At 52.7% G+C, this 72,089-nt stretch overlaps 3 protein-coding genes and 1 pseudogene across 3 annotated transcripts; 1 reads left to right on the plus strand and 3 right to left on the minus strand.

The window, feature by feature from the left end:
• Positions 1 to 10,904: 10,904 nt before the first annotated feature.
• LOC122676838 lies at positions 10,905 to 11,925 on the plus strand (annotated as a pseudogene).
• A 3,062-nt stretch (positions 11,926 to 14,987) lies between these two features.
• On the minus strand, positions 14,988 to 50,619 carry NDUFA10 (NADH:ubiquinone oxidoreductase subunit A10). Its single transcript, XM_043876957.1, has 10 exons — positions 50,464 to 50,619; positions 45,422 to 45,590; positions 44,518 to 44,733; positions 43,932 to 44,018; positions 42,363 to 42,484; positions 40,464 to 40,543; positions 38,438 to 38,492; positions 36,174 to 36,259; positions 30,986 to 31,094; positions 14,988 to 15,365 (listed from the first exon to the last, which is right to left on the minus strand). Exons 1-10 carry the CDS (start codon positions 50,536 to 50,538, stop codon positions 15,297 to 15,299), a joined length of 1,068 nt encoding a protein of 355 aa, XP_043732892.1. The 5' UTR covers positions 50,539 to 50,619; the 3' UTR covers positions 14,988 to 15,296.
• Positions 50,620 to 55,071: 4,452 nt separating this feature from the next.
• On the minus strand, positions 55,072 to 56,034 carry LOC122676839 (olfactory receptor 6B2-like). Its single transcript, XM_043876391.1, has one exon. The coding sequence runs from the start codon at positions 56,032 to 56,034 to the stop codon at positions 55,072 to 55,074; it is 963 nt and encodes a 320-aa protein (XP_043732326.1).
• A 9,198-nt stretch (positions 56,035 to 65,232) lies between these two features.
• Positions 65,233 to 66,171, minus strand: LOC122677930 (olfactory receptor 6B2-like). The gene has a single exon (XM_043878253.1). The coding sequence runs from the start codon at positions 66,169 to 66,171 to the stop codon at positions 65,233 to 65,235; it is 939 nt and encodes a 312-aa protein (XP_043734188.1).
• Between the last annotated feature and the right edge of the window lie 5,918 nt (positions 66,172 to 72,089).

Below are 72,089 nucleotides of genomic sequence, written 5' to 3' on the forward strand. Positions count from 1 at the left end.
CAGATGTGCACACAGCACACACATGGCACAGATGTGCACACAGCACACACACGGCACAGATGTGCACACAACACACACACGGCGCAGATGTGCACACAGCACACACACGGCACAGATGTGCACACGCACACACACGGCACAGATGTGCACACAGCACACACACGGCACAGATGTGCACACACACACACACGGCACAGATGTGCACACAACACACACACGGCGCAGATGTGCACACACACACACGGCGCAGATGTGCACACAGCACACACACGGCACAGATGTGCACACAGCACACACACGGCACAGATGTGCACACACACACACACGGCACAGATGTGCACACAACACACACATGGCGCAGATGTGCACACACACACACGGCGCAGATGTGCACACAGCACACACACGGCACAGATGTGCACACAGCACACACACGGCACAGATGTGCACACAGCACACACACGGCACAGATGTGCACACAACACACACACGGCACAGATGTGCACACACACACACGGCGCAGATGTGCACACAACACACACATGGCGCAGATGTGCACACACACACATGGCACAGATGTGCACACACACACAGCACAGATGTGCACATGCACACACACGGCACAGATGTGCACATGCACACACACGGCACAGATGTGCACACAGCACACACACGGCACAGATGTGCACACAACACACACATGGCGCAGATGTGCACACACACACACGGCGCAGATGTGCACACAGCACACACACGGCACAGATGTGCACACGCACACACACGGCACAGATGTGCACACAGCACACACACGGCACAGATGTGCACACACACACACACGGCACAGATGTGCACACAGCACACACACGGCACAGATGTGCACACAACACACACACGGCGCAGATGTGCACACACACACACGGCGCAGATGTGCACACACACACGGCGCAGATGTGCACACAGCACACACACGGCACAGATGTGCACATGCACACACACATGGCGCAGATGTGCACACACACACACGGCGCAGATGTGCACACACACACGGCGCAGATGTGCACACAGCACACACACGGCACAGATGTGCACACGCACACACACATGGCGCAGATGTGCACACACACACACACACGGTGCAGATGTGCACACACACACACGGCGCAGATGTGCACACAACACACACACGGCGCAGATGTGCACACAACACACACACGGCACAGATGTGCACACACACACACACACGGCACAGATGTGCACACAGCACACACACGGCACAGATGTGCACACAACACACACATGGCGCAGATGTGCACACACACACGGCGCAGATGTGCACACGCACACACACGGCACGGATGTGCACACGCACACACACGGCACAGATGTGCACACAACACACACACGGCACAGATGTGCACACACACACACACACGGTGCAGATGTTCACACAACACACACGGCACAGATGTGCACACAGCGCACACACGGCACAGATGTGCACACGCACACACACGGCACAGATGTGCACACACACACACGGCGCAGATGTGCACACAGCACACACACGGCACAGATGTGCACACGCACACACACGGCACAGATGTGCACACAGCACACACACGGCACAGATGTGCACACACACACACACGGCACAGATGTGCACACAGCACACACACGGCACAGATGTGCACACAACACACACATGGCGCAGATGTGCACACACACACACGGCACAGATGTGCACACAGCACACACACGGCACAGATGTGCACACAACACACACACGGCGCAGATGTGCACACACACACACGGCGCAGATGTGCACACACACACGGCGCAGATGTGCACACAGCACACACACGGCACAGATGTGCACACGCACACACACAAGGCGCAGATGTGCACACACACACACGGCGCAGATGTGCACACACACACGGCGCAGATGTGCACACAGCACACACACGGCACAGATGTGCACACGCACACACACATGGCGCAGATGTGCACACACACACACACACGGTGCAGATGTGCACACACACACACGGCGCAGATGTGCACACAACACACACACGGCGCAGATGTGCACACAACACACACACGGCACAGATGTGCACACACACACACACGGCACAGATGTGCACACAACACACACATGGCGCAGATGTGCACACACACACGGCGCAGATGTGCACACGCACACACACGGCACGGATGTGCACACGCACACACACGGCACAGATGTGCACACAACACACACACGGCACAGATGTGCACACACACACACACACGGTGCAGATGTTCACACAACACACACGGCACAGATGTGCACACAGCGCACACACGGCACAGATGTGCACACGCACACACACGGCACAGATGTGCACACACACACAGCACAGATATGCACATGCACACACACGGCACAGATGTGCACACAGCACACACACGGCACAGATGTGCACACAACACACACATGGCGCAGATGTGCACACACACACACGGCGCAGATGTGCACACAAGACACACACGGCACAGATGTGCACACACACACAGCACAGATGTGCACACGCACACACACGGCACGGATGTGCACACAACACACACACGGCGCAGATGTGCACACACACACGGCGCAGATGTGCACACACACACACGGAGCAGATGTGCACACAGCACACACACGGCGCAGATGTTCACACAACACACATGGCACAGATGTTCACACAACACACATGGCGCAGATGTGCACACACACACACGGCGCAGATGTGCACACAACACACACACGGCGCAGATGTGCACACAACACACACATGGCACAGATGTGCACACAACACACACATGGCGCAGATGTGCACACACACACACGGCGCAGATGTGCACACAACACACACACGGCGCAGATGTGCACACAACACACACATGGCACAGATGTGCACACAACACACACATGGCGCAGATGTGCACACACACACACATGGCACAGATGTGCACACAGCACACACACGGCACAGATGTGCACACAACACACACACGGCGCAGATGTGCACACAGCACACACACGGCACAGATGTGCACACGCACACACACGGCACAGATGTGCACACAGCACACACACGGCACAGATGTGCACACACACACACACGGCACAGATGTGCACACAACACACACATGGCGCAGATGTGCACACACACACACGGCGCAGATGTGCACACAGCACACACACGGCACAGATGTGCACACAGCACACACACGGCACAGATGTGCACACACACACACACGGCACAGATGTGCACACAACACACACATGGCGCAGATGTGCACACACACACACGGCGCAGATGTGCACACAGCACACACACGGCACAGATGTGCACACAGCACACACACGGCACAGATGTGCACACAGCACACACACGGCACAGATGTGCACACAACACACACACGGCGCAGATGTGCACACACACACACGGCGCAGATGTGCACACAACACACACATGGCGCAGATGTGCACACACACACATGGCACAGATGTGCACACACACACAGCACAGATGTGCACATGCACACACACGGCACAGATGTGCACATGCACACACACGGCACAGATGTGCACACAGCACACACACGGCACAGATGTGCACACAACACACACATGGCGCAGATGTGCACACACACACACGGCGCAGATGTGCACACAGCACACACACGGCACAGATGTGCACACGCACACACACGGCACAGATGTGCACACAGCACACACACGGCACAGATGTGCACACACACACACACGGCACAGATGTGCACACAGCACACACACGGCACAGATGTGCACACAACACACACACGGCGCAGATGTGCACACACACACACGGCGCAGATGTGCACACACACACGGCGCAGATGTGCACACAGCACACACACGGCACAGATGTGCACATGCACACACACATGGCGCAGATGTGCACACACACACACGGCGCAGATGTGCACACACACACGGCGCAGATGTGCACACAGCACACACACGGCACAGATGTGCACACGCACACACACATGGCGCAGATGTGCACACACACACACACACGGTGCAGATGTGCACACACACACACGGCGCAGATGTGCACACAACACACACACGGCGCAGATGTGCACACAACACACACACGGCACAGATGTGCACACACACACACACACGGCACAGATGTGCACACAGCACACACACGGCACAGATGTGCACACAACACACACATGGCGCAGATGTGCACACACACACGGCGCAGATGTGCACACGCACACACACGGCACGGATGTGCACACGCACACACACGGCACAGATGTGCACACAACACACACACGGCACAGATGTGCACACACACACACACACGGTGCAGATGTTCACACAACACACACGGCACAGATGTGCACACAGCGCACACACGGCACAGATGTGCACACGCACACACACGGCACAGATGTGCACACACACACACGGCGCAGATGTGCACACAGCACACACACGGCACAGATGTGCACACGCACACACACGGCACAGATGTGCACACAGCACACACACGGCACAGATGTGCACACACACACACACGGCACAGATGTGCACACAGCACACACACGGCACAGATGTGCACACAACACACACATGGCGCAGATGTGCACACACACACACGGCACAGATGTGCACACAGCACACACACGGCACAGATGTGCACACAACACACACACGGCGCAGATGTGCACACACACACACGGCGCAGATGTGCACACACACACGGCGCAGATGTGCACACAGCACACACACGGCACAGATGTGCACACGCACACACACATGGCGCAGATGTGCACACACACACACGGCGCAGATGTGCACACACACACGGCGCAGATGTGCACACAGCACACACACGGCACAGATGTGCACACGCACACACACATGGCGCAGATGTGCACACACACACACACACGGTGCAGATGTGCACACACACACACGGCGCAGATGTGCACACAACACACACACGGCGCAGATGTGCACACAACACACACACGGCACAGATGTGCACACAACACACACATGGCGCAGATGTGCACACACACACGGCGCAGATGTGCACACGCACACACACGGCACGGATGTGCACACGCACACACACGGCACAGATGTGCACACAACACACACACGGCACAGATGTGCACACACACACACACACGGTGCAGATGTTCACACAACACACACGGCACAGATGTGCACACAGCGCACACACGGCACAGATGTGCACACGCACACACACGGCACAGATGTGCACACACACACAGCACAGATGTGCACATGCACACACACGGCACAGATGTGCACACAGCACACACACGGCACAGATGTGCACACAACACACACATGGCGCAGATGTGCACACACACACACGGCGCAGATGTGCACACAAGACACACACGGCACAGATGTGCACACACACACAGCACAGATGTGCACACGCACACACACGGCACGGATGTGCACACAACACACACACGGCGCAGATGTGCACACACACACGGCGCAGATGTGCACACACACACACGGAGCAGATGTGCACACAGCACACACACGGCGCAGATGTTCACACAACACACATGGCACAGATGTGCACACAACACACACACGGCGCAGATGTTCACACAACACACAGCACAGATGTGTACACAACACACACACGGCGCAGATGTGCATGCAACACACACGGCACAGATGTGCACACAACACACACGGCACAGATGTGAGCACAACACACACACAGCGCAGATGTGCACACAACACACACGTGGCGCAGATTTACTCAGCACAGGAGCATGGCCCCTTTTGTTGGGGTGACACGGGACATGAAAACATCAGCAAACGATTTAGGAGGGTTGTGGTACAACCATGACTGTGGGCCCGGAACGAGAGCCTGTCACCTCGATCCCTGCTGTCAGACATCCCTCCACGCCATCCACACCACAGAACCACATGAGGAAGAAGGGAAACCGGCCAAGTTCTTCTCTTCAACAAGACCGCCATTAACATAAGCAAGCCCGGTACGCTGAAGTGTGTACCAACAGGAGGGCAGCTGCACTCTCATGAAATGGAATCTTACTATGGATGCTCTCAACACTTTAAAGTATATTTAATTTCACTTAACGTCAGTTTTAACATAACAAGTAAAACTAGTGCATTTTCTAAACTTGAAATATCTTTGTATCACAAGTCTGCCCCTTTTTATTCATTCATGTGCGTGTTTATGGCTGCGCTGGGTCTCTGTTGCTGTGTGCGGGCTTCCTCTAGCTGCAGTGAGCAGGGGCTGCTCTAGTTGTGGTGAGCAGGCTCTAGGGTGTGCAGGCTCGGTAGTTGTGGCACGCGGTCTTAGTTGCCCTTTGCATGTGGGATCTACCAGACCAGGCATCGGACATGTGTCCCCCGCATTGGCAGGCTGTCTCCCAACCACTGGACTACCAGGGAAGTCTGACAGTCTGTACTTCTGATTTTTAAAAAATCCCTTGAAATGGAAAAAAAAAAAAAACTAAACTGACTTTGTATTTTGAAAGATCACATCATGTATGTACACACACACATGTATACACACTCACACATGTACACCTAATGTGTACACACACCCACTACACATGTGCATGCAGGTGTACATACATGCATACAGATGCATCCATGCACACTCACATGTGTACACCCCACATGTGTGCACACAGCCACTAAACATGTACACACATGCATGCACACAACCCACAGGTACACATTTTCTGTTCCATTTGCTAGGTGCACCACTTCAAGAGCACCAGTTATTCTTATGCTGGGTTGTCTTGTCTATTCTTAGTGTGATTTAGGTTTACGAAACTCTTAATAATCACCTCTTGGTTTACTTCATTTACTGGGTCATCTGAAACCTTTGTGAGGCCACGGGCTCCCACAGAGTGGCCTCGGCGTCGCCTGGAAGGCCTGTCGGTCCACAGGCTGCTGGCCCCAACCTTCTGAGAATCTGTATTTGACAGGATGCTGACACCGCGGGTCCAGAGACCACACTCTGAGAATACAACTCTGCCGATCGCTCGATTTCCGCCTTGTCTGTTTTGCTCTTTGCTGTCTATAAGTCATTTGCTGGTTCTTTATTGATACTGTTTGGTTTTCAATTTGTTTTCTGACGTCTGGGGTCTGATTTTCATTTCGTAGCCTTTTGTATATTTTTGATGTTTATCTCCCGTGTCCCTGTTATCACATCTCTCGGGCAGAGCGTGGGAGGAGACTTGGTCCTGTTCACTGGCTGTTTCTCCCAAGTCAGCTGTGTAGTCGTCTTGCTCTGACCCTGTCCTGTGCCCTGAGTCACTTATTCTGCTGTGGCTATTTGCACACCCCTGGCCTCCCCACCCCTTTCCATCTTGTTCAAGCCTGAGCGACTGTCCACATGTCTGTGTGTTTGTAACCCTCGTCCCTCAAAGCCTGGCAATGGTTTGCTTTCCCATCAGAGGCACGGATACTTGTGTTCTGGATGCCGTGGGAAGCTCGGGGAGGGGGGCGCTGGTAGCAGAAGGGAGGTCTAGGAGGAGGGGTGTTGTTAGAAGCAGCCTAGCCTTGCTTCCTCCTGCAATCCGTGGGATATCCTGGACTCACAGGGGGAGGGTGGTGGGTCCAGTCCCAGATCCCAGGCCCATGGCTGGTGTGCCTGGAGCCTCCATGCCCTCCTGGGAGGGTCAGCCCACAGCCGCCCCATTTCTGCTGTTCCACAACTTCCCAGGGTCGGTATGTACAGACGAACCGGGGCTCCCAGCCCCCGGCCGGCGTGGCTCTGGGGCGGGGGGCAGCCCGGGGACCATGTGGTCTGCACCTCTGCTCCACGGGGGAGCTGTCCCCTCCTAGCTTAGCACCCAGTGTCTGAAGTTCGTGTTCTTGCTTGTTTTTTTGCTGGGATTTTTCTCTGATTTTTCCTAGTTATTACCTTTCTATTCGTCCTGGGGGCAGGAGATCCCGCCTCACCACTGTCTCTGACCTTCTCTTTTAGTGCCCACAGCAGGGACAACTTTTGGTCCCATAAGAACATACCTGACTTGGGGGATGCTGGGAACGTCCATGAGAAGGAGCACCTTGGTGCTTTCCGGTGCCAGAGCGCCCGAAATCCAGGTCAGAAAAGCAGACACGAACATCAAGACCAAGAAGGGAGACGTCCCCCTGGCAGGTTCCGGGTCTGCCAGTGCCCTCCCAGGTGGACACAAGCTCTGTGGCGAGCAAGGTGCTTCTCGGGTGCCCTGCGGCCGTCGAAGCCCGCGGCCGTCGAAGCCCCAGGTGGGTGGGCTAAACGATGATGCTGGCGGAACCTGGAACACCCTGAGTGCATGGCTGCCCTGGCACGGCCCTCACCTGCCCCTGTCCTCCTCCACGCCCATCCCTTCGGATCTCACACCGCTCTGCAGCCGCACTGACCTTCCAAACACACCACGGGTCCCTGCCCCTCCTGGGAATGGGCTCCCCGGCACCCAGCACTCCCGCCCTCCCTGCCGTGGACCCCTTCCTGGACGCTGGCCTATCTGGGGACCCCCCACGCCCCACCTCGTTGCTTCGGCTTCTCAGGAGTGCAGATCGGGCTCTGTGCACCCTCCAGTCGGGGCCCTGGGCCTCGGGCCTAGGTGGGACAGGGAGCCGCCAGCCTGCGGCAGCCCTTCCTTTCCATCACCTCTCTGTCCCACCTTCCTGCCTCCTCGGCTCCTCGCTTCAGGGCTGGGGTCCCTACACCCCTTCTCAGGGATGGACCTTGGCACACGGGTGCTCGGGGCTGGGAGCTGAGGGCACCCTGGTGACCACGGCCAGGAGACCTCGGGCTCCAGGTCCCGGCTCCTTGCTTCCTGCGCGTCACAGGCCCCCCAGCAGCCTGGGGGTGGCCTCGGCTGGTCCTCCAAGGATGCAGGCGTGGATCCAGGCCCAGGCTGCTGGCAGGCTGAACAACCCCCGTCCGGGCACCGCGGGCCTCTGCCCAGGCGTCCCGAGGCCAGGCCTGAAGGGACCCACGGAGGCCGAGGCCTTTCCCATCAAGGATGTAGTGGGAAAGCAGAGCGGCTAGTCCTCTGCAACCCCTCGGGGGTGCCCTGAGCCCCGAGGCCCAGGCTGGAGACTCGCTGTCTGGGAGCCCACAGGCGTGGGGTTTCTCTCCTACAGTAGTTCAGCCCGGGTCTGGACCAGCCAGGGAAGCGGGGGGCTCCCATCACACCAGGCTGGGAGTGTTTCTCTTCACTGGGACAGGCAGCCTGGGCCCAGGAAACTGATTTGCAATTGGACAGAGGCCGGGGCTTCCCAGGGAACAGGATCTAACTTGGGGAACACGGCTCCACCGGCCCCTGGCGGCCCTGGGGCCACTGCACATTCGCAGTGGGGTCCCAGGTCTGGGCCTGACCAGGCCGCCCGCCGGCCAGCCTGCCCCCAGGCCCGAAGGCCGCGCTGGCCGTAGAGGGAAACACGCCTCCCCCGTCCATGGCGCTGTGCTATCAGGGGGCGGAGGAGGAGGGCGGCAAAGAAAGTGTGTACACTGACGCTCCAGCCCGGCCCTGACCTCCAGGGCTCTGCCTGGTCGTCGCCCCGGGGAAGCAGGAGGGTGTGGGGAGGGCGTGCCCCTGCAGCCCGCAGGCAGTGCTGGGCGGGGGCCCTGACCAGCTGGGCGGTGCAGTGCTGACAGCACTCCGGGGCCCGGCGCGCCCCACCCAGCCTCCGGCCTGGCCCGTGGTCCGCACGAGGTCTGCACACGAGGCACCCCGCCGGGCCCGGCCCACGCCGTCGCGCCACGCGGCCCGAGGCTGCATCTCAGAGGAGCTGGTCTGCAGGTGGACAGGGGTGTGGGCACCGGGACAGACAGGCGGCAGGATGCTGGGGGAGCAGAGAGTGGGGGCCCTCAAGGGGACAGGGGCTCTGGCCTCGGAGACACTGGATCCTCTTTCTGGCTTTTCTTCAACTTCCATGATGAGACGAGGCCTTCACTGCCTCCTGGAGGAGCCCTGCCCGATGGGCGGCCTCTGCACCAGGGGAGCCCCTGGGACCCTTCTTCAAGTCACTGGGTGACAGCTCAGACACGCCCCGAGGGGTGAGCTGCACAGGGCCAGCGGGCCTGGGTCAGGGCTGGGGCCCGGGGAGGGGAGGGGGCCTGGGGAGGACAGGGGCCCCAGGGAGGGGAGGGCAGGGGGCCCCGGGGAGGGGAGGGGGCCCCGGGGAGGGGAGGGCAGGGGGCCCGGGGGGGGGAGGGGGTCTGGGGAGAACAGGGGCCCCAAGGAAGGGAAGGCAGGGGGCCCCTGGGGAAGGCAAAGGCCCCCAGGGAGGGGAGGGACCTGGGAGGACAGGGGCCCCGGGGAGGGGAGGGCAGGGGGCCCCAGGGAGAGGAGGGCAGGGGGCTCCTGGGGAGGGGAGGGGAGGGGGCCCCAGGGAGGGGAGGGCAGGGGGCTCCTGGGGAGGACAGGGGCCCCGGGGAGGGGAGGGCAGGGGTCCCCTGGGGAGGGCAGAGGCCCCCAGGGAGGGGAGGGGACCTGGGAGGACAGAGGCCCTGGGATGGGAGGGCAGGGGCCCTGGGGAGGGGAGGGGGCCCCAGGGGGAGAAGGGGCCTGGGGAGAGCAGGGCAGGGGTCCTGGGAGGGGACACTGGGGAGGGCAGGGGGTCCCGGGGAGGGCAGGGCCGGGTCCCAGGGAGTGAGTGTGGGCCTGTTCAGGGCGGCCAGGCACTGTGGAAGCTGCTGGGCACGGGGGAACAACCCCCAGAGCCAGGTCTCAAGGCTAAGCACTTTCTCCCGGGAAGGAACCCCCAGCCAGGCGCTCGTGGGGGAGTGTCGGGCTCCAGACATCCACATCCTGCCCCCGGAACCCGCAGCCATGACCACATGTGGCGGGTGGGGCGGGGGCCCTGCAGGTGTGGCCGTGGGCCTGGAGGCGGCCATTCTGCATTTTCTGGGGCCGCGTCCTCACGGGGCCCTTGGACAGGGGCAGGAGGGCCAGGGTCAGGGGAGGAGGCCCGGGACCTGGACAGCGTCCTGAAGCTGGAAACGCCGGGAAACGGATCGCCTGTGGACAGCTGGCCCCGAGGCCTCCTGCGAGAGGACACGGACGTGGTTCGAGCCGCTGCGTCCGAGTCAGCTGTGACGGCACCACAGGCCACTCCAGGCTCAGCGGCGGCCCCGCCGAGATCAGGCGGGATCACCCCTGGGGGGCTGGGTCCCGGCAGAGACACGCTGCTGAGCGCCCCACCCCGAGGCCCTCACTCTGCGGGGCTGCAGCCCCAGACACTGCCCTCCACGGGGCGTCTGCCCACCACCCCTTCTGCAGGCTGGAGGCCGCTGCAGCCCGCACAGACAGCCTCCGGGCAGGGGCTGGGGCACGCCCAGACCCCGGGGAAGGCTCTATCTGTGTGGCCGCAGTACTGAACTCACACCCTGCCTCCCGACACCTCCTGGAGGAGCTCACGGGGGACACGCTGCCTCCCCAGGGATCCCGGGCCTGGGCCCTCGGCGTCCCCATGGTGCCTGCAGCGGCGTCCTCTGGGGGCCACCTCGGCCCCAACGGAGGGGCTCCTGCCAACCAGCTTGAAGAGCACAGGGCACTGAGAGACAAAAGCTGCTTTCAAGGAGGACGAGATGACTGAGCACACGGCCGACCCTGCACCTTCCAGGGAAGCGGCAGAGACAGGCCCGGACCCCCCAGACAAGCAAATGTGATGATACCTGCTGGAGAGACCGGGGCTGTTTCATTTTAGAGCCAAGAAAAAAAAGCCTAAAGTCTTTCCAGTCACTTCTGACCAGGTAAAAAATTTATGATTAGATTTCTTTTGTACTCTCAAATTTGTATTTCTTTGTACTCTCAAATGTAAATTGGTTAACTGTCGGAAAAAGCCAGAGCCAGATCAGAGATGATGCTTTTGAACTGTGGTGTTGGAGAAGACTCTTCAGCATCCCTTGGACTGCAAGGAGATCCAACCAGTCCATCCTAAAGGAAATCAGTCCTGAATATCCGTTGGAAGGACTGATGCTGAAGCTGAAATTCCAATACTTTGGCCACCTGATGCCAAGAACTGACTCAGTGGGAAAGACCCCGATGCCGGGCAGCATTGAAGGCGGGAGGAGAAGGGGACGACAGGATGAGATGGTTGGATGGCATCACCGACTCAATGGACGTGAGTGTGAGTAAGCTCCAGGAGATGGTGATGGACAGGGAGGCCTGGCGTGCTGCAGCCCATGGGGTCGCAAAGAGAAGGACATGACTGAGCGACTGAACAAGTCCAGAGATGCCCAAGCGCACAGCACGGCTGGCAGGCAGTGACTCGCTGACAGGAAATCAGGGTCCTAAGTCCCGGGCGTCACCCCGCCATCGCCACCACCTCTCCCCACCACAGACGGCCACGCGGCCGCAGGTAAGTGGCTCGCGTGCCTGCTTGCCGGCTTTGTGCAGTGGGGACGTCTAGCCACTGGAATTCCTTCTTCATCTACGTTACATTCTCTCAGCAGGAGTTTCCCTCTTTACAGAAGGGATCCATTTTCATTTCGGCTTCGGCTGGTGCGCTGCAAAGGCTCTTGCTTTTTGTTTCAACAGAAGTGAGTTTATTAAATTCATCTCTCAGGAAAGCAGGCTTCACGTTAAGTACACAAATACTGTAGACGTACGTACGCGGAAAGCTGCCCTGGGAGCAGGGCGCTTGGCAACCGCAGCGTTTGCGGGGCTGGGGGAGCAAGACCCTCCGAAAGCGTGGCGGGGCCAGAGCAGGGTGGAGGGCATCGGCTGCGCCAAGTCCGAGCCAGTGGAGACGGGCAGGCATCCGATGGCAAGAGGGCTCACGACAGCGGGGCTGCGACGCGGAGCCCAGTGCTGGGCGCCAGCCCTCCTGGAGCAGGGCCAGCCCGCAAGGTAGGCTCGGGGACTGCGCTGAGACCGCCTGGCCAGCTCCAGGCCCACTGCCCTCCTCCGGAGGAGCACAGCGCTGCATCTGCGCTGGGATGCCCCGGGGCCCGCCTGGACCTCCACTCGCCCCTCTCCTCCCCACATGGGACCCCGCATCTGGAGCTGCAGCTGTGGTCCGTGTCCTCTCTGCCCCCCGTCCATGGCTACAGACGGCAGCTGGGACCCAGGAGGCTGCAGACACAGACACACACACACACGTACTGAAGGACCCACCGCCGACCAAAACGTGCTCCCTGCTTGCTCCTTGGTGTTGACACGAACGCCGCCAAGAACGACCAGCCCGGAGACGGGTCACTGGTGAGGAGACAGGACACAGGGACCCCAGGCCAACCTGGTGGCTGGCGGGCTTCTGACAAAACGGGCTTCGGCGGGCAGGGCAAGGGCGCGTCTCCTTCCTGTCGCATCACAGATCCCATCCCGAGACGAGATGAGGACAGGTGAGCAGCACCCTTGGGTCACCTATCCCACAATGGGCCACACGCCTGGTGAGCGCTGGGCCGAGGGCCGCGGGCAGCCGCAGGGACAGTGAGGCCCAGTGACCCGCCAGCTGGCGTGGACCTAAGGACCTGTCTGCCACCCTCTAAGCAGCTGGTGTCCTCACCCGCCTGGTGACAAAACCTGACAGAAAAGGTGCTTTAGGGGAAAATGAGCATCTTCTCAGTCTCCCTCCTGGAGACACACACGTATGCTTCCTTCCCGAACCTGGAGCAGGAGAGGCTGGAAGCACCCTGTGGCCTCCCCCCTCGGCTCCTCAGGCCTTCCGTGGGTGCAGAGGCTCGGACATGCGCCCTTCTGCCCAACCTCCCAGGAAAAGAAAAAAACGCGATCTGAGCACAACGCAATCCCCTCCTCAGCCCACAGATCACACCCGCGGCCGGGCGGGAGCAGTGTCACGGGTCAGCACTGACCATCCTGCCCGCGGCCCGTCACCGGCCTGCCCACTGACCTCAGGCCCGTGACAGTGAGCGCTGGCTCCTTAGGCTAAGACGCTGGCAGAGCCGAGACAATCAGACCCGTGTTCCTTCCTCCCTCTCCTCTAACGGGTCTGTGAGGGGCCCAGACCAGGCCTCCGGGACTGGCCCCCTGCCTGACGCACTCACTATTAATGACAAAAGCAGCTTTTTTGTGAAATGCAAAACACTGGTCACTAAACTCTGGATGCCAACCCAGAAACTGCTGGGGAACTTTTTAATCCTTAGAATCTTACCAGAGCGAGGCCAGCAAGGGCGGGAGGGAGGGGAGAGAGGAAGAAGGGGGCCAGCGGGCGGCGGGGCTTCTGTAGCGACCCCTAAGCACCTCCCGCCCTGAGGACGTCCAGGACTGGAGCCACGGGCCACGCAGAGGGAGCACCCGGACTGAGCCCTACCCTGACGGGACCTCACCTCACGTTTCAGCAGTCCCCTGTGGCTTGGAGCTGCGAGCTGAACACGCGGAGCCCTGGGGCAGAAAACCTGATTTAGTGGTTCCGCAGCTTAAGAGCTCAAGTCCTGAGGAGCGCACTGCGACAGTCAGCCCGCAGGAAACCTCGCTTCTGTTTTCCAAGTTTCAATGGAGGTGAATAAAGAAGTGTGACTTCCTCTCGCGTGACTCGTTTCTGACAACTGGACTTTCAGGTGATGAAGGGGTAGGTACACTGATTTGCTTTTGTGTTTTACCCCACTGCCATCCTCTGCTTGAACCTCCCCTCGAAGGAAGGAGTCACGAGGTCAGCTGACCACGGTCCTCGCAGAATTCCAGAGCTCTTCTACCACAAATAACCGGCCCTATAAATCGGGGGTAATTTCTCCCTCCTTTGGCTGTTTCCTCCTTGCCTTTTTCCTCTTCCCCTAATGCGGCAGTAATGTTCTGAAACACACAGAGCAGACGCTTCAGAACCACTCCTCAGTCCTCATGTATGTCTTAATCAAACCAAAGCACATCCGAGCAAACTGTGAGCTAATGGTGTGTGTATGTGTCATGTATGTGTCATGTATGTGTCATGTATGTGCGAGTGCAGATGCATCACGGACAGAGGCGCCACAGAAACGGCTTTATTTCTCGAAGTCTGAAAACACAGGCAGACTCGGCCGACACAGAGGCAGGCTGTGGGGATGGAGACGCTCCGGGTGGCACCTGCTCTCTCACAGTGGACGCTGCTTGCCCGGGGACCGGCGCTGCAGAATAAAGTTGGGCCCCTGTAACTGGGGGGCTCCCTTCGCTCCCGTGACTACCCGATGTCTGCTGTGCGATGCTCGAACCCCTGCCCCCCAGTGTGAGGCTAGCGGAGTCCAGGAGCTGGGGGCCTGGGCATGTCTTCATCACTGCGAGGCAGCGTCCAGGAGGCATCACTTCAGCCAGATCCACTTGTCCCCAACATCTTCGTTGTACCCAGCACGGTACTTGCGGCCCGGCAGCTGCGGGACGGAGAGCATGGTTACCAGCAGTTAACAGCAGACATGCGTCTCCTGCTCACTGACAGCCTCCCTGCTCCATCCCTCGCCCCCCAGGGCAGGGGGGCCTGCCCCTGGGGGTTCCTTGGGAATAAAGCACAACAGGACCCCGCCTCGGGAGCTTCCATCCTGGGGAGAGGGCCGTGGAGCCATGGGCAGAGGCTGTTCTGGCCCAGGGGAGCCGCAGCCGTGCGGGAAGGGTAGCGGCAGCGGATTTGTCAGCCCTCTTCCTCCGACCCTCCCGTCTCCTGCCTGCACCTCCCACAGGGACCCCACGGCCGGTTGGGGGTGGGGCCCGGGAACACAGGGCAGCCTCGGGGGGACCCTGAGTGACACAAGGTGGGAACCAGAAGCGGCCATGAAGCAGGAGCTGCGGGCGCGTCTCCCCTCAGCCACCCTCGTCCACGAGGCGTCCCCAGCCAATTGCCACAAACACAGCGGCTGTAGCAAGAGGAGAACAATCTAAGAGTTTACCATGCCTTCATCTCTATCACAGCAGAAAGCAATGTTTTATCGGAATGACGAACTGCAGCCTTGCATCCAGAGAACAGAGTTCAGACCTCAGGGACGATCCAGGAGGCTCCCCAGCCTTCCTAACAGCAGCAGGCCCGCCAGGCCAGCCACCAGCACCGCAGCATGGTACGGGAAGGCTCTGCCATCTTCTTTGTGAATCGGATTTTAAACCACAGAGCAGAGAATAAACACGAGCAGAGTCCGGAGCCGCAGAGTCCGCCAGCCTCTAGTAACCGTGCCACAGTCTGCTCTCTGCCCCTCTCGGGGCAGCACCTGACCGGTCGTGGGCGCAGAGCGGGGTCCCCAGATCCCAGCGGCCGTCTCAGTGCAGAGAAGCCGACAGAGAACCCCAGGAGGTTTCCGTCTGCAGTGTCTCACAGTGAGACGCAGAACTAGCTTCTGCCTTTTTCTCACTCCATTCCCCTTTCCACCAACCTGCGCCCCCACCGCCAATCCATTCCGCACTTGCACACCCGCTCCGTGGAGCCGTGAAGGCAGAGGTCATGGGGCCGCCCAGCGCGTCCCCCAGGAGGTGCCTGATGAGCCAGCAGGAGTGCTGCCCCTGGGCCTGGCTGGAGCTCAGCGCTCTGGCCCGCGCGGGCCCGTCCTGCGTCGGGGGGGAGCTGGCAGGGACGGTGGGTGTGAGTTCTGAGTGGGGGCTCCAGAGGCAGCGGAAATGAAGTGATGCTACTGAGTCTGACCGCATGGCATCTGAGGCCCTGGTGAGCCCTGATGTTAGGAAAGGCACCCAGCTTTACCCGCACCAGGCTGGATGGCAAGAGTGCCCGGACGTGGCTCAAGAAGTCCGAGGTCACAGAGGCTACACCGGGCGCTTAGAGATGCCGGCACAGGCTGAATTAGCCAGCTGCTCAGACACCAGCTAGTTGAAAAAAGAAACACACATATTTGCTCATTCTCCTGGAGGAAACAAATCCTCCACCTCTGACGCACTGTGTCCTAGCTGCTTTGAGAGACATGAACGCAAGTCCTATCTTCTCTAAGCTTGTAATACACAGAACACATAAGCCAGTCAGGAAGTGGGACAGCAGCAGGTGGAAACTGCCGGAGCGGTGGAGGGGTCTGAGTGCTCCCTGCCCAACCGGACGGGGAGAAGGGGACACGGTTCCAGAGAGGCGGAGCACCCACTACAAATACATCCACACTCGGGGCTCGTCTTCACGCCACAGGGTCGCAGTATCATACAGGTAAACGTCTTAATTCCATTTAACTCACATTAGCTGAAAAGGAAAGCTAACTCAACCCTTGTTCAAACAGCTGAAAATAGGACGCTTTCTAAAAATCCTAAAACAAAGTAACGACTGAACACGAGGGCAGCGCGGGCACCCCAGCTGGCCGGGCTGTGGGTGAAAGGTCTCCCGTCTCTTCACAGCTGCAGGTCCCGTGGAAACCTGCGCCTCTGCACAGACCAGTGCTCTCGGCGGGACGTCCACCTCTGACACTAACTTTCCTCGCCGAGGGGCACGAGTTATTTCCCATACACGGCAATACAAATAATGGGACATGCAGACTCATGCTTAACTTTAACAAGAGCTTTCCACGGAGCGTGAGGTGAGTTGGGGGGAGAGGGGCAGGTCTTAGCGCCTCTTCCAGCCACAACTAACGAAGGACAGATTGAAAGCCCTAAACATCTACTCACATTAAACAGCCTCTAAACTGAGAACGTGCATTTTAACATAAAAAACAGATGCCTAATTAGTCCTAACTAAGGTTTGAATGTCGAGAGGAAATACGAAACAGCCAAGTCTGTCCCTGTCTTCTTCAGCAGATTTAGATAAACTGATCCTAAGCCTTTTCTGTTTATTACAAGTTTGTCTTTAGTAAAGTGAACTTTGTAGAGGCAAGAACATGCAATATTAACATATTAAACTTATTAAACAACTCTATTTTAAAAAATTGTAAAGGAGAACTTGACACTGAAAATGAAAATAGTAACCTGAGATAGTAAGGAAATAAAAATAGCAGGAGAGAAAACTGAAGATCCTGTTGTCCTAGCAACTGTCTTGGACACGATCTGATTCATGGAGGGAACACAGTATCTTAATAGCATCTGGCCTCCTTAAATTGGAAAGAGACAGAATCGGTAAAGTGGAAACCGATTCATGGTTTGCCCACCCCAAGGAAGGGCTGTGCAGAAACAAAAAGTGACCTGATGCAGGGCTTGAAAACGGCTTAAAAAACTAGCAGGCACTCACGCACACATTCAGTGTTTACATGAGTTTGTTCACAGGGTCACTTCCATCTGCAGAGCTGGGGCAGTGCTGTGTGAATGGAAACGTGGTGATAAACGGCTCCCACGTCCCTGGAGACGGCATGGAGGCCGCAGGCCAGCAGGAGCCCAGCCAGGGCCACCACAGGGCTGCAAACAAGCGCCCAGGCCACGGGTCAGCGAAACCAAACCAAACCAGTCCTTCTCAGCACGTGAAAGTCCGAGACCCTGCCTCTCCTAAAAAGGTCACCCTTCACTAGTCAAGGCCCCCGTGTCACGGCAGGTGAAGTGGCCGAGCCCACACCAGGACTGACACAGAAGCCACCAGCCCAGTCTCGGAGGGGTCGCCCTGCGGCCCCCCGTGAAGGGCCCCACCTGCCCTGCTGGGGCCTCGGGGCCCTGATGACCTCCCTGGGCCTCAGTCTCACTGACAGTGCCTTCCTCTCCTGCACTCTGCCTGCCCCTCTCCCCCACCTGCACTGACGCTTCCATTCCTGGAATGAGCCGAGCCTGCCTCTACCTCCCAGGATCACTCCCCCCGCCCCCAAGTGTGGTGGGGACACCAGCACCCATGCGGGCAGGCACCCAAGACCTCTCCTACACGGCGGCCCCCACCCGAGCCCCCACAGCACTCAGAGGCCCTGCTATGCACTTGCTTATCACTGCCCATGCCCGCTACCCCTTACTCCTCCATGTCCCCAGGGCCTAGAGCAGCACCTGAAACAGAAAACATGCGACAGGACACCAGGGGTGTGCCTGGGGCGGCAGCAGGGGCTGCAGTGAGCAGGCCCCACCGCCCAGCGCTCTCGAGATGCCGTAGGTCTCAGCGCAGGGCTTCCCTTCCACACCCTCAACTGGGCTGAATGACTCTCTGTCCACTGCGCAAAGGGAGACCGAGCTTCCGCTCGGACCTTCTGCAGAAGGGACACGGAAGAACCAGCACGAAATCAGCTTTCAGATCATAAACAAAAACAGAGAAGCCTTTCGCTTCCAGCAAAGCAACAGCCCAGCACCCTGAAACCCTCAACACAAAACCTCCAGAAGCGCTTTCAGCTGCATTGCTCAGCAACGTGAGAACTCACCTGGGGCTGAAATGGAGCGGGAGCGGGAAACCAGGTGAGTGGCAGGCTCCACCCCCGGGCCACCTGCAGAGCACCGGGCAGGTGGTCCTGGCCACGCACCTCCCACAGGTGTGCCTCAGAAGTGACTGGGGGTGGGGGGAGGGGAAGGCGGGGGCGGGGGGGGGAGGGGAAGGCGGCCGGGGCGGGGGGGTGGGGAAGGGAGAACGCGCAAGGAGGTCTCAACTGGGGACCTTAAGAATTCACTGCCTCAGCCGGTCCTCACACAGCGTCGGCTCCTGATCCTCACCATCCGGACCTGGAATCCCACAAGCAGCAAAGGAAGCTTCAAGCCCGGCTCTTCCTGAATCCCTGGGCCTGGAGCCAGCAGCACAGTCCATCCAGGAGCAGGGCCGTCAGCATCAGCAAACAACACAGGATGCCCCACGCATGAAATACCCGGGTTGGGAGTCCACCCAACTACAAACCAAGGTAACTGATTTCCAGACAGTCTGGGTTCACCTGAATTCAAAACTTCCTGAACCATCCTGTCCTGGGGAGCGCCAGGGAGAAACACCCACAAAGCATGAATTCAGGGTCCAAGGTCTCCGAAAGGCAGCAGGAAATAAGCCACCACGGGTAGGAATCACAGAAAACGATCAATGACAAAGCCAGGCCTCCAACCCTGACACCACACACGGAATACAGCAGCTACGTTCAAGATGTTTAAAGTAAGAGAAGAAAGGAAAACAGAAGCAAGGAGTAAGATCCTACCAACGAATCAGAAAGTATCAGCTTAACAAGAAAGAAATTTAAATCTAGATCAATCTTGGTTAAACTCAAAAACACCAGAAACAGAAAGAGCAGAGAGTTCCTGGAAAAAAATGAGACCAAAATATTTAATTAAAAAAATAAAAGGATAACGTGCGATTTCGTTTTCCAAGAATTGGAAGCACTACCCAATAATCTCCAACCACAGAGCGTCCGCAAGCTCAGCCTCCCCGTAGGACCCAGGTTTCCGCCTCTCCACTACCATCACAAGGAGACAACAGGTGTGTCGGGAGAACACTGCCCCGCCTCCTTCCCAGGCTCCCCGCAAGCGCAGGGCCAGAGCTCCTCAGGCTTCTGAGGAGACCGTGATGCAGGTCTCGGTTTATTACCTTTATTACATTAATCAGGATGACACAGCTGACCCTTGAGCAACGCAGGGGAACCACAGACCGCGGAAATGGAGGGGGCCACAGGTAAGTTCTTACCCCCACGTTGTACAAGGACCAACAGAACAAACTTCTCATATTCCGACTGGCTAAAACACTCATTTTTAAATGCTGTTTTCCTGGACAGCGAGAAACCAGGGTAACTCATTTCTGCAGACCGTCGCCATAGAAAGCACCCTGTCGACTCTCGCTTATTCCAGGAAGTAAATGGCCGCAGAGCACCCTCCACTCTAGTACTGAACCAATCTGGCTGGGAAAGAAACAATCCCTTAAAACGTCCCCGCACCGCTCACTCAGGGAACCACCCACGTCTCAGTCCCTCAGAGACGGCGGCCTCACCGGCTGCTTGCTCAGCCATTTCTAGAGCTGTGCTCACAGCCGGGCCAGGGAACCTTCAAGGAGACAGACATCTTTCCAGATACGAACCATTGAAGAAGAAATTCACAGAAGGGTTTTATTAGTTCATCTTTATTCCCTGCAACACCCTTTCTAGAGTGAAATTTGGCAGTAACTGTTGCTCATGTCTTTAAGGTCCAAACAAAATTCTGTGAATGAAGAGATACACTCACTATTACTTACATTATAATTTCAACTTATCCTTTTTTAAAAATTCAGACTTAAATTGAAGAAAGTAAGGAAAACCACTAGACCATTCGGGTATGACCTACATCAAACCCCTTATGATTATAAAGTGGAAGTGACAAACAGATTAAAGGGATTAGATTTGATAGAGTGCCTGAAGAACAATGGATGGAGTAACACTATGTAACACTGTATAGGATGTGGTGATCAAAACCATCCCCAAGAAGAAGAAATGCAAAAAGGCAAAATGGGTTGTCTGAGGAGGCCTTACAAATAGCTGAGAAGACAAGTGAAAGGCAAAGGAGAAAAGATATATCCATCTGAATGCAGAGTTCCAAAGAATAGCAAGGAGAGATAAGATCGCTTCCTTAGTGATCAATGCAAAGAAACAGAGGAAAACAATAGAATGGGAAAGACTGGAGATCTCTCCAAGAAAATTAGAGATACCAAGGGAACATTTCATGCACAGATGGGCACAATGAAGGACAGAAACAGTATGGACCTAACAGAAGCAGAAAGTCTTGAGAAGAGGTGGCAAGAATCACAGAATTATACAAAAAAGATCTTCATGACCCGGATAACCATGATGGTGTGATCACTCACCTAGAGCCAGACATCCTACAGTGCAAAATCAAGGGGACCTCAGGAAGCATCACTATGAACAAAGCTAGTGGAGGTGACGGAGTTCCAGCTGAGCTATTTCAAATCCTAAAAGGTGATGCTGTGAAAGTGCCGCACTCAATATGCCAGCAAATTAGGAAAACTCAGCAGTGGCCACAGAACTAGAAAAGGTTAGTTTTCATTCCAATCCCAAAGAAAGGCAATGCCAAAGAAATGTTCAAACTACCACACAATTGCACTCATTTCACACACTAGCAAAGTAATGCTCAAAATTCTCAAAGCCAGGCTTCAACAGCATATATGAACCAAGAACTTCAAGATGTTCAAGCTGGATTTAGAAAAGGCAAAGGAACTAGAGATCAAATCGCCAACATCCATGGATCACAGAAAAAGCAAGACAATTCCAGAAAAATATCTGCTTCAATGACTACGCTAAAGCCTTTGACTTTGTGGATCACAACGAACTGTGGAAAATTCTTAAAAGAGATTGGAATACCAGACCACCTGACCTGCCTCCTGAGAAATCTGTATGCAGGTCAAGAAGCAACAGTTAGAACCAGACATGGAACAACAGACTGGTTCCAAATTGGGAAAGGAGTACATCAAATGTGTATATTGTCATCTTGGTTATATGCAGAGCACATCATGCTAAATGCCAGACTGGATGAAGCACAAGCTGGAATCAAGATTGCTGGGAGAAATATCAATAACCTCAGATATGCAGATGATACCACCCTTATGGCAGAAAGTGAAGAAAAACTAAAGAGCCTCTTGATGAAGGTGAAAGAGAAGAGTGAAAAAGCTGGCTTAAAACTCAACATTCAAAAAACTAAGATCATGGCATCTGGTCCCATCACTTCATGGTAAATAGACGGGAAAACACTAGAAACAGTAACAGACTTTATTTCCTTGGGCTCCAAAATCACTGCAAATGGTGACTGCAGCCATGAAATTAAAAGATGCCTGCTCCTTGGAAGAAAAGCTATGACAAACCTCGACAGCACATTAAAAAGCAGAGACATCATTTTACCGACAAAAGTCCAGCTAAATCAAAGCTATAGTTTTACCAGCAGTCACGTATGGATATGAGAGTTGGACCATAAAGAAGGCTGAGGGCTGAAGAATTGATCTTTTTGAACTATGGTGTTGGAGAAGACTCTTGAGAGTCCCTTGGACTGCAACGAGATCCAACCAGTCAATCCTAAGGGAAATCAGTCCTGAATATTCATTCATTGGAAGGACTGATGCTGAAACTGAAATTCCAATACTTTGGCCCCCTGATGTGAAGAGCCGACTCATTGGAAAAGACACTGATGCTGGGAAAGACTGAAGGTGGGAGGAGAAGGGGATGACAGAGGATGAGATGGCTGGATGGCATCACTGACTCTATGGACACGAGTTTAAGCAAACTCCGGGAGACAGTGAAGGACAGGGAGGCCTGGCGTGCTGCAGTCCACGGGGTCGCAGAGAGTCAGCCGCAACTGAACAACAACAAGAACTATCTGTGTGCACACGCTCGGTCATGTCCACCTCTTTGCCACCCCATGGACTCTAACCCTCCAGACTGCTCTGTCCACGGGATTTCCCAGGCAGGAATACTGGAGTGCGCTGCCCTTTCTTACTCCAGGGGATGTTCCTGACTCAGGGATCGAACCCACATCTCTTATGTGTCCTGCACTGGCAGGCAGATTGTTTACCACAGAGCCACCTGGGAAGCCCTCTCTAATATCATCATAATTTTTCCTAAGTCTAAAATCATTCTTAAAAAATGAAGTTATTTTTAAAAACACCTAAGAATTTTAAGAATTAGATTTCCCCAATCATTTAAACATTGACTAAAAATCCCAACATTTCTAACCATTACAATCCTAAGTCCAATATAGCAGCCTCCCTTTAATGGTCACAGATCAAAAATAAGAGAAAACACAATAAGGATGAAAAAAAGCCAAGTAGCCTTACTGTGTCGCTCGGTGAAATGACGAGTATGTCCAGCTTCTGGTGGACGAGCACAAACCAAGTCCCCCCGGAGCCACCAGGAAAAATGGACAACATACGAAAAATAACGTGTGCCAAGACATCAGAGGCAGGGAGGTTCCAAGGTCCTGGAAGAGGACAGCAAAGAGGGGGCTGCCTCCGTTCAGGGGCCCCGCCCGCACTTACTGGCAGGAGTGAAGCTGAGTGAGCCCAGCAGTGGTCAAGGCCCCCCCAGAGAAGCGGTCCAGCACAAGGACTCCATCAGTAAGGGCACACGGGAAACACAGCGGACCTCTCAAGCCCCAGGGCAGCGCCCGCCGGCTCGCCCTCTGACTGACACGGAGCCTGCATACTAAAATGCTGCCGGAGGACAGTAAGCACACGGCTGCAGCCTCACACCATCTTAACTGTTCTTCCAAAATAATGACTGGCATTTGAAAAAATACCAGTATACCAAAACATAAGATTAGATGTCCCCAAACGAAAAGACCAGAGGGATAATGAGTTTAAACAGATCTAACAGAGGTCCAAATATTACAGTTACCAGATAACTTTGTGACTGATATGCAAGAGAGATTAGATAACAAAATAATTTCAACAACTTGAAAAAATTTTTTTTTTAAAAGAAGGAAATTCTAAAATGAAAAACAACTATGATGAAAGTTAAAATCTCAACCACAGAAAACACAGGCCTAGGAGCAGATCCGGAAGAGCTGAAAAGAGTTAGTAATTAAGACAGAGTGAAGAACACATCTGGGCTGAAGGTCACAGAGACAGGATGGAGGACAGAGGAAAGAGGACACAGAACACGGCAGAAAGGGCCCAGCGTGTGAAGCCAAGGGGAGGGGAGAAAACGGGGTGCAAGCCAGGCTATTCTAAACCCGACAACACGTGTCAGCCAAAGAATGCTGTGGACTCTAAGCAAAGTACACACAAAGGGACAGACACACACCCCGAGACAGCACAGATGCTCAGAACCAAGTCAGAAACACTGCCTTAAAACACAGCAAAACCCTGCCAGACACATGTGGAAAAAGCCTTTCAAAAGAGCTCGGCAGCTCCAGGGGTGGGGGGCGGGCACTGCGGGCGTCACCAGGCTCCACCGCGGGCCTGTGCAGAGGGAGCGTGGGGACACCCCGGGGTGCGGCCAGGAGGAAACGCTGAACCGAAGGGCCAGGGTTCCCGCTGCCTGAGAAGGACGGGGAACGGGGGACAATGAGGAGGAGCCTGGAATTAAAGGTGCTGGTGTGCACTCGCGGCTGTCAGTACACTGAGACAGAAGTGAATACAGATGTACGTGTATAAAATAGGAATCTTGGGAATCCATAGTGATATAAATAAATGAACAAGCAGAGAGAGGAGACAGCATCTCTTTATAGCAGAACAGTAACTAATAATGTAGAAGGAATGGCAGAATCAGGATAATTATGCTTTGATAGCTATCATATTAACCATTAATTTAGCCAAGAAAATGAACAGATGCTAACTACTGGGTCAAAGTTTGATGAGGAAATGGACATTTACATGGTTTCAAAGTACTTCCACTGAAAATATTTATTAATTACAAAGAGTAAAACAGTAACTTTACAGTGAGAACACCATCTCAGTCAAGTGACCAAAGGTAACCGAGCCCATGACAGGACAAACAGGAATCACATGCTGCTTGATAAGATATAGTAAGTTCCCTAACATCCCTACAAAAACCACACAAAACCTAAGTCTGATCATGGGAAAATATCCAAACCAAATCAAACTGAGGGATGTTAAAAAATAACCATCCTGTTATCTTCAGAAGTGCCAAGGTCTTAAATATCAAGGAAAGTCTTAAGAACTGATCATATTCATAGGTTCTAAAGAGGCAAGAAAATTAAATGCAATCTATTATCTTGGCTTAAATCCCTTTGCTCTAAAGAACCTTCCTGGGACAGCTGATGAGCTCTGATCAAGGTCTGTGGGTCAGAGGTAGTAGCGCATGACTGTTAATTTCCTAACTCTGACAGCTGTGCTGTCGTCAGTGGGAGAATGTCCTTGTTTATAAGAATTACACGCTGCAGCCGTGGTCCTCAAACCTTAGTGTGTATCAGAACCGGCTGGAGGACTCCCTACAACAGGCCCCTGGCCCCTCCCCAGAGACTGCTCCGGGGGCCTGGGCTGCGGCCTGAGAACTGGCACTTCTCAGGGAGCCCAGGTGCCCTGACATGGGGACCACTCGCTGAGAATCGGTGCGTGAGGATGGCTGAAGATCACGGTCGTGATGCTGATCACTGACAGAGGTTCGGAAGTTAGTTTTCTATTCCTATTATTTTTGTAAGTTTGAAAAATTCCAAGATGAAAATCAGAATAACTTAAAGACCACCTTAACCAATAAGGGTGAGAATCTGCCGTCAGCAAAGCTTCCTCAGACAGAAGGACTGTGACCTACAGGAAGGTGTGAGACCAGGGAGGCCTCAGCAGCGGGGCAGCCAGGGGTCAGTGTGCGTGAACTGACCACACGAACAATAACCACAGTGTCCGAAGGTTTACATACAGACAGTGACGACAGATGACAGAAACAGCACACAAGAGCCGGGTCAAGGGGCCTGATACTGTGGAACTAGAGAACTACTGATGCATATGAGAAGTTAGTAAATCAAGGATGAACACTGTGATCACCAGGTTAGCCACTAAGAAACTATTGAAAAAATCATAACTAGTAAGCAAACAGTATGGGAAATGGAATAAAAATGGTAAAAAAAAAAAAAAATTAATCCACAAATATGCAAGAAAAAAAATAAATACAAAGAAGAGGCAAGAAAAATATAAAATATATAGTTAACATAAGCTATTTAAACACAAATGTATCAGCAATTGCACTAAATGTGAATGGATAGATATTCCCCATAGTTAAGACTGGGCAAAAACTAAAGACAAAACGGTTCTCAGGTTAGAAGGTGTCCATTGGAAATACAAAGATACAGAAACAATGAAATTAAAAGATGTGGAAAAAGCACTACCATGCAAATATTAACCAAAGGAAAGCTGTGGACACTATAGAAGTTACAAGTCAAGTATCCTTAAGGTAAGAACCGGCACCAACAATACAAGTAAAATTTCATCACACATAAAAGGAGTGATGCTGAAGCTCCAAAACTCTGGCCACCTGATGTGAAGGGCCAACTCACTGGAAAAGACCCTGATGCTGGGAACGACTGAGGGCAGGAGAAGGGGGAGAGAGAAGATGAGATGGTTGGATGGCATCACTGACTCAATGGACATGAGTCTGAGCAAGCTCCAGGAGACAGTGGAGGACAGAGGAGCCTGGTGTGCTGCAGTCAATGGGGTCGCAAAGAGTCGGACATGACTTAGTTATCGAACAACAAAAGGGTAACTCTATTAGGAATGTGCAGCAATTCTAAATGTGTCTAAGTCTAATAATGCAACTCAAGATATACACGAAACAAAACCTGGCAGAACTAGAGGAACAAACCCACAGACAGTGGCAGCCTCCCCCAGACCTCTCATGGCAAGCTGACAGTGGAAGCAAACAAGTCAGTGAGGAGAGAGGCCGTCTGAATGACACGACCGACAGACTTCCTTTCAAGGACGCTACAGGAGCCTGGCACACGAGGGGCGGAACGGCCTTCTCCTCCAGGACCGTGAACAGCCGCCAAGGTGACCAACGCTGGGCCCAAAAGTCAGTCTCAGCTGCCTTCCAAAGACTGAAATCACAAGGCTGTTTGTGACCAGAGAGGAGTTAAGCCAGAAATCAGCAACAAGAAGACCACTAGAAAGACTCTGACTGTTTTTAAATTATCTAACATAATTCAAATTAGCACAATAGCCAAAAAAGAAATCAGATTAAAATTAGAAAATATTTTGAACTGAATGATAATGAAAACACAACATCAAGAACTATGAGATCCAGTAAATTAAGCAAAATTTGGAGGGCAATGTGACCAGGTTTACATGCATATATTCAAAAGCAAGACAGGCTGAAAATCAATGATCCACCCACTCATACTAAGAAGTTAGAAAAACAGCAAATGAAAGGGAAAAAATAAGGAGCAGTCATCAGTGAATGGAATGTACAACAGTACAAGCAAGAAGCTGGTTCCCTGAATGACGAACTTCTTTCAAGAGTCTGAAATAGAAGGAGGGAAAACGCCAGGACCAGTAACAGGATGAAGAAGGGGACTGGGGCCACCATCAATGTGATCAATGTGATCTAATTAAAAACACATGAACAACTTCATGCCAAGAAATTAGAAAACATGAAACGGAGGCAAATTCTTTAATAAACACAACTTAAAAAACCCAAGAAGTAACAGAATCCTGAATATTCCGCGTCTATGAAGGAAAGTTATAATGAGAAACACTTCTGCACGGCTCCACCAGTCAAGCCTTCTTAATGCTGTAGCAAGGAGTAATGATAACCTTGAGCAAACCCTTCCAGAGAATTAAAATGAGGACCCCCACTCAACTTAGTGCTTGATCTCAGCACGATCTTGCTGATAAATCTGACTAGGATACTACAAGAAAGAAAAATTACAATCTCATCTCTCAGGAATATAAATAAAAAATCCTAAACTAAACACGTGAATTAGGTTCAGCCACACACGCAGAGGACAAAGCACACACATAGGACTTATCCCGGAAATCAAGGTTGGCCTTGCACTAGAAAATCAATCAATGTAATTTTTATGACCATATTAACAGAAAGAGGAAATCACCCGTGACCAAAAATATGATAACACTCAACATCCATACTCAACCGCAGCTCCTTGGAAACTACTAATAAAATGGAACTTCCCTGACCTGGGAAAGAGAATCTATGACTAAGCCGGCCAACTTAACGCTTTGGTGAATTCCTGAGAACTTTCTCTGTGAGATCAGAAACAAGAGAAGGATGAGCCCTGTCACAGCATCTATCTAACCATGAACTAGAGATGCACCCGATGTAGTAACGTTAAAAAAAAGTATAAAGATTAAAAGAAACGAAACTGTCACTCTTTGCTGGCACGCGTTTCCCTTCTCACAAGGGAACTGTAAATGCCCGTCTTCCACACAGCTTTAACTTCTGAGACCCCCAGTGCTCCCCGCAGTCATCACGAGGCTGGCGCGGCTGCCGCGCCTCTGTCTCCCGCATCTGCCAGTTTAGAGTTCAGTGGCGTGGCTGGGTTGTGTCAGTTTTCCTTATGCTTCCTACTGTTTATGATAACTGGCAGTGGCTTTTCACTTACATTACTGACACAAAGTTTCCTTTTCAAATAAATTTGTGAAAAAAAGAGGCACTGCATTTTTTTAATGCCAACGGCAGGGCACCTGGCCTGCAGCTGTGACCTGATGGGCAGGCGCCCTTGGAGCACTTGAGTACTGCCTCCGCTCACTCGGGTTCTGCGGCGCCAGCGCCTTCATGTATTTATCCCGTTTGTTCGTTAGTTCAATGATTTATTCCACTAAAAAGTCACTGAGTGTGTACTACGTGCCAGAGCTGTCCCAGGCCCTGGGAACAAAGCCGTGAGTGAACGGACAAGAATCCCTGACCTCAGTCAGGCAGTGACATCAGAGTGGGAGGAAACAGAAAATAAACAGAAGGTAAAACGGAGAATCTTAAATGACGATGGCAACTGCTGTGGAGAAAACTGAATTCCCAGAAGAGGGTAGGGCAGAGCTGCTGTGAGCTGGGGGAGCTAAAGTTCAAGTCTTGGTCACGGTCCAGGAGGATCCTGCCGAGAAGGTGACGGGTGAGCAAAGACCTGCAGGGGCGAGGTGGGTGGATGGGATGCTGGGGAAGGACCACACAGATCCACAGAGGGATGCAGAGTGAGGCTCAGTGCTCCTGGGACATTCACGAGGCAGGAAGGAGGCCCCTGCGGCTGGAGCAGAGGGAGGGCCCCGTCTGCCCAGAGGGCTCTGGCTTGTCCTCTGCAGGATATGGGGAGGTAAAAAGACGTGTGATGCACCTGGTGGGAACGTCCTGGTCTCTGGTTACAGAACAGACTGTACAGGGTGCAGGCAGAAGCAGAGCAGTTAGCTGGGAGGCTGAAAGGAGCACGGCTTGGGAGGCATGCCAGTCTGGACCAGGGCAGTCATCGCAGATGTTCTGAACGGTGGTCAGACTGTGGACGGAACCGAGTCTACTGAACTTCTGTATTCTGTTGCAGTCTATTGTACTGGAAAGTGAGAGAGAGGTCAGCTGACTTCTAGGTTTCTGGCCTTAGGAGCTGGAACTCCGGAGCTGGACGTCGCAGGATGAACTCAAGCAGGACGGTGGTGGCCACCACGTGGGGGCGGCCCTGATGCCAGGCTTGCCGAGGCCGCTGGGTCACCACGTGAGGGGCAGGGACAGCACTCGGGGGTAAGGCCTCCGGCCCGACAGAGCAGCGTGGAGGCAGCAGCTGTGGTGAGGGGCCTGCCAGCTCCCCTCAGACAGGGGACGGGAAACAGACGCGCGCATGAGGAGGAAAGAAACGTGCCAAAACACAAACTGCAGGGACCCCGAGCGACGGCTTTATACCCTCACGGTCCTCCCCAGACACCTATGCTGAAAGGCACTTCGAACGTTGCCAAAGAACTTACTTAAAAGCAAACGCCAAGAATCTCAAGTAAGAAGGAAAGCAGTGGATGTCCTTGGGCTCCAATCAGTGCTGTGCTGGCAATGGGCAGGCACGAGTCAGAGCGTTACAGTCACACGGAAACACTGAACTGAGACGTCAACTCGTCTGCGCACTGACTGCCCTTGCCCAGAGAACCCCATGGACAGAGGAGCCTGGTGGGCTACAGGCCGTGGGATTGCGAAGAGTCGGACAGGACTGAGCCACCAACACACATGAGCACTGAACACTCAGCCTGAAGCTCTGACATAAACAGTCACTCTGCGCTTCTGCCGACAGCCGATCACAGCCACCGCGGACGTTCTCACCACCCCACTGGAGCCGTGACTCAGAGGAGTGATCACTGCCGGCCAGGTTCCAACAGAGCTTCCAGAGCCCCCCAGGTTTACCCAGTCCTGCCTCGACGATTCTTCACGCCACTCTGAACGAAGCCTGCCGAGCTGCCTGGCTCTCACGCCTGCCCTCGTCCTCCCTGAGGGCGCCCGTCCACACTAGGCCTCTGCAGAAACGCACACCTCCCCCCTCATGGATGACGCACCATGACGCCAGGAGTGAGAGCCACCGGGAAAGGAGAGATAAGAACTGAGGAACAGACGACAGGCTGGCTCAGGCGGCTGCCTGGGAGAGCGGCGCCCTGCATGCGCCCTGCCGCTCGAGAAGCTGCGGCAGCCCAGTAGTGAACGGGGAGAGGAGAATTATTTCAGCGGAAACGGAGCTCGCTCACAAAAACAGACCCACAGGAAGCACTCTCCAGGACTGACCGCACAGGCTGCCTGACCCCGCTGCCCATTGGCCTTACCTCTGTGAACTCCTGGAAGACCCGGTCACTCTGGTGGGCGCCGACGGTCACCTCTGGGAGGAAGACAGGGACGGACGTGTAATTCAGCACCTCCAACTTATCCTGAACCCTGGAGAGTCAGACAGATGTCAGACAGACTGAACATCAAAATCAATACAGTAATATCAATAATACAATAAACCCTGGAAAGTCGGACAGATGTCAGACAGACCGAACATCAAAATCAACACAGTAACATCAATAATCAATACAATAAACCCTGGAAAGTCAGACAGATGTCAGACAGACCGAACATCAAAATCAACACAGTAACATCAATAATCAATACAATAAACCCTGGAAAGTCGGACAGATGTCAGACAGACCGAACATCAAAATCAACACAGTAACATCAATAATCAATACGGCACACTAAACATCCAAGTCAATACAATAAAGTAAGCTCTTAGGCTGATTGTTTAAACATCCACCCGCTTCATCTCAGAAGCCAAGCTTGCCCCAAACACCCTGTGGGGAGTGGGAGCCACCCTCCCGACTCCACTCAGCACAGTCTTTTAAGAGTCCCACGGCCAAGGTGACTCCCTCTGGGGAAAGGACATAGATTTGACAACGTAAAGAAGGATCTGCGTGTGCTTTAAATACAGACACAGCAGGAATACGAAGGTAAGAGCCAGCGCCACCTATCACAGGGCTGCTCGCGTGGCCGGCGCCCATGAAAAACCTGCATGACTGAGGAAGGCGGGGACAGAGCGGAGAGCCAGTGTCGCGCTGGAACTCCACTGCCAGATCAGCACTCGCCCGGAGGCCCCCGCCCTGTGGGGACTGATTCCAGGAGCGGGGGCTGACCAGGGCGACGTGGAGGAGGCTGGGGAGGGGAGAGCCCCCGAGGGACGCCTGCTGCACCCTGCTTTTCTCAGCACCGAGACACACAATCAGAGGACTCACTCCCTGTCTCGCCATTTTACTCTGAATGCTAAAATGTTTATGCTTTGTTAGAATTTGCTTACTTTAAATTAAATTTACTCTGACTATAACCACTAGAAGATGAAAAGCATTTTGAGTGCTTTTAGGAAGAAACATTAAGTCTCCTTTCTTTGGGTTCAAAACCAAGAAAATGATTATTTTAAAAGGCTCCTTTCCCATTAACGACTTATAATGGCAGAAGATGCCTTCACTGAAATGGCCCAGATGGAAGCTCTCTAAGTGGGTTTGGCTCTCGGCCACGCTGTGAGGACCCTGGGTGGATTCGGCCCCTCCACCCGGGGAACACAGCGCACTGGGAACCTGACCAGGCTGCACGCGAGTGACCAGGAGGCGGGAGCATGTCCCAGTGTCACTCGTGGGAGGACGACAACCCTGTGACCGAACGCCACCCCCAGGGAAGGCTGCTGGGACGACGCTTTCCTGAATGTGTTCACATAGACTTCAGTGGTCGTGCACACAGCTATCACATTCACACTCAAATATGAGAGTTTTCTCTTCCTTTTAACTGCAAACTGGTTACAGAATATCTTTCATAAGATTGTATCAATAAAGTCCATGTCCTTACTTTTAACACAAATAGAATTATTCTATACTTATTATATGCTGATGTGCTCAGTTATGGCCGACTCTTTGCGACCCCATGGACTGTAGCCCACCAGGCTCCTCTGTCCATGGAATTTTCCAGGCAAGAATACTGGAGTGGGTTGCCATTTCCTTCTCCAATACTTACTATATACTTATTATATAGTAAGGATAATTTTTAAAGTGATCTCACTGTAAACAATTTCAAATAAAAATGAATCTTGTGTTTTAAATGCTAATAAATACCAAACTGGGGTATGGTTTGGTTTTCACCTAAAAACACACTGAAGAATTGAAAAGAACAAACTGGCCTAGGAACCTGTGTAACAGAGACCAACAGCGCCACCTACACGTAATCTGGAAGAACTACCGTTTACACACCCCCTTACAAAAAAGGTGGTGTTAGTCACTAAGTCCTGCCCAACTCTCTTTGCAAAGCCTACCAGGCTCCTCTGTTTCTCTGTCCGTGGGATCTGCCAGGCAAGGATACTCAAGTGAGTTGCCATTTCCTTCTCCAGGGGATCTTCCTGACCTAGGGATTGAACCAGCCTCTCCTGCACTGGTAGGCAGATTCTTTACCACTGAGCCACCTAAGGGGCTCTCAAAGAGGGTGTATCTTTGAACAAATATCTTCAAACTATTTTTGAAGATTAAAAAAATAATCTGTAGAGACTGTTTTACCACGTATTCAAACTTGCCTAAACTGCTCTTTCACTCTCTGTGAGCTTCAATGATGACTAAGAAGAGCCCGTGGAGCCCATCTCCCGTAAACCCAACTCTCAGTCTCCAGAAACTACAGACACATTCCAGACTGAAGATAAGCGGGGAACGGACACAACAGGACACATTTTATGACTCAGGAAGCTAACGCGGGGAGAGAAAGCATTCTGTGCACGGGGCATTTAGTCTACTGAAGGAGACTGAGACGCTGCTGGCACGGCCCCTTCACGTCACAGGCCAGAAGTGTCCCCGTGAGAAGACAGAGCGTCCCCGGGCCTGGTTCACAAAGCCAGGGCTCTGCCACACAACTCCAAACAACAGTGAGGCCGAAGGGAAAGAGAAAAACAGAAAATTACGGCTTACGACTCATCTGTTTCCCAGTCAACGGAATGCCTACACTTTCTCCTAAAACATGTCTATCTTTTAGCCTCTCCTGATGGCAAAGTTCTGTGTGAAACCCTACACTCTGATACCAAACTCCTACCCTCCAGTTTTCGTAGCACTGAATTCCCTATCAGAAAGACATCCTCCAGAAGTCACAGGAAACACACGTCCCAGAGACGAACAGGAAGGGAGCCCCAGCTCTGGAGGAGGTGGGCCCTGAGTCCCACGTGGAGAAGGCCTGACTGGGAACGCGTCCCCAGCACAAAAATGAAGCAAGCAGGGCAGCAGTGGTCAGTTACAGATTATGGATGTGAACACAAAACGCTATCAAGGTTGAATAGGTACTCACACATACAAGATTACACACCAACACACATACTGAGATGTACAAAAATGCCCTAAACCAGTAATCTGGTCAGGTTCTGAACAAAATGAGTATAGCTGGTAAATGGCAGGTTTACTATAATTATCTTAGAAAATGGTCATAATTTCGCTTGAGTCTCCCACATTAAGAAATGGCACTTAAGTGAAAATAAGCAGAATTGCCATTGTAAATTGTTATGAATTATCCTTGGGAGGCAGAGGAGAAAAAACTGGGAGAAGGAAAAAGCAATACCATTGATGATGAAGTGAAAAGTTACCCTATGTTGCCCAGTCTCGGCAGGATGTCAGGGCGCCAGGACAGTCACTGTGTGGACATGTTTTTCATGTCCTCTACCCAGAAGGAGCTGGTACTGACAAGACTCACACACACACCCACGTCAAACGAAAGCCTGGAAACGTCAGAAGGGCGTAAGGAGAAAAGAAGGTGCACAGAGCGTGGTCAGGAGAACACGCAGGTCTTGAGGGAATTACTGGGCAGGTGGGGAGGAGACAAGTTCAGGAGACTGTCTGCATCCTGATGGCAGAGGCAGAAGCAAACGACAAGGACTCTGAATTAATTCTGGGAAATGGAACTTGGATTCACGCCTGAAAAGTCACGCTGCGGAAAGGTTCTGAGTAAAGGAAACACAGGGTCACTGTGACACTCGTGAAGATTAGCTGGCGGGCAGACACACAGGGATGGGCGGGATGAAGAACAATGAACGGGAAGCAGAGATCCAGAACCAGGGGCAGAGATCCAGAACCAGGGGCTGCACCCCCACCCTGAGGGCGGGATCCGGGGAAGGGGCAGGGTTAGGAGGAAAAAGGTGCGTTTAGGCACATGACCCCAGGGGAGGAGGCAAGGACCCCACCAGGACCCCAAACAAGACCTCCCCAACCATATAAAACACCCTAACAAATGCAAAAGACCTGAAATCACAGGAACTGTGTTCTCAGACCACAAGAGAACTAAACTAGAGGAACATTTATAGCATCAAATGCATATATTAGAAAGGAAGAAAGATCTAAAACCAATCACCTAAGCTTCTACCTTAGGAAACTGGAGAAAGAAGAGCAATTGAAGTCTAAAGGAAGCAGATTAAAAAAAATAACAATAAAAAGTGGAATAGATGTCAAGGAAACTGAAAATAAGGAAAGAGAGAAAAAAAGGACTTCCAGAATACAGGTTCAAGAGTGCAAGCTGGCACACATATTCTGGAGAACAATTCACAACACACAGTAGCCATAAAATATGTTCACATAATCTGACCCATAACTCTACTTTCATATTTTAGGAAAGTAAACTGAAATGGAATAAAAATAAGTACAATATGCTGCTCATTACTATTATTAATATGAAGAAGTGAAAATAACCTAAAAGACTGATATTAAAGAAACAAAAAGGACTATGCCTATATCTCAGAGATCAACTTTTTCTGTTAAGGGCCAGACAGTATTTCAGGCTGCGAGGCCTACATATAGCTTCATATATGTACCTTCTTTTTCTTACAGTCCATTAAAAATGAGGACCATTCTTGGCAGCTGAGGCCTGGAAAGGCCCGCAAGCCATGGTCCCCCACCCTGACTTGCGTCATTCAGAGGATTTATGCAGCGTGAGTAGCCATTAAAAAAATGAATTTTAAATATTTAACAAAATAGGGACATGCTCATGTTAAAAGTCACCATACAAAGACATATGCAGGATAATTTTTATTTAGAAATATAGAACATGCAAACACTTTAAGCAAGACTGGAAGAACCCGCATTAAACTCTGACCCTGCTCCCGCGGGGGCAGACCTGCCTGTGATCCAGTCCAGCCTGACTTGGGCTTCCCAGCCTTCTTTCAGAGTGGCTCTGATCTCTCCCCCTTGAGCCCACAGAGCTCCTCCCTGTTAAACTCTTCATCACACACGCCCGGCCTCCAGAGCTCAAGCCTCCAGCACAGCCTCCCGCCCTCGCGGCCACTCTGGACTCATCTCACTAGGAAGACAGGAGCCACCTGCGGAGAGCTCTGAGAGCCCAGGTTCTGGCGCCCCTCCCCATCCCGCCCCGCCCCGCCCCGGTCACGCCCCCGCCCCGCCCCGCCTAAGTCACGCCCCCGCCCCGCCCCGCCCCGCCTAGGTCACGCCCCCGCCCCCGCCCACCAGGACTCACAGCATCCTCAGCTTGTGCAACATGCGGTCGTTCTGATCCAGCCACGGGCCTTTGTCGTACCTCAGGTACTCAATATCCTCGACCACCTGCGCTCAGGGATTTAACACAGGTCTTAACAGAGGACACTCAGCTCACAACAAACCCCAGACCCCCGGCAGGAAGGATCATGCCCTGAGAGTCAGAAACAGAGCAGGTCGGATGGTCAGCCTTCAGTGAAGTGAGGGGTTGAGGGGCGACCCCATGCGGGCGCTGGGCCGGCTGACCCTCGGCGGTGTGGCAATTCCCCGAAGGCTGGAAGGACGGGGCAGGCTGGAGACGGGAGGGGAGCCAGCCCTCCTCCAGACTCCTCATTTCCTCTTGCGCAACTTGACTCCAGGAGGCAAGTCTCAGCCACTAAAGCAACAACAGGACAAGAGAATACACACACTTCCTAGAGTTCCAAGAACCTACATTCCTCAGCCTGCAGTCTGGACAGCCTGACCGCCCAGTGGGGCGGCCTTTTCAGACACATTCTCCCCCAAAACACGCCAAACTCAGGGACCTCTTTAGGTTCTAAGAATGTGAGCACATTCAGTTATGAACGCCAATGATAACACGGTCTCAGAGAACACGCACTACTCTTCGGCTCTGACCCATGCCATGTAAACCCTCTGCCAGAGGAACAGAAATCACCTGAACACAAAGAACCCGACATCACAGACAGAGCAGCCCAGAAGGAGACAAAGTGCAGCCTCGCTTCCAGGCAGAAAGAAGCACCTGAGGGAACCCCCGAGCGCGGCCAGAGCTGGACTGGACCGTGGGTCCCCCGCTGCGGAGATGGGCCTGTTCTCTCCCCCGCTCCCTCCGCTCCCCGCGCGGGGGAGGAGCTGAGGCTCTGCCGTCACTGAAGCGGCCACCTCTGCAAAGCTGTTTGCTGTCACCACCTACTCCTCAACTCCAGACCAAAAAACCTGGGTTTTCTTTTAGAATTTTTAAACTTTTTAAAATAAGTAATTGGCTTCTCTGGTACCTCAGCTGATAAAGAATCCGCCTGCAATGCAGGAGACCCTGGGCTGGGAATATCCCCTGGCGAAGGGAAAGGCTACCCACTCCAGTATTCTGGCCTGGAGAATTTCATGGACTGTATAGTCCTTGGGGTCATAAACAGTCAGACATGACTGAGTGATTTCACTTTCACTTTTCAATTGATACTTAATATATAATATAAAATATGGGATTTTTGTTTAACCAAATGATGGTCATTTGCCTCAATACCATTTAAGAGATAATCCAGTTTCTTCTATTTTTATCATCGTTTAAAGCACTGACTTTTCCAACCGTGAGCACACACACGCACCTATTTCTGGACTCTGCTCTGTTAAACTATTATTTCTTTTATTACTACTGCAGTGCCTTCGTTACCATAATTTTGTAATATGTTTTTACATTTGGGAAGGAAAATATTATTTTCAAAAGCTCTTTTTAAACTGGAGGATAACTGTCTTACAATGCTGTGCTGGTTTCTGAAGCATAGCACTGAGAATCCCCGTACCTGTGTGAACCCCTCCTCCCTCCCGGGTCGACCCCACCCTCCAGGTCGTCACAGAGACAGGCTGGGCTCCCTGTGTCATCTACCAGCTTCCTACCAGCTGCCTTTCCAGATGTTCTGATTACTCAAGTTCTCCCGAAAATAGCAGAGGGTGAACTGCACCCACTACTTTAGGGAAACCTGGTATCTTAACGTGGTCGACCCCAAACAACACAATCCAGAGTCGAAACCCAAGCACAACCTGGAGGCGGGCCTCCTTGTGCGTGGACAGTGGTTCCTCCACATCCTTGATGCCGTGAGGCATCACCGTGCTTCCTACTGAGAACCTCACGCTGCGGCAGTGGAGGGTTTACACTGAGAAAATCCACGTAAGAGTGGACCCTCGAGGTTTAAACCCCTGTTGTTCAAGGGCCGACAGTCTCAATAGATCTTTCCTATTAACTAATCCAATGCTCAATTTTACCATGTGTTTAACAAAAACGCTGGTGCAGATAACCCAAAATTCCTTGCATCTTCACCCTTCCATAATTTTAAGATCCTAGCAAGTGAATAATTTAAAGGAAAATCAAAACATCACGCTCAGAGAAATGTGATGGGGGGGCGGGGCACTTAATGTCAGATCATGAAACACAGATGCTTCTAACATTAGGAGGAGCTGAACTCATCATTTGGTTTGCAAAAACCCTACACAGGAGTTAAATTTAAGAAAAATTAGAAATTTTCAGCCATTTCTTACCTTTTCTGCATCTTGAGCTTCCCATGCACTGTACTGTAAAACCTCACATTTCTCACTGTAAGAGAAGACAAGACGGCATCTCATGTGAGTCTTGCAAGTGGCTGTCACTGCACAATGAACACCCGACGGCGAGGCGCCCACTCTAAACACAAACACCCACATTCTCTGAGCTGGCTCTCAGGGCATGGCCGGCTGAGAACAGCAAACCCGAGGCAGGGCTGCACCCAGAGCTGGATGGTAGGAGCTGTAGGTCTGTTTTCTGACCTTCCTCTGACTGAACCGCCCCCACCGCACAGGCAGTAGGCCCGTGTTTATGGGGCAGGGACACGGGTCAGCTTCGCGGCCACACAAACCACCACCAGCGGCAGCACACGTCACAGGAAGGCAGAGGGGAGCCCAGGGCTGCACTGGGACACACGGACGGCAGCCGAGGGGGTTCGGGAGGGTGCGTAGAAGGGAGCCCAGGGCCGCACTGGGACACACGGACGGCAGCCGAGGGGGTTCAGGAGAGCAGGGCAGAGGGGAGCCCAGGGCCGCACTGGGACACACGGATGGCAGCCGAGGGCATTCGGGAGGGTGGGGCAGAGGGGGTGGCGGGAGGGACACATTACTTGAGCTGCTATAATTTTGGAGAGCTCAGGGTCTGACCGTCTGCCCTGCTGGGCAAGGATGTGAACTTTCTTGGCTCCACAGGGGGGTCACCAGCCACCAGAGAGCAAGGGCGGGGCTGGGTTCACTGCAGAGGAGGAAGCTGTCTGACCTCCAGCAGGATGCAAAGCAGCCCCTTGGGAGCCCAGGCCCGTGTAAGGGTGAGAGCTGAGTCCCCACTCAGCTCACGTACAGAGCGTGCGGGAGCACTGGACGAAGCAGTGGACACTGAGAACCCCTGCTGGACACTTCACCAACAGGAGGCCCCCAGGGTGAGTTCTTGAAAATTAAATGCCAGGTACAAGAAAAACCTTATTTCATCTGTAGGCCGAATCTAAGACTTCCTTTCCTGACGGCACAGCTCAACGTCCTATTTGGGACCGGCTGGGAAGCCTTTGCTCAGCAGTGACTTTGCAGCCAGAAGATCTCCACGAGGAATCTTTGGAACTGAGAGTCTAGGGTCAGCCACCTCCCTCTGACACCTCTACAAATCCGCCCCGGCAAGATTCACAAAACTTTCTGCACTTCTGGCCTTGAAAACAGAGCAGTGCTTCGTTTCTACTACCCATGAGAGAAAAGCTGATCACAAGCAAGCACTGGCTTACAGCTAAAAAACTACATTCTAAAACTTCTCTTCCACAACTGCTAGACAATACCTTGTTCACAATTTCAGTTACTTTGAAATGTTAAATAACAAGAGCAAAACATTTTCAGTTATCAAAAAAGGCTTACGTTTTCTAAAAGTCTAAGAAATTCTACTAGAAACCTTAACAGCATTACTGAACCATCCTAACTGTAGCTGGATGTGACGGCAGGCAATGACTGCCGTGTGCCTGACACAGAAGGACCGCAGGACGGCCGGCCAGAGACAGTGGGGCTCAGTGCTCTCACTGAAGGAGGAGGGAGGGGAGAAGCAAGCTGGAAAGGGGCCCTGGGCGTTCCCACTGAACCCAAAGGCCCCTTAAGCATCAGCTTTCAAAAGGACCGACAGGCGCTGCTGAGCCGTCACATCCTGTGTGTGGACTCACGGAGTCCCTCCAAACAACCTTTCTAGGTAAACGTGGCCATTCAGCTGCCACCGAGAGTGAAAACATGAGTTCTCTAATGTTAAAACCTGTCACTGAACATAGCGTCAACTCACTTCTACTATCAAAACAGTCTAAAGATACGACAAGATAAATATTGGCTAAATAAATAAAACAAATCAACTCCCAGCCAACCAAATCAAACTGAAATGCCTGCTGTCGCTCTTGCTTATAAACGTCAGATTGAATCTCCCCAGGTGAGATCCAGAGAAATGAACAAGCGCTCCCTGGGCTGGGGGGCCATGTGTGCAGGGCTCCCGGCTGGCTCATAAACCCACTGGGCCCCCGCTCACCTCATCTCGGGCAGGAAGGTCCCCTTATAGGCATTCTCGATGTCTTGAAGGTAGGCGGAGGTGATCTTCATCTCATGTGGCTAAATGAAAGCAGAAAGCAAATGTGGGACACGTCCAGACTTCTTTTCTTTTTTCCGTGCTTACGTAAAGTGTGAGACAATCAACCAACACAGTGTTCCCAGGACGACTCATGTGGGGTGCTGCGGGGGCTGGGGGTGACAGGAAGGGACTGCAGTGCCAGTTCTAACAGGCCCCCTCCTGCGCACAGAGGGCGGGAGTCTGTGCAGGGAGACCTGGGGAGCGACCTTCTCTTCCCAGACTCTGAGATGTGACTGCGAGCGGCTACAGCGCCTGCCCCTGTGCCCACGTGCGGGGAATGAGAGATGACAGGCTGCAGCAGGGGAGGGCCCACCTCTCCCCCATCCTCACACCCTCCTGTCACCAACTGGCTCCCCACCCCTCCCGTACCACTCACCCCACCCCTCCTACCTTCCCAATCTCACTTCCCTTTCACATGAAGCTTGCCAAGTACGGAAATGTACACTTCCAATCGTGAGTGGCAACATTCTGCACTGAAAACCTCTTAGTTTAGCAATGCTGAAGGCTAGATTATCTTTCACCATGTTCAAGATTCTTCGTGGCATTTGCATGTTTTATTTCCTTGTTTACTATTAGTATCCACCATAGGAATACACATCTAAAAATGACATAATGTTTCTTTGATAAAATGTCTCCTTTTCTTAGACACAGTGGTAGTTTTAGCTGGTGACAGTATTCATCAAGTACTGGAAAACAAAAATGTTAATAGGTCTAATTTGTTCTTCTAAATTGTCTCTGAAATACTGCTATCCAGATAACAAGAGTTATCTAGAGAACTGTAAATATTAATATATAACTTCCTATTTCTTGGTAAATGTTACTTTAATAAGCAAGTGTTCCCTAAAGTGATAAATACTTCTGACTTGTAGTTCCCTTCTTTGGCCACCAGATGGAACACTCTCCAAAGTATAAACCACATGGCACCCTCAGGAGTAAATGCTCCAAGGTGCAGCCAGGTCACCAGCAGAGACACAGGTATCCCGAGCATGCTCACTGCTGATCGGGGGAGGGGGAGAGTGACCAAAGGCTCTTTGAGCCGCGTCAAGGGCGCCTGAGCATCTCTGCTGCCCTGGAGAGGAACAGCCCTGAGAGGCACTGGCTGAGCACCCACGTGAGCGCCCAGGACAGACCCTGGGACAACAGATACACAGGCCTAAGTCCATGTTGTCGTCACAGTGTCAAAAAGACAGTGTTTCCTCCCATGAAAAAACACTCTCAGTGGGAGTGATCTTTCCAACAATGCCTAGTTGTAAGGGCAACGATGGGCCTGGTCACCCTGCACCCCGCTGGCAAGACCAACTTCAAATTGCAGGGCTTCAAAGACCGCCTGTCTGAGCACCACTAAGGCAGTGAACGGATGTGTGTGGAGATCCCTCTCTGGGGTCACAGAGTCAGTGAGCAGGAGAAAGAGGACGAGGGGCCCAACCCCATTAGACGTGAGAGGTAAACTCAAAGGGTGTCAGAGACCATTCTCAACTTGCAGGAAGCAACAGAGCATGACAAGCCCATTGAAAGGAGAAAGGGAGGTCCCGTCAGGAGGCACGCGTGTCCTCAGGGTCACTTGTGTTCAGGTGACACAGGCACGGGGAGGAGGGCAGGGTGCACTGGGCCAGGGGGCCCCGGGGAGCAGGGAGCAAGCAGGACCGCCTGCAGTCCACCACACCAGCAGCCGTGGGCAGGCACACGCGCACCCAAGCCCCCGTGGGGGCCGTCAGTGAGCCAGTCTCCCACCGCGTGTGAACACCACCACTGTGAAGGCCGACACAGAGAGGCGGGTCTAGGACAGGAAGGCTGAGTTACGTTTCCCTTCTTCTGGATCCGGCTCTGGAGCTCGGGGACCGGCACGTCCACGTAGATGACCACGTGGGGGGGCAGGTACTCACAGACGGTGACCTTCTTCACCTGGTTATAGTGGTCCACACCTGGCGGGAGAGAAGCCCCAGCTGTCAGCCAGCGGTCCAGACAGCCTGCAGACACACGTCCCTCTCAGATCAAGGGACAAGGGCACAGGCAGCTCTCAGAGCCGCACGCCAACCTGCAGCCACATGTAGGTCACGGCCACGACCGCCGGCTGCATACACATCACGCTGGCACACGGCGCCCACAGTCACTGTCCACGCAGTGCTCCCCCCATCACCACAGACCACAAGCATCAGGCCACCGGAACTAGCTGACTATCCCAGTCAAGGGCTTCCCTGGTGGCCCGGTGGTCCAGAACCCGCCAGCCAATGGAGGAAATGCAGGTTTGATCCCTCGGTCTGGAAGATCCCTGGAGGAGGAAATGGCTACCCACTCCAGGATTCTTGCCTGGAGAATCCCATGGACAGAGGCGCCTGGTGGGCTACAGTCCATGGGGTCTCAAAGTGTCAGACGTGACTGAGCGACTAAACAAGAATAATCCAAAGTCAGACACTGGGATTTGAGCCCAGCCTAGTGACACTCTGACTTCACTTTCAGAGCTCTCTGCAGGCCTGCTCTGCACGCGTCTTGGCTGCATGGGAGGTGCAATGCGTAGCCCCATCGGCCCGGTGGGTCCATTCTTCCTCTCCCACAGGCTCGCCATGGGCACATCCTGGGTGCCTCTGGCCCAGCAGGTGCTGCACTGCCCGCTTCGGGCCTTCCTCTTGTGGTGCCCCGTCCAACCCCAACTTCCTGACAAGGGTCTCCTTTTTGACCTCCCTTCCCGAACACATCCTTCAGACAAACGACCTCAAACCGAACCACACGTCTCCCTCACCTAACCCCGAGGGGGTCCCCTGCACTCTCAGGAAGAACCCAGTGCCCACCCCCCATGCGCCCCCATCCCCAGCACCCGGCCCCTCTCTGGGCCTCGTCAGCGCCCACAGCGCATGCCGCTCCCTCGAGGGCAGCACCGTGGCTCGCCCAGGGCTCCCTGCTCAGGGGCGCTGCCCCCGACACCCCACCTCCACGCGGCCAGCCACTCCCCAGGCCCCCTCACTCCTCGTGGCCAGGTTAACTGCAACGAGGAGCCTTTCTCCTTGCCTACTGGCCACTGGTCAGACCTTCACCACCCAGTGCTGCTGTCACTGAAAGCACCAGAACAGCACGTGGGAGAGGAGGCGGCCTTCACAGGCCAGGAATGAGCCGTGGTGGCTGCAGGCAGGGAGGCTCCCGGACAGGCCCTGCAGTCAGACCGTCTGCTGAGGCTGTCCACTGTGCTCTCATGGGGAGAGAAGACTTTAGAAGGGACAGAGGCGGACAGGGACTGGCTTTTCCTGAGGAACAGCGTCATTCATCTACTTATTAACAACAGACATTCACAGAATGTGTACCAGCTGCAGGGTGGGGGTAGCAGGACCTTTACAAAGCCACCCCTGTGCCCACAAGGCCAGCCTGCCGCCGACTCACACTGCTTCCGGATGAAGCCTTGGCGGTACATTGCCTCCAGGAAGACAAAGTCACTGTAGATGGAGCGCTCCAACACCACACCCTGTCCTGTTTAAAAACGTGGAAACAAAAATCAGAATCAGAAAATAATTACAGTAGTGAAAATCAGTCTGTTCACTTTAGAAATGGAAAAAAATTATCTACAACTCCATTTCCATACCAAATATTTTCAAAAGAACACATATCATATATGCACTTCTAAGCGGAAAATCATTTTCTAAAACTAGAATACTTATCCACTTCAGAAATACAACGTTCTGTTTCGCTCTTTCACAGATCCAACAGAAACATCAGCTAACAGAGAAAGGACACTGGTTTTTGAAATGTAGAATCCCCGCCCCCATCCCAACTGCCCAGAAAGACCCCAGGGTCAGCCCCGCACCACACCATCGTGGATCTCAGGTATGATCTAATTGGAAAGCCAGAACTTGCCTCATCAAACACCCCTTAAAAACAGCTCTACAGAGAGGCAATCTAGAACGACTGAACTCCAGAAGGGGCCTGAGCGCAGGCTGCGCCCAACAGCTGTCCGCGCAGGGACACGCACCTGTGCTGAGCAGGTGCTCCAGGGCGTCTGCGTACTGCAGCAGGCGGCTGGCGTACAGCCAGGCCTGCAGGCGGTAGCTGTGGCCGTCGTTGCTTTTCGGGTCGTCGTAAAACTTCTCCAAGCTGCAGTTGCCACTGAACTGCACAGGCAGGGGCTTCCCGTCCCCTGTGGTGCTGTCTGCGTAGTGGATCCCCGCCTCGGGAAAGTGCTTCAGGCCTGAAGAGACAAGCCACCAGACAAAACGTGATGCGGGGACGTCACACCCCGCAGAGCAGCGGAGACCCAGCTGAACACCGTCCCTGCAGCCAGTCGGCTGAGGCCCGGGGAAAGTTACCCTGATGCCTGCGTTCCTGGTGCGCAGACGGGAGCACGTGAGACCCTGGAGACAACGTGTGCCCAGGGCTGACGACAGCAGGTCCCCCGCAGCCCCATGTGAGCTCCTCCCGAGAGGGAGAGCCGCCTGTACGTGCGGGTGTCTGCTGCGTGCATGTGGGCATTGGCCCCTCAAAAACTAGAGAAGGGGCTTGGACAACACCGGCCCAGAGTCAGAACCGGGGCGACAGCCGGCTCTGCACCACGCAGCTGCGTGCCACCACTTCCTACTGAGGGAACATGTCTGTGAGTGAGAGGGGACCATCGGCCCTGCTCCAGGGGCGGTTACACAAGTGAGGCTGCTCAGGTGAACGTGCTCAGCTTACATCGTCAACATAAAATCCCAATCCAAACTCACAACCAGCTTGGACTTTAAAAACGTCCCTTATCTGGAAGATTAAAAACAGCTTTTTCCACAAGTATTTGAAAACCGTAAAATACCTACCTTAGAAGCCCAACTCTACCTACTCAACGTGAAAATAAAGTCACGCCCAGATACGGGACTGCTTACCTGCGTGACACAAGTTCATACCTAGTTTCTCGGCTACTTCTTTCGCGAGCTTGCTTTTTCCAGAACATATGTTGCCATCCACAGTTATCAGTTTGCTGTTTGCTGTCATCTTTTTGGTTGCTCTTTCACCAAGTATGAACGCCAACGGGCCGTACTGCAGCTTGCACTGGGCACTTGTATGAATTCCTCCCTGAAAAACACACATCACACATCACCACATGAGCATCCTGGTTGCAGCAGGCATTAGCAACTGTTAGACATAAACACCAAGAAGACCCTCGGTGACAAAAAAACCAACATCAACATCTTTACAACCTATTTGTTTAATTACCATCTTCCAGCCCCACCCTGAGCATAAGTTCATAAAGGCAGGAGATTGTTTTGACCACTGCTAAATCCTCAGGGCCTGGAACAGGACACATCTACCTTGTTCAATAAAAATTTTGTGTGTGTGTGTGTGTGTGTGAATGAAAGAAAGGCAGGCTGGAGGGAAGGCAGGGAAGAAGGGAACAGAGAACATTTCTCTAGTTCAGGCCTCTGTCTCTGGAATGGGTTATCTCACGTTTTTAAGCAGCTCCTGATGTCCTGAAAGTACTTGAAAGCTGACAGACCTAAAACTGAAATTCAGCATCCACACCTGACCCCCATCTGCTCCCCCTCACAAGTTCCCCTCCACCATCACCCAAGCAGAACAAAGGCAAGAGTCACCTGTGACCCCATCCTCCTTCCTCCGGCTCCATCACCACACACACAACCCCACTGACCCCAGCCCTTAAGTGTCTCTGGCCAGCGGCCCCTCCCTCCCCTCGGCACACTGACCGCAGCCATCTCACATCCCTTGCCTGCTTCTCCTGTCTCCAGCATCCGGATCTATTCTCCACACTGAAACTCAAACACCATGCCTCGCCACTGAGCTGCCCCCCCCCCCCAAAAAAAAACCCATCCATCAGCACAGGGAGGAGCTGGAATGCCCCGTGCAGTACTGGGCTAGAGCGAGAGGCATCGCTGTGAACTCATGCCCAGTTCACTACAGACCAGGGGGTCACACAGGGAAACACTCACGGACACAGGTATTCAGGGGTGCATACACTGGACTCCCCTGCTGTCTGCCAGAAGGGCCCAGAGCAACAACACCCCAGGATCAATTACGCCGGGCACCTAGATCTTGGTTTCTAACGCTGTCCTCCAGTCAAAGGAGCAAGGGCTCCTGGAGAAACGGCTGATTCCACGGCTACCCTCTAAGGAAGTGCTCACACACACAGTGTGGGGGTGGGGGGGCGTGCAGGCTGCAGGGAGACAGGAGCCACCTGAATGAGCGCCCGGTGGCCACAGCCGGAACAGCCTGAGCAACACAGTACAGCTGCACCGAGTGTTAGCCCAAAGTACAACACGCACACAGCCCACACTGGTAGAAATATGTAAGTGTGCAGGGGAGAGGAGCCTCCCGCACAACAGAATTCCAGGTAATTTATGCGGATACTCTGCCCTGCGGACAGAGCATAATCCCCACTCCCTGGGTGTGGGCTGCTCGCAGTGACTTCCCTCCACAGAGGACTCGACGGAAAGCAGGGAGGAAAGAGCAACTTCACAGCAGAGACACTGCCGCTACCCCAGTCAGGCGACTAAGGTTGACAGTGACAAGTCACGGTCACAGCGTACTTCGCATAGTACGTGGGGAGGACGGCACTTGACCTCTGTGCGTTTCCTCCCCAGAACACACAACCGCAGTCTAGTCATGAGAAAATATTAGGCGAGTCCCACCGAAGGACAAACTACCCACCCAGTACTGCCCCAAACTGCCGTAGGCCTCAGACACAGGAGAACCTGAGAAACCACTGCAACCAGAGGAGGCCAATGGGCAGAACGATAGGCATCACACTGCTCCAGAGGTAACGCCCGAAAAGACAAACCACCCAAAGGCCCATCGACAGGAGACCAGCTTAGTAAACGGCAGGGTAGTCTCCGTATCCCCAAAGTCTCAGATCCCAACAACCAAGAATCCTTTCACTTAGCAGCCAACTGCGTGTCAGTCATTCATTCATTTATTCATTCAACAACTATTTCTTGATTCCCATACCATCCTGTCCTTTTCCTAGACAGAATATGGGGATACAGCAGTGAGTCAAAAAGATCCCACAGGATAACAAAGCAATAAAGAAATTATAGAGTGAGTGCTATGGAGGGAGAACAGTGCAAAGGATGGGATGTACATTAAAACGGGTGGTTACAGAACCCTTACAGAGTTTGACATCTGAAAAAAGACTGGGAGGCAGTAAGGGAACTGGCCTCGTGGACATCTGGGAAGAGGAACAGCGAGCGTCAATGCTGAGGCTAGAGCACTGCAAGGGTCAGCAAGGCCAGGGTAGCTGGTGCCAAGGGGACTGGATGGGGGAAGAGTAGCAGAGGAGACAAGTGAGAAGGTTAATCATATTGGTACCTTGCATCCTGGAAATCAATCACTCTTGCCCCTGGAGAAGGGAAAGGCTCCCCACTCCAGTACTCTGGCCTGGAGAATTCCATGGACTGTAGTCCATTGGGTCGCAAAGAGTCAGACACGACTGAACAACTTTCATTCACTCACTCCTCCAGGCTACCTCTGAGCCATGTGCAAATTGTTCCTTATCCATGTCCCCAACCTGAAGACACCACAAGATGTAGCACAGAGCAGGTACACGATAACATCTATAGAAAGCTATCAGCGATTCTGACTCCAAAATCTTTGGAAACTGCTTTTTTACATTTATGGTAGTCTTTCTGTAATTTCCTATCCTCAGTCCCATTTTTCTGCTCTGTGGAATCACATGGAATAGTGATCTTTCATAACACATTTCCAATTTCTTCAATTATTCCTCAAGTATTAGGTTGATGAAAAAGTAAGTGTGGTTTTGGACAGTGAATTTTAAATGATTATAACTAGGCTCAAACACATCTTTGTTAATCAAAATAGGAACCATTACAATCAACATGTTTCTGCCAACAATAAATAGGTTTGTTTATTCCTATAGGGTAAAAATCCATGCTTTGGGACTCAATGAACTCTTGGAAAGCATTTTCTGCCTCTTGCTGGTTGCGGAAGTGTTCTCCATGCAAAAAGTCATCAAGGTGCTTGAAGAAGTGGTAGTTGGTTGGCGACAGGTCAGGCGCATATGGTGGATGAGGCAAAACTTTGTAGCCCAATTCGTTCAACTTCTAAAGTGTTGGTTGTGCAACGTGCAGCCGGGTGTTGTCGTGGAGAACTGAGCCCACTCTGTTCACCAGAAACCAAGATCTAGGTGCCCGGCGTAATTGATCCTGGGGTGTTGCAGCTGCAGGTGCTGCAGTTTACTGTGCATCTCATCGACTTGCTGAGCATACTTCTCAGATGTAGTGGTTTCATCAGGACTCAGAAATCTGTAGTGGATCAGATGGGCAGCAGACCACCAAACAGTGACCATGATGTTTTCTTTGGTGAAAACTTGGCTTTGAGAAATGTTTTGGAGTTTCTTTTCAGTACAACCACTGAGCTGGTCATTACTGATTGTTGTATAAAATCCACTTTTTGTCACATGCCACAATCCGATAGAAAAATGGTTCATTGTTATTGAATAGAATAAGAGAAGACGACACTTCAAAATGATGATTTTTTTGATTTTCAGTCAGCTCATGAGGCACCCACTTATTGAGCCTTTTCCCCTTTCCAATTTGCTTCAAATGTCAAACCACCACAGAAAGGTCGATGCTAAGTTCTTCAGCAACTTCTCGTGTAGCTGTAAGAGGATCAGCTTTGATGATCCTCTCAATTGGTCACTGTCAACTTCCGATGACTAGCCACTGAGACTGTCTTCAAGGCTCTCGTCTCCTTTGCAAAACTTCTTGAACCATCACTGCACTGTACGTTCATTAGCAGTTCGTGGGCCAAACGCGTTGATGTTGCGAGTTGTCTCCACTGCTTTACGACCCATTTTGAACTCAAATAAAAAAAATCACTCAAATTTGCTTTTTGTCTATCATTTCCCTAGTCTAAAATAAATGTAAAATACACAAGAAGTAATGTCATTAGCAAAAAAAAAACATAAAGTGAGAAATGCGCATTAAAATGATGTATAACATAACCACATTTAAGAATGTATTTCAACAATATGAAATGCAATTACTTTTGCACCAACCTAATAACAAGCTGCATACCCTTTGCATCCTATTCATTCTTCTCTGGACCTACTAAAGTCCATCTACATCCCCTGCAGGGAGTGATGTGACTGGACACAGTCACAGGTGGGTCCACATAGTGAGCACCCCACAGCAGAGTAGCACCCCCTCTATCCTGGGGCTCTCAGTTCCACTAATGCAGGTAAGTATACTGGGTGTTAAACACAATTCTCTCTCTCTTTTTCTTCTCTTTTGCAGTCTGAATTATCTCCTAAAGACATTTATAGGGCTTTTTAATAAGACCACTGCACTGTTCTGTTCAATAACCTTTGCTCATCAAAATCCTGAGCACAGAGGTCAAGTCTCTTTACAATTTGCCACCAACGTTCCTCCAGTCACTAGGAGCCACAGAAGCTATGATACAGTCACTGTCATAAAATGGTTTTCCTGACACAACTCATTGTGCTTGTCTTGTCGGCTCTGCGTACAGTGTCATTCCAGAAGCTCTTCTAATGCTTCCAGATCTGACCTGAACGCCTTCTGCCATTTCTGCTCTCCGTCACTTACCCCTTACCCGGCCATTGACAGCGCCCCCTCAGGAGTTAATGACTGAATGAACGCGCGCGCCCCCGGCCCGGGCTCAACACACCTGCTCACTCGCCCACCCCACAACCGCTGTAAACTGGCTTCCCCCAGCAGGGCGGCCACGAGGCCCATTCACCTCCGTGCCCCACTTTCTACTTGGAGCTGAGAGAAAATGGCCTGAAGAAGCTGACGGCCCCTCCAAGCTCTGTCCTCGCAACGCACGACCAGACACTTCAGAGGCAGTGGGATCCCCCGCCGGGAAGGGTCCTGGGAGGCCCGGGGAGGTGAGGGAGGGGCGGCGCCAGAAGGACAAGACAGGTCGCCCCCGCAGCTCCCGCCCGCCGCAGGCTCACCACGCGCGGGGCGACCGCCGCGAGGCCCCGCGAAGCCGCGGACGCGGCGACAAGTCTCAACAGCCTCAAGGCCATGGCTCCGCGGTCTGCACCGGCTCAAGGACCCGAGGGGACGCGGTCGCGACGGGGTCCTCTCCGGCTGCTGGCGCGCCGCTGTGACGTCACGGCCGGGGTGTCCGCGCCGCGCCTGACGGGTTCAGGCGGCGAGCGCAGGCGCACAACGCGCAGTCGGGGGCTGGTCCGCCAGGGATCTCTCTTTGCGTCCCCCTCATCCCGGCGTCTTAGGGCCCGCCCGCCGCCGGAGTTCTGAGGGGTGAGTTCCGAAGAGTTGTCCTCCCGCCGCCCAGGTTCCTAGGGGAGGCTCGCCCGGGTCCCCGAGAGGCTCGACCGCCGCCTGGGTTCTGAGGGACGGTCCTCTCGCCGCCTGGACCTTAAAGGGAGGCCCGCCCGCCACGGGTTTTGAGGTGGCGCAGTGTGGGGAGCTGAAGCCGCCCCGGGCCCGGTAGTTACTACCGCGCCTCATCCGCGTCCAGGGCGCACCCCGTCCTCCCGACTCCCCAGGGCTGCAGGGGCGGACTTCAGGGTCACCTTGAAAGTGTCTCCGCAGCTCACTAACCACCGGAGGCTAGGAGGGCGGCCCGGGGGTGAAAGGAGGGCCTGTGTGAGAGCGGACGCCGGACAAGCGTGATCCTCAGGGAGGCTCTCGAAGAGGGGTCGCGACCAGAACCGGCCTTCCCGGCCCACGGTGCTTGAGAGTTCTTTCCTACTACACTTGCCATTTGAAAAGGTCTTACAAACCTCACCCTCCTCCTCCTCAGGCGTATTGTTTTTAATACCCTAAGTGTTGTTTAACATTCATTCGGTTTTCAACTTTTCAGAATGGTCATGCAGTTGTCACAACAAATGTCCTTTCAATGGATATGTCTCCAGTAAGAGAACTGCTTATTCAAAATTCAGATCCCCAGACCCCAATGTCGGAGGGTCTGATTTAGAAGATCTGGGATGGGCTCTAAAATCTGTTTAGCAAGCTTCCAGCTGGTTCTGATGTGAATGACCCACATTGAGAGAAACGCGGCTCTATACATTGTCCTAGAGCAAGGGCCGTGTCCAGATCCTGCACCACTGTGCCCTCAGCCCCAGGCAGACTCCTCACACAGGACAGGTGTGCCTTAAATACAGTTAGATGACCAGGTGTGACCAGGTAGCCCCAAGCCATCCAGCCCGGTGGAGTCGCCACTTATTACCGAAGTGCTGGCTCCACGTTGTGATGTCTGGGAAGCCGCATGTCCTTTCCAGTGTGTCTGAGAAGTTGGGGGTGGGGGGTGAGGGTGGGGACGTCTCCCTGTCAGGTTATCTGGCCTTGTGCCACTAGCCAATTTGCATAGTCGCTCCAGCACTTGGTTGTCTTTCCTGCTTCACCCAAGCAAACACACATCCTTATCACTTCCCAAGACCAAGTTCTGTGTTTATTAAATTTGTGCTGATGGCATAGTGAAAAAGAGAGCAAGATCTCAGTGGAAAGCAAAATAACCTTAAGTTAAATATCACTGTCCTAAGGATATCACTGTCCTAAGTTTTTTCAAACAACCGTGTGTGTGTGTGTGTGCGTACGCAATAGACACATAGACATAGACACAATCATGTCTGACTCTTTGCGAAACTGTGCACTGTAGCCCACCAGGCTCCTCTGTCCAAGGGATTTTCCAGGCAAGAATACTGGAGCTGTTTGCCATTTCCACCTCCAGGAGATCTTCCTGGACCAGACATCCAACCCTCATCTCCTGCATTAGCAGGAAGATTCTTTACCACTGGGGCCAGCTGGAAACAACTCCCCCAAATGGGATCACATGGTCAGTCTCCTTGGCCCCGCACCCACCACTCTGTTTTGAGAACTGCCTTTCTGTCAAGGGCCTTTCCAGGCCTGGCCTCCTCTGCTCCCTGGTTCCTGCCTCCAGATATGGGTCTGAGACAGGAGGCATCCACGGGGGCAGACCTCAGGACTCTTAACCCTAACGTTTAAGATGAATATTGTAGGAGGGCATGTTTAATTATATATAGTGTTTCCCCAACTACCTGTTTAAAACCAAGGCTTACTTAGTTAAACAGGAATATTCTTGTATCTAGAGTAAGTTGAGCTGTTGGTGAACAGAAATAAATGTTCAATGTCCCTAATAGTAAGATGGTTCACATGAATATTTGTTCTGGGATCTGGACAGCCAGCCATGACCAAGTGCTGCCATTCCATATCCAGAAACAGGGAGAGGAAGCAGTGTACTCGGGAATGTCCCTCCAAATGAGCTCCGTTTATGATTCTCTAGCCTATCTGTCCAGCTTCAGTTGGAGCAATTGTATAATCACTTAACTACAGCAGTGAAACCATATTCAATATTAGCTTATAAGAGAGGTGGATTTTCTGGATCAGTATGAGGTACTTTGAAAACCACAATACATTAAGTCTCCTGCACTTGAACAAGTTCTATTCTGAGAACACATTTCTAAGTCCAACAAGATGAGCCTAGGTACCCAACTAACACAATTGACTAATACTGTATTGTAATAGCTTTATAATACTTTACACAATATATAAAAAACAAACAGACAACAAGTTTAACCTGACAGTACACACAATACCTTGAAAAGTACAGTAGTATATACCAACAGTTGGCATACAGGGCTGGCGTGGATTGAACAGGCAAAGTTACTGACTAGAGGAGACAGAGGAGGTGGGAGATGGTAGAACTGAAGGATCGTCAGCAACAGGAGATGGAGGGTGAGCTGCTGCTTCACTCACGCATGACATGGATGGCACAGGTTCTGCTTCCTTCTTGGATTCAGTTCAGTCCACCCTCTTGAAAAAAAAAAAAGGATCCAGTGGTGTCTGGATAGTACCTCTTTTTCTCTTCATAGATGACATAGTAACACTGATTTGCACTCTAAATGGCTGCTGCAACCTTTGTGTACAGTTCTACTTGTGTGATTGGACACACAAACACATGGCCAACTCTTTGAGAGTCTGCATCTTGAATGTTTGTATGTAGGGGACTTATTGTAACAAAAATATTATACTGCATTATCCTGAAATCACATAAGGTGCAACAATTTACTAATTACTTGATTAAAAAAATCTACAAAAACCTATAGCAAACATCATACTTAATAGTGAAGACTGATGCTTTCCTTCTAATCTTTCTAAAATAAGAAACAGGTTACAATATCTGCAGGCTTCCTTGGTGGCTCAGCATTAAAGACTGCGTGCCAATGGCAGAGACACAGGATCCATCCTTGGGTTAGAAGATTCCCTGGAGGAAGAAATGGCAACCCACTCCAGTATTCTTGCCTGAAGAATCACATGCACGACAGAGGAGCCTGGTGGGGTACAGTCCATGGAGTCACAAAGAATGAACACCGGCTGAATGACTAACTTTCACTTTCAAGACATGCAGATTCGAAAGGAAGAAGTAAGACTATCTGTATATGTAGGTAACATGATTGTTTATGTAGAAAACTCAAAGCAATCTACAAAATTTCCTAGAAATAGTAAGTGAATTCAGCAAGATTTCAGGTTACAAAGTCAACGAGAAAATCAACTACATTTCTATATACTAACAAAAAAGTGGAAACAAAAAGAATGCAATGCCATTTATGATAGCTCCAGAAATATAATACTTAGGTATAAATCTAACAAATGATGTATAACTCTAACAAAACATACAAGATATGTATGCTGAAAGCTACACAATATGAGAAGACTCAACAGAGAAACAACAAGAATTCTCCCCCAACTGATTTGTTAGTTTAACGCAAGTCCTGTCAAAGTCTCAACAAGATTTTTATTGATGTAGATGAGCTTGTAATAAAATTCCCCTGTCCAGGCCCTAGAAGAGCAGCAGCCTTTTGGAAAAGGAAGAGTGAAGTGGGAGGGATCATTCCTCCACTGTTGAGGATTTATTCTGCGTCTATGTTAATGGAGACCATGTGGTCCTGGCAGAGGGACTGCCAAAGAGATCAGAAATAAATCAGCACCAGTATTGTCAACTGATGCTTTCCAAAGGTTCAGTGCAGCTCAGCAAAGGAGTGACAGCCTTTTGAGCAAATGGCATTACAGCAGTTGGATGTCCATCGCACCTTATACAAAACCTGACTCACAGTGGATCATGGCCCTTCATTGTAAGGGCAAAGCTATGAAACCCTTAGAAAAAAGTCACAGGATAAAACCTTCAGGACTGAGGATTGGGGAAAGAATTCTTGGGCTTGACATCAAGAACATAATACAGATGAATAGACAAACAGACCATGAAACAAAATGAGTCCAAAAAGAGATGAGAATAAATAGATATTTGGTTTATGAAAAGGGTGATTTTGCAGAGAGCAAAGCATTGTCTTTTCAACAAAGAGTAGATTCCGGTCAACTTCATATACATATAGAAAAGAATTAATGCTGACCCAGATCTCATACTGTAAATAAAAATCAATTTCTGGTGGACTATAAATCGAGACATGAAAGGTAAAACAGCAAAGCTTGTGGAGTTACACAGGAGAATATCTTCATGATATTGGAATAGGCAAACAATTCTCAAATGGAAGATAAGATGTTCTTACCATCACAAATTAGACTATAGGACATTTAATTGTGCTGCTTTGAAACTTGGTGTAAGACCAGAGCCTTTTCAAGGCACCCTTGAACTCTTTGTTCCTCAGACAGTAGATCAAGGGGTTGATGATTGGGGTGAGGACAGTGTAAACAGCAGAAACGAACTTATTGGAGCTCCGGGAATCAATAGCCTGGGGCCGAACGTACATGAAGATCATGGCCGTGTAGAAGATAGTGACCACGGTGAGGTGGGAGGCACAGGTGGAGAAGGCTCTCCAGCGGCCCGTGGCCGAGGGGATGCGCAGGACAGCCAGGGTGATGTGCCCGTAGGACAGCACAGTGGCCACGAGCGGGAACACCAAGATGAGGAAGGCCAGGATGAAGTCAACCAGCTCTGCGGTCGAGAAGTCTATGCAGGCCAGTTTGAGGATGGGGGAGATGTCACAGAAGAAGTGGTTCAGGATGTTGGAACCACAGAACTTGGCGCTGGAGATAAAGTAGACCTTGATCACAGAGATGGTGAAGCCACTCATGAAGGAGAAGGCCACCAGCTGGACACAGAGCCCCGTGGTCATGATGGCTTGGTAGCGCAGGGGGTGGCAGATGGCCACATAGCGGTCATAGGCCATGGAGGCCAGGAGCACACACTCAGTACACACCAGGGAGCTGAAGAAGTAGAGCTGGGTCATGCAGCCCATGAAGGAGATGCGCCTCCTCTGCAGGAGGAAGCCATCCAGCATCTTGGGGATGATGTCAGACACGTACCAGATCTCCAAGAAAGACATGGAGCCCAGAAAGTAGTACATGGGCCTGTGGAGGGAGAGGCTGCCCCAGACGGTGAGGATGATGGCCAGGTTCTCCACCAGCACGAAGAGGTAGGTGAGCAGGAAGAGGAGGAAGAGCAGGTACTGCAGCCGGGGGGCCGTGGGGAAGCCCACCAGGATGAAGGCACTGACCTGGGTCATGTTCTCCCCCCTCATCCTCCTGTGTGGGGCACCCAGGGCCACAAACAACCTTCGTGCCAGATGAGGGCTGAGGGTGGCTGGGGAGAGAAAGCAGAGGTCAGCCTAGGGGGTGGGTTTTGACCCAAGGAGGTGGTGCCTGGTTCCTTGGACAGCAGGGGAGCAGTCATACAGTGTTTCCATGTCTTGAAGTAGAAAAGCCCTTCATACATTTAGAGGTAATGACAGGACATCTAGGGAGAGTGGACATGCAGAGGAATAGTTGTTCAGGACTTAAGAGCAGAGACCCTTTGCACGGCCCATCGGGATGTGTGATTGGGACCCAGGAAGGGTGTATCGGCCCTGTCTTGGGCTGTGGGTCATGTTTTACAAGAGAACATGAGCCTGGATTCCTTAGCCACCACTAGCATCCACTGCCTCCACCACCTGCATCGGGACCAACCATGAGGAAAGCTTAGTGAACTTCCTTTTCCCCAAATTCTATACACGGCAGCTGCTCTTCCACATCTGCTGTGCCCTGCCCTGGTGCAGAAAGGTCCACAGGGAAGGCGAGTCAGGTGTGACTGGGGTCATGCCCGCCCCTCCACAGAGGGAAGTGTTGTCAGGGCCTGAGTAGCTGCTGCAGGTGAGTGCGGGTCTCCAGGTCTCTGATGGTGTGACCTGCCACCCACCCTCAACCCATGCCCCCACCCATGATCATACTCACCCACACACAAATACACACTGACACATTCATACAACACATCTACACTCACATTCTCATACCCATACATAACACACACACACGCACACACTGACATGTTCATACAACATACCTACACTCACAGTCTCACATCCATACATACACACACACAAATACACACTGACACATTAATACAACATACATACACTCAGTCTCACATACATACAGATACACACTGACATGTTCATACAACATACCTACACTCACAATCTCACACCCATACATACACACAGACAAATACACACTAACACATTAATACAACATACGTATACTCAGTCTCACAAACATACATACAGGTACACACTGACATGTTTGTATAACATACCTACACTCAAAATATCACGCCCATACATACACACACACAGATACACACTGACGCATTCACACAATACACCTATACTCAGACTCATACCCTTATCTACACACTCACAACACATAAATGTACACTGACATATTTATACAACACAGCTACACTCAGAGACTCATACCTATACATGCACACACAGATTCACACTAACACGTTCATACAGCACACCTACATGCACAATTTTACATCCATATACACACACAGACACTGAGACATTCATACAACACACCTACAGTCTCATGCCCATGTATACACAGAGACACATACAGATACACACTGACACGTTCATACAACTCACCTATAATCAGTCTCCCACTCATATAAACACACACAGATGCACACCAAGTTCATACAACACACCTACAGTCTCACGCCCATATGTACATACACAAACACTGACACATTCATGCAACACACCTATACTTACAGTCCCAAACACACACTCACACACAGATACACTGATACATTTATACAACACTCCTACAGTCTCACACCCATATGTACACACAGATACACACTGACATGTTCATACAACACACCTACACTCTCAGTCTCTCACCCATACACATTCACACACACACAGACATACACACTGGCACATTCATCCACACACCTACATTCACAGTCACACACACACATGTACACACATACTCAGGAAGTCCTGGCTGCCTTTGCTGGTCAGAGCAGATTGTAAGGATGGGGGAGTGAATGGGTGGGGAGTAGGTGAGAAGCTAGGGGCAGAGGGAGTATGGCCAACAGAAGGATCAGGGCAGTCACTGGTCTGTGTCAGATGCGAGGAGGGAGCATTCATCAGGCTTGGAAACTTCCTTCAGGTCTGCTCCATGGATGCTGAGCAGGAAGGAAAGGACCTGCAGAAGGTCAGGCCCACAGCCCTCAGGGAAGAATCCCCAATTGAGCTGAAGGGCTGGGGGAGGAGGGTGGAGAAGGCTCCAGGAAAGGGCTGCAGGCTCACAGGATGGGCGGGGGCTGTGAGCCTCACCTCCGCTGGCCCCTGGGGCTGTCTCGCCAGGTCATCTAGGCAGGACATGAAGGGCAGACTGTTGCGGGGGATGTGGGCAGGGAACACCTGTGGTAAGGAGGGAGATGTATGGGAGGGCAGAACCAGTGGGCGTGCAGAGGGGAGCTAAGGAGACCACTCCCGACAAACACCCAGGATGAAGACTGGCCTAAGGGCTGAGGAGCTTCTCACGGAGCCTGACCCACGTGGTGACACCACAGGAAAGGACGCTCTGAGCTGCAAGACCACCGCCTTCCTGCCCCGCTGAGTGTGGACCCCTAACTCCCACCACCCTCCCCCCACTCCCATCCGCCCTGCTCCTTGCTCATCTGCTGAGCTCCCCTCCGCCTCACAGGTGCTCCTCCTCCCCTCTGCTCCAGCAGAGCAGCCTCGGGCCTTATCTGAATCTGCTATCCACATGCCTTCCCTGGGGCGGCACCTGGGGCTCTTGCCCAACCTTATGCCCCCGTCTTTGTCCCAGAAACACAACGGTGCATCCATCTCCCCGCCACGCTATAGGAGGTGATGGATGCCCAGCTCCTGGACACCTGACAGGTGTGGGCTTTTATCCCACCTGGATGCCCCACCACCCCGCAACTGTGCTGGCCAAAGGAACCCAGGTGGATGGTATGGCGAAGGACAACTCACTAGAATAATTCCAGGCATACATCACTGGGAAAGACCCTGATGCTGGGAAAGATTGAGGGCAGGAGGAGAAGGGAGCAACAGGGGACGAGATGGTTAGATAGCATCACCAACTCAATGGACATGAGTTTGAGCAAACTCCAGGAGCTGGTGAAGGACAGGGAAGCCTGCTGTGCTGCAGTCCATGGGGTCTCTAAGAGCCGGACATGACTTAGTGACTGAACAACAACAACACAACATCTCAATTTGCACATGATGACTATTACACGAGAACCGATGTGCCGAGAGATCACCAGCAGCCGTGAGCCTGCTGACAAGGCACAGGGTCTCCTGGGAAGTGCTAACATGGGAGCCCCTGACTCACAGGGGTTTCCTGGCCTCTGTCTCCATCTGGGAAGAGGTCTCCATCTCACCAGGCTGGCTCTCACAAGGTCGGATCTCACAGGTTTCTTCGCTCCTCCTTACTGTCCTATTTTCCTTGTCTTTGAGACATATTTCTTGAACAAATTCTGTGGGCTGGACAGGATATACAACTGTCCTGTTCCTGATGGAGTTTCTATTCCAGCCGAGGAGGCAGAGGACCCAGAGACAGCGCAAAGGTGGTAATAAAACTGAGGAAACCACACTACATACGTGGGTTGAGGGTGCACAACCAAGAACACCGCCCCCTGTTGCATTGACTATTCCACGTGGAAGGAGTTTGAGAAAATGGCAGAAAGAGGAAAGGCATCCTGAACCCCCCCCCCCACCACCACCATCTCCCCTGGATCAGGTCATAAGACACTCCCATGAGAGGGGCTCTTCCTGCACCCAGAGGAGAGGAGCATCCTTACCTCCGAGGACAAGCAGATGTTGAGAAGGAGCCAGACAGGCCTGGCTGAGATTCAGCACTTGCCCTGAGTATTCCCTGAGCCTCGTAGTCCATGACTGTCCACATCACACAGCCTCACACCTCTGTGTGTGTTAATTGCTCAATTGGGTCCGACTCTTTGCGACCCCTTGACCTGTAGCCCACCAGGCTCCTCTGTCCATGGGATTTTCTAGGCAAGACTAATGGCGTGGGTTGCCATTTCCTTCTCCAATCACATCTCTAGTTGTGGCCATTTCTTCAGAATTCCTTGCCTTATAAAGCTCCTGTGTGTCACCAAATTTCTATTACATAAATGCTTTTCTCCTGCTACTCTGTTTTTGTCAGTTTGACTTTAGACCCAGCCAGGTACTGAAGACAACATATTAAAGAGCAGAGACATCACTTGTCAACAAAAGTCAGTGTGGTCAAAACCATGGTTACTGCAGAAGTCATATGTGGACATATGAGTTGGACCATACGTAAAGAAGGGTAGGCACCAAAGAATTGATGCTTTTGAACTCTAGTGTTGGAGAAGACTCTTGAGAGTTCCTTGGACAGCAAGGAGATCACACCAGCCAATCCTAAAGGAAACCAAGCCTGAATATTTATTGGAACGCCTGATACTGAAGCTGAAGCTCCAATACTTTGTCCACCTGATAGGAAGAGCTGACTCACTGGAAAGACCTTGACACAGGGAAAGATTGAGGGCAGGAGGAGAAGAGGGTGACAGAGGTGAGATGGTTGGATGGCATTATCGACTCAATAGATGTGAGTTTGAGCAAACTCTGGGAGATGGTGAAGGACAGGGAAGCCTGGCTTGCTGAAGTCTATAGGGTCATAAAGAGTCAGTCCTGACTTAGCCACTGAACAACAACTGATCACCAGTGCGTTGGCTAATTCATACTAGATTGTCTGGTTCAATGAAAAATTGTGTGTACTTAGAAATTCAGGACAACTGGAGTTCATCCTTCTTTGCCTACACTTAGGACAATGGCTGTTTTCTTTTTAAGCAAACCCTTTATTTGGGAATAATTTTAGAGAAGCCGCAAAGATAGTGCAGAGGGATCCCACAGTGACATCCCCACCCCACTAAGGACACATCTCACACAGCACAGAAGCTCCTCAGGTCTCTGGATTCACCTCAGTGCCCTGCCGCCAACCGGACCCCAGCCATGCTGGGATTTGGTCTTGTGTCCCTCTCATGGCCCTCTTCCATTCCAGAGTCCCACATGGTTTTCAGACAGCCTGCATTTTTGGCGTGATTGTCCCCCACCCCTGCCTGGTCCCCAGAAGCAGCAGGGAGCCCAGGTTCTCTCCTCGGAAGCAAGTTCTCCTATGGCTGCAGAGAGAAGGCTCTTACCCAGCCAGCAAATGCAAACTCTTTTGGGTCCTTTGGGAAAACCAGAGAGAGGCAAAGGAAGATTCCCTTCCCAGGAAGGATGGATTTAGGGGGCTCTGGGGGGTACCTATAGCAGGGTCTCCCTGACTTCACTGGCCCTGGCATCCTGCAGCCGCTTCCCCCACACCTGGGAGACCACCTGGATGGCACCTGAGCCAGCATGGAGACAGGTGTCCTTGGCCTGCCCAGTCCATGTGAGCTGTTGGTGAGGCGGGGGGTGATGTCAGAAACAGGCTCAGCACAGGACCCGCGGGTGTGTAGTCGGCACAGGGCCCACAGGTGTGAGGGCCATTTCTGGAGCACCCGTGAGTCTCGGTGATGGGACTGCAGAGGGGAGTCCTGCAGATTCTGCCCCAAATCAGCTGTGGGCAGGGGGGACAGGCATGGCTGGTGGAGTCTCTCTGTGGGACAGGCATGGCTGGTGGAGTCTCTCTGTCTATCACACACACACACACACACACACACACACACACTCTCTCTCTCTCTCTCTCTCTCTCTCTCTCTCTCAAATAGCTGTGGGCAGGGGGGACAGGCATGGCTGGTGGAGTAACACACACACACACACACACACTCTCTCTCTCTCTCTCTCTCTCTCTCTCTCTCTCAAATCAGCTGTGGGCAGGGGGGACAGGCATGGCTGGTGGAGTCTCTCTGTCTATCACACACACACACACACACACACACACTCTCTCTCTCTCTCTCTCTCTCACTCAGGCAGGATGCCGTGTACACACCACGCTCTAGAATCACAGTAAACCAACAGACACCAGCATGGAAGGTGCTCATCCCACCTGGGGTCCTCCAGTCCTCACTGTGAGTGGCTTCTCCCTATATCCAATGACTGGCAGGCCAGCCACGGGGCCAGTGTGACTGGGACACGCTCTGGAGAGGCGGGCTGCCCGGGTGGCTGGGAGGCACAGATGTCTTGGCTTTTTCAGCTGGAGCTCGAGGACTCCAGGGCCCAATTAGCCTGCCAGGCTGCGACACTGCCCACATGGCCAATTAGTGGGTCCTCGTGCCTCTGGGGCCGGCTGAGGGCAGGTCTGTGCGTCCACGCTGTGGCCCTCGTTTCACACCACACAGCTCAGTGGCCGCGTCCTGGGCCAGCTTGAGGAGCCACTGTCCCTGAGTTGGCCCTCGGTCCCACACCTCTGTGCACAGGAGGGTGGCGGGGAGGGACAGCAGGCTGCTGTGAGCTGAGGATTTCAGGCTAAACCCTAGCCATGGGATGGCAGGTGTTGACCAGGCAGAGTCACAGGACCGATGGGAGAGGGTCAGGCCCTGGTCCTCCCAGCTCAGAACCTCCTCAGTGTCCAGTCCCGAAGGTGGGGCCTGGCAGGGAGGCTGAGCCACCACTGGGAGCCTGCGTCTCCTCTCTGGTCTCACCCAGACCCTCCCTTTTGCTCTGCTCTAACTCCACCATCCTGGCCCCTCCCTCTCTCCCCAGCTCAGGCTCCTCAGGCTCTTCAGATGGCCCTGGCCCTCCTCCTGCCTCGGGCTCTGGACTCCTGCTGCCCATGGACTGTCCTTCCCGCACCAACTCTAGATGGTCTTGTTTTCCTCCCCATGGGATTAGTGTCCTGGATCTACAGAAACAAAGCGCCACAGTCTAGGAGGCTTAACACAACAGAAAATTATTCTGAACGTCCCACATCAGGGGTGGGTGTGACAAGCTCCTCCCAGAGGCCCCAGACTAAGTTCCTTTCCACCTCTCCATCCTCCGCGGCTCCAGGCTCCCTGGCCCATGGCCTGCATCCCTCCCATCTCTGCCTCTGTGCTATAGGAGTCATAGGAGTCCTCCTCTGCTGTGTGTAGGCTCCCCTGTGTGTCTCCCCCTGGACACCTACAGGGACCTCCTCATTTCCAGACCCTTCCCCCAATGCCATCCACAAGGACCCAGGTCACAATCATGGGCTCTGGGGAGCAGATAACCTTCGTGGCCATCTCTTGGCCCCCCCGGTCCTGCTGGGTCTTCCCTCCTTAGCGTGAGCCCCTGAGCGCCCCTCTGAGCATCCTACTTGTGTGTTATGTGTTTCTCTCCCTATACAGAAGGTGAGCTGCCTGGGGCTAGGTTGTTGTCTGTTTGTTCATCATCAAACGCCAGTTGTCTGACTCCTGCCTGGCACTTAGGCAGTGCTTAGACTACACATGTGTGAATGGGTAGATGTGTGAGCACGTTAGGGGTGACCAGAGGAGGCCGTGGACTGAGGGGTTCTCAGGAGATGGAACCGGTTTCTGGCTCAGCCGCCCAGGAGGGAGACGGGCTCTCAGGACTTTGTGCATGGCCTACAGTCACCTCAGCCAAGCCAGAGCTGCGCCCTCGCTGGTGGAGCAGGAGGACGAGGGGTGATCCAGGAGGTGCTCTGCCCCACTGCTGTATCTCGTGGGGCCACGGGGTCTGACCGAGCAGGCTAAAGGGTGGACAGGAGATGGATGAGCTGCTTCACATGGCAGAGGGGGGTCCAGGGCTGTAAGTGACCTCCGCTCCTAGGGCTGCCCTCCTCCTGCCCCGGGGTCTCGCTCCACTGACATCAGGTGCCCGCAGCTCACTGTCTCCAGGACACACACTTCCTGCCCTTGGCAGGAATCCCTGGAGCGGGATCCCTGGAACCCCTCTTCTCCGACCTCCGGCCCGCATTTAGGTGATCCCACTGGGTCTGCGCCCTACTCAGGCTCCGACGGGACACTGCACTCCCTGCAACTGGCCAGTGTGTTCGTGGTCCACCCAGGCCCTGTCTCGCTTGCTGGACCTGAGGGCTGCCGTGGCTGGCTGAGTTTCCCTCATATTGTTTCCTGGCGTGGACCGTGAACCTGTCACAGAGGGATGACCAGAAAGGGAACCAAACTGTAGCAAATGCACGTGCTGAAGGGACAAATGCAGAGCAGAGATGCGACGGGGGTCCAGGCAGCACCAGGCTTCGGCTTTGAAAGTCACTCGCGTGGCATTCCCCCTGTGCTGGTTTGAATCTGATGACTTTTTACATGACTCCTAATGAGACTGTGAATGACAACGGGCCTGTGCATGTCTCTATGGGTGCAGGACCCAGGAGGGTTAGGGGGGCAGAGACCCCAAGACACAGAGGCAAGAGGAAGCCAGATCTCTGGGGCCTCCACAGAGAGAGGTGGTCCATACCGAGCAGTTGAAAAGCCCTGAGGTCGTCCGTGGTCTCTATGGCCCATCCCCCTTTCCTCCTGTTTCCACACCTGGTCATGTGGGTGCTGCTCAGATGATCTCTTATTGATCCCAACTGCCTGACCAACCAGGGTTTGAACGTGGAGCTGATCAGTGTGGAAAGCTGTCTGATATTGTGAGAGCCATGAACAGTCTTGGGCCCACACCCCGAGATTCTGACCCTGGGGTCCCCAGGTGGTGGCTTCGTGACCTTGCCCCTGAAGGATGCCCCTTCTAAGATGCCAACTCCTCTCCAGGACTCTCGGTGGGCTCCCTGGAGCATGAGGCTGGGGTGCTAGGGCTCCTGGTTCCTCCCTGCAGATGGCTAGAACCTCTTGTTTGTACCTTGGAGAATTCCTTCAATAAATATTGGTGGATTGCCCACCAGACACCGTGCAGGGCTGCCAGGATCTCTGGACATGGCTCTCCAGTGGCCTGGGCATCTGCGTGTCTTACAGGTCAACCAGGATCACCTCGTGCGGTAAGAAAACTCATTCTCTCAGCAGCTGATGGGTGAGGAGTGGGGGCTTATATACAGAAGAAAGAGGGCCAGAGTCTAGCCGGGACCTGAGAGGAACAGGACTTAAGCTTTTAAACCAAAGTCTACAGGCCTGATGATTCCCAGAGACACTTTGCTCTGTGGACATTGGTGCTCAGTTCAGTGCCGAGTTCAAGAGCTCCATTCCCTGGAACACTGCACTTTGTTTAGGACATGAAAACCTCAGATGACCTGATATATTTTGCTGTTTCCCGAAAGGTGCAGGGTAATTTTTAAGATGAGGTAGTCTTGCTTTGCTTAGCCATAAAATGAGGAAAATTATGACATTACCACCCCCACACCTATGGTATGAACATCTGTGAGCTGAAGGAGAAAAATAGATATGGAAGTAAATTTCAAAATAAATGAAGCACTGCAATGATGCAATGCATTTCCATTATTACAAATAAAATGGCCTCAAAGAGAAGAGGTGTATTTTCAGATTTTGTTTCAGATGAACGAAATGAAAGCCCAGGACATGCCTGCTACAGTGGAGCTCGACCAAAGCCCAGAGCCATTTTCAAGGCGCCCTTGAACTCTTTGTTCCTCAGACAGTAGATCAAGGGGTTGATGATTGGGGTGAGGACAGTGTACAAGACAGAGATGAGCTTGTTGGAGCTCCGTGTATCAATGGCCTGGGGCCGAACATACATGAAAAGCAAAGCTGTGTAGAAGATGGTGACCACGGTGAGGTGTGAGGCGCAGGTGGAGAAGGCTCTCCAGCGGCCCGTGGCCGAGGGGATGCGCCGGACGGCCAGGGTGATGTGCCCGTAGGACAGCACAGTGGCCGCGAGCGGGAACACCATGATGAGGAAGGCCAGGATGAAGTCAACCAGCTCTGCGGTCGAGAAGTCTGTGCAGGCCAGTTTGAGGATGGGGGAGATGTCACAGAAGAAGTGGTTCAGGATGTTGGAACCACAGAACTTGGCGCTGGAGATAAAGTAGACCTTGATCACAGAGATGGTGAAGCCACTCATGAAGGAGAAGGCCACCAGCTGGACACAGAGCCCCGTGGTCATGATGGCTTGGTAGCGCAGGGGGTGGCAGATGGCCACGTAGCGGTCGTAGGCCATGGAGGCCAGGAGCACACACTCGGTACACACCAGGGAGCTGAAGAAGTAGAGCTGGGTCATGCAGCCCACGAAGGAGATGCGCCTTCTTTGCAGGAGGAAGCCATCCAGCATCTTGGGGATGATGTCACACACATACCAGATCTCCAGGGAAGACATGGACCCCAGAAAGTAGTACATGGGCCTGTGGAGGGAGGGGCTGCCCCAGACAGTGAGGATGATGGCCAGGTTCTCCACCAGCACGAAGAGGTAGGTGAACAGGAAGAGGAGGAAGAGCAGGTACTGCAGCCAGGGGTCCGTGGGGAAGCCCACCAGGATGAAGGCACTGACCTGGGTCACGTTCTCCCCTCTCATCCTCCTGTGTGGACTGGGTGGGTCACAAACAACCTTCGTGCCAGATGATGGCCGAGGGCGGCTGGGGAGAGAAAGCAGAGGTCAGCCTAGGGGGTGGGTTTTGACCCAAGGAGGTGGTGCCTGGTTCCTTGCACAGCAGCTGGGGAGAGTGGACGTGCAGACGAATAGTTGCTTAGGACTTAAGAGCGGAGACCCTTTGCACGGCCCTTTGGGATGTGTGACTGGGACCCAGGATTGGTGTTTCAGGCCCGTCTTGGGCTGTGGATCATGTTTTACAAGAGAACATGAGCCTGGATTCCTCAACCACCACTAGTATCCACTGCCTCCACCACCTGCATCAGGACCAACCATGAGGAAAGCTTAGTGAATTTCCTTCCTCCCAAATTCTATACATGGCAGCTGCTCTTCCACCTCTGCTGTGCTCTGCCCTGGTGCAGAAAGCTCCACAGGGAAGGTGAGTCAGGTGTGACTGGGGTCATGCCCGCCCCTCCCCAGAGGGAAGTGTTGTCAGGGCCTGAGTAGCTGCTGCAGGTGAGTGAGGGTCTCCAGGTCTCTGGTGGTGTGACCTGCCACCCACCCTCAACCCATGCCCCTACCCATGATCATACTCTCCCACACACTCACATGTTTGTGCATCACACATACACTCACAGTCTCACACCCATACATACACACACACTGATATACACTGATACATTCATACAACATACCTCCACCCAGAGTCTCAAACCATACATACACACACACAAATATGCAGTCAGACATTCATACAACACACCTAAACTCAGATTGTCACACCCATACATACACAGACACACAGATACACACTGACTCGTTCATACAACACACCTACACTCACAGTCTCTCACCCATGTACACACAGAGATACACACTGACATGTGCTTACAACACAGCTACAGTCTCACAGCCATATGTACACACACACAGATACACAGTGACATGTTCATGCAACATGCCTACAGCCATAGTCCCACCCATATACACACAGATACACACTGATGCATCATACAAGAGACCTACACTCAATTCTCACACCCATACATACACATACACACAAAAATACACTGACACATTCATAAAACACAGCTATACTCAGTCTGACGCCCATACACATACACACAGATACACACTGACATATTCATACAACATACCTACACTTACAGTTTCAACACCCATACATACACACACACAGAGACACAGTCACACATTCTTACAACACACTTACACTCACAGTCTCACATCCTTACATACACACACACACACATAGACACATTCACATGTTCATATAACATACCTACACACAGTCTCACACCCAAACACACACATACACACAGATACACTCTGACACATTCATACAACACAGCTACACTCACAGTCTCATGACAACAAATACACAGGCACAGATACACACTAACATATTCATACAATATACATACACTCATAGTCTCACACCAAAACACACACACAGATACACACTGACACATCATACAACTCACCTACACTAGCAGTCAAACCCATATAAAAAGACACACACAGATGCACACTGACACGTTCATACAACACACCTACACTCAGTTTCACACCCATACATACACACACAGATACACACTGACACAGTCATACAACTCACCTACACTAGCAGTCAAACCCATATAAACAGACACACACAGATACACACTGATATGTTCATACAACACACCAACACTCACAGTCTCACACTCATATGTTCACACACACACAGAGGAAGTCTTGGCTGCCTTTCCTGGCCTGCACAGACTATGGGGATGGGGAGTGAAGGGGTGGGCAGTGGGTGGGAAGTTGGGGGCATGGGGATGTGGCCAGCACTGGTCTGTAACGGATGGGAAGAAGGCAGCAATCGTCAGGCCTGGAAGCTTCCTTCAGATCTGTTCCATGGATGTTGAGCAGGAAGAAAGGGACCCGCAAGAGGTCAGGGCCACTAGCCCACAATAAAGAGTCTCCAACCTACAACTGAGCTGTAGGGCTGAGGGAGAGTGGAGAAGCCTCCAGGAAAGGATGCAGCCTCGCAGGAGATCACAGGATGGGCAGGGCCCTCCGCTGGCCCCCAGGGCTGTTTCCCCAGGCCATCTAGGCAGGATGTGAAGGGCAGACTGGCCTGGGGGAGGTGGACAGGGGGCATCTGTGATAAGGAGGCAGATGTTTGGGAGGGCAGACCCAGTGTGTGTGCAAATGGGAGCTTAGGAGACCACTCCCAGCAAACACCCAGGGTGAAGGCTGGCCTGAGGGTGGAGGGGCTTCTCATGGAGCCTGACCCACGTGGTGGCACCACGGGACAGGACACCCTGAGCTGAAAGACCACTGGCTTCCCTGCCCCCAAGTGCAGGCCTCTGGTTCCCACCACCCTCCCATCCGCCCTGCTCCTTGCTCATCCGCTGAGCTCCCCTCCACTTCACAAGGTGCCTTTTCTCCTCTCTCTTCCAGCAGAGCAGCCTCGGGCCCTGTCTGAACCTGCTACCCACATGCCTTCCCTGGGGCGGCCCCTGGGGCTCTTGCCCAACCTCAGGGCCTCCAAGTCTTTGTCCTAGAGGTAGGGGACATGTTTGTGTTGGGTGGGTCCATCTCCCTGCCATGCTGTAGGAGGAGGTGGATGTCCAGCACCTGGGCACCTGACAGGTATGGGCTTTTATTCCACCTGGGTGCCCCACCACCCTGCATCTATGCTGGCCCCAGGGGTCCCAGGTGGAGGGTATTGTGGGGAAAGACAGCTCTTTAGAATAATTCCAGGCACACATCATTAGAAAAGACCCTAATGCTGAGAAAGATTGAGGGCAGGAGGAGAAGGGGGAGATAGAAGATGAGATGGTTGGATGGCATCATTGACTCAATAGACGTGAGTTTGAGCAAACTCTGGGACATAGTGAAAGACGGGGAAGCCTGGCATGCTGCACCATGGGGTTGCCAAGAGTCCGACGCGACTTACTGTCTGAACAACAATAACAGCATCTTGATTTGCGCAGGATGACCAAATTACGAGAGGATAGATGTGCCCAGAGAACACAGCAGCCGTGAGCCTGCTGACAAGGCACAGGGTCCGCTGGGAAGTGCTGACATGGGAGCCCCTGACTCACGGGGGTTTCCTGGCCTCTGTCTCCATCGGGAAAGACGTCTCCGTCTCACCAGGCTGGCTCTCATGAGAGTGGCTTGGATCTCACAGGTGTCTTGCCTCCTCCTTGCTGTCCATTTTCCTTTTCTTTGAGGCACATTTCTTGAACACATGCTGGCAGCTGGGCCGGAGAGGCAACTGTCCTGTTCCTGATGGAGTTTGTGTTCCAGCCAGGGAGGCAGAGGACCCAGAGACAGTGCGAAGTTGGCAATAAAACCGAGGAAACCACACTACATTCGTGGGTTGAGGGTGCACAACCCATAATATGGCCCCCTGGGGATTGACTATTTCAAGTAGAAGGACTTTGAGAAATGGCAGAAAGAGGAGGGTCATCCTGAACCCCGCCCCCCACCACCATCTCCCCGAATCAGGTCATAAGGCACTCTCATGAGAGGGGCTCTTCCTGCCCCCAGAGGAGAGGAGCATCCTTACCTCCGAGGACAAGCAGATGTTGAGAAGGAGACAGGCCTGGCTGAGGTTCAGCACTTGCCCTGCATGCTCTCTGAGGCTCCTAGTACACGACTGTCCACATCACACAGCATCACATGCCTAGGTGTGGCCATTTCTCCAGATTTCCTTTCCTTATAAAGTCTCCTGTGCTTCACCAAACTGCTATTACATAAATGCTTTTCTCCTGTTACTCTGTCTATGTCAGTTTGACTTTAGACCCAGCCAGGTACCTAAAACAACGTATTAAAAAGCAGAGACATCACTTGTCAACAAAGGTCCATGTGGTCAAAACTGTGATTATTAGAGTAGTCATGTACACATGTGAGAGTTGGACCATAAAGAAAGCTGTACACTGAAGAAATGATGCTTTTGAGCTGAGGTGTTGGAGAAGACTCTTGAGAGTCCTTTGGACAGCAAGGAGATCAAACCAGTCAATCCTAAAGGAAATCAAGTCTGAATATTCATTGGAAGGACTGACGCTGAAGCTGAATCTCTAGTACATTGGCCACCTTATCAGGAAGAGCTGACTTACTGGAAAGACCTTGATGCTGGGAAAGATTGAGGGCAGAAGAGGGTAACAGAGGTGGGATGATTGGATGGCATCATTGACTCAATAGACACGAGTTTGAGCAAACTCTGGGAGATGATGAAGAACAGGGAAGCCTGGCATGCTGAAGTCTATGGGGTCACAAAGAGTCAGACATGGCTTAGCCACTGAACAGCAACTGATCACGAGTGCATTGGCTAATTCATACTAGATAGTCTGGTTCAATGAAAAATTGTGTTTACTTAGAAATTCAGGACAACTGGAGTTCATCCTTCTTTGCCTACACTTAGGACAATGACTATGTTTTCTTTTTAAGCAAACCCTTTATTTGGGAATAATTTTAGAGAAGCCGCAAAGATAGTGCAGAGGGATCCCACAGTGACATCCCCACCCCACTAAGGACACATCTCACACAGCACAGAAGCTCCTCAGGTCTCTGGATTCACCTCAGTGCCCTGCCGCCAACCGGACCCCAGCCATGCTGGGATTTGGTCTTGTGTCCCTCTCATGGCCCTCTTCCATTCCAGAGTCCCACATGGTTTTCAGACAGCCTGCATTTTTGGCGTGATTGTCCCCCACCCCTGCCTGGTCCCCAGAAGCAGCAGGGAGCCCAGGTTCTCTCCTCGGAAGCAAGTTCTCCAGTGGCTGCAGAGAGAAGGCTCTCACCCAGCCAGCAAATGCAAACTCTTTTGGATCCTTTGGGAAAACCGGAGAGGGGCAAAGGAAGATTCCCTTCCCAGGAAGGATGGATTTAGGGGGCTCTGGGGGGACCTATAGCAGGGTCTCCCTGACTTCACTGGCCCTGGCATCCTGCAGCCGCTTCCCCCACACCTGGGAGACCACCTGGATGGCACCTGAGCCAGCATGGAGACAGGTGTCCTTGGCCTGCCCAGTCCATGTGAGCTGTTGGTGAGGCGGGGGGTGATGTCAGAAACAGGCTCAGCACAGGACCCGCGGGTGTGTAGTCGGCACAGGGCCCACAGGTGTGAGGGCCATTTCTGGAGCACCCGTGAGTCTCGGTGATGGGACTGCAGAGGGGAGTCCTGCAGATTCTGCCCCAAATCAGCTGTGGGCAGGGGGGGACAGGCATGGCTGGTGGAGTCTCTCTGTCTATCTCTCTCTCTCACACACACACACACACACTCAGGCAGGATGCCGTGTACACACCACACTCTAGAATCACAGTAAACCAACAGACACCAGCATGGAAGGTGCTCATCCCACCTAGGGTCCTCCAGTCTTCACTGTGAGTGGCTGCTCCCTATGTCCAATGACTGGCAGGCCAGCCACGGGGCCAGTGTGACTGGGACATGCTCTGGAGAGGCGGGCTGCCCGGGTGGCTGGGAGGCACAGGTGTCTTGGCTTTTTCAGCTGGAGCTCGAGGACTCCAGGGCCCAATTAGCCTGCCAGGCTGCGACACTGCCCACATGGCCAATTAGTGGGTCCTCGTGCCTCTGGGGCCGGCTGAGGGCAGGTCTGTGCGTCCACGCTGTGGCCCTCGTTTCACACCACACAGCTCGGTGGCCGCGTCCTGGGCCAGCTTGAGGAGCCACTGTCCCTGAGTTGGCCCTCGGTCCCACACCTCTGTGCACAGGAGGGTGGCGGGGAGGGACAGCAGGCTGCTGTGAGCTGAGGATTTCAGTCTAAACCCTAGCCATGGGATGGCAGGTGTTGACCAGGCAGAGTCACAGGACCGACGGGAGAGGGTCAAGCCCTGGTCCTCCCAGCTCAGAACCTCCTCAGTGTCCAGTCCCGAAG

Source organism: Cervus elaphus, chromosome 20 (genome assembly GCF_910594005.1).
Source record: "Cervus elaphus chromosome 20, mCerEla1.1, whole genome shotgun sequence".
Classification (NCBI taxonomy): Eukaryota; Metazoa; Chordata; class Mammalia; order Artiodactyla; family Cervidae; genus Cervus; species Cervus elaphus.

What these genes read in the sequence shown, in the direction of transcription:
- LOC122677930 (XM_043878253.1), bottom strand. Translation starts at nt 66,171, where the DNA reads ATGAGAGGGGAGAACGTGACCCAGGTCAGTGCCTTCATCCTGGTGGGC.
- LOC122676839 (XM_043876391.1), bottom strand. Translation starts at nt 56,034, where the DNA reads ATGAGGGGGGAGAACATGACCCAGGTCAGTGCCTTCATCCTGGTGGGC.
- NDUFA10 (XM_043876957.1), bottom strand. Translation starts at nt 50,538, where the DNA reads ATGGCCTTGAGGCTGTTGAGACTTGTCGCCGCGTCCGCGGCTTCGCGG. An exon ending in GGAGCACCTGCTCAGCACAG is followed by an intron (nt 44,019 to 44,517) that starts GTGCGTGTCCCT and finishes GTTTTTAAACAG; the next exon opens with GACAGGGTGTGGTGTTGGAG. An exon ending in GGATCCAGAAGAAGGGAAAC is followed by an intron (nt 40,544 to 42,362) that starts GTAACTCAGCCT and finishes GCTTTCATTTAG; the next exon opens with CCACATGAGATGAAGATCAC.